A 57,783-nucleotide genomic window follows, 5' to 3' on the forward strand; every position below is an offset into this window, starting at 1 on the left:
GCTCAGAGAGGTTGGGTAACTCACCCTGGGCCACACAGCAAGGAAAAAGCCAGTCCCAGACCTGTAGTCCTGACCTCCACCTTGTCTGTTCCCCTTTCTAGGCCACGATGGCATCCTTGACTGGCCTGAATCTGGAGCACAGGTCCACAGAGCTCTTTACCCAGGTTCCACTGTAACAGTCCCCAGGCCGTATCCCCATGAGCACAGTTTGGACAGTGGAGCAGTCTCTGGCCTGACCACAGGCAGCACCCCAGGGGCTCCATGTGCCTTTGGAGTGCACTCAAGTGGGCGGGGAAGAGGGGCCTAGAGCCCCACCTCAGCCTCCTTTGTCCTGAGCGAGCAAGGCCCCACTCACCTCCCCTGAGCAGCCAGAGATGCGGACGGAGCCTCTGCTGGCGGAAAACACGTCCCAGGTGATAAGCATGGGTCTACCTGGTGAGAGTGTGAGCCCCCCACATTCAACACTACTGGAGTCCTGGAGAGGACACCACAGGCTCTGGGAAGCTCCATGCAGAAGCTGAGTGCCCCGCTGCTCTGTGGTTATTAAGCACACTCCAGGGAAACTCCATCAGAGCCTCCTGTCCTCATCTGCTAAATGGGATGACGGCTGTACTGCTCCCTGGGTCATTGTGGGGACAGAATGAGACACAGATGTGTTTTTAGCTGTCAGCACCTGGCACACAGGAGGTATTCAGAACCAGAGATAGACCAGGAGGAGGCTCAGATCCCCGGAGTTGGCAAAGGTGGAGATGGAAGGAAGTGAGGTGGGGATGGGGCCCAGCCATGCTGGAGGAACTGGGGCTGTCTTCTGGCTGAGCCTAGGCCCAGCCCCTCCCCAATCAGGGTGCACTCATGCCCTGCACAGCTTTGCCCAGGCCCAGCCCCTCCCCCATCAGGGTGCACTCATGCCCCGCACAGCTTTGCCCAGGCCTGGCCCCTCCCCCATCAGGGTGCACTCATGCCCCGCACAGCTTTGCCCAGGCCTGGCCCCTCCCCCATCAGGGTGCACTCATGCCCTGCACAGCTTTGCCCAGGCCTGGCCCCCTACCCATCAGGGTGGGCTCATGCCCCGCACAGCTTTGCCCAGGCCCAGCCCCTCCCACATCAGGGTGCACTCATGCCCCGCACAGCTTCTCCTGAAGGGAGCACTCTCTCATATGTCCCCCGGGTAGACCCTACTGATAAAAGGTTTGTCCAGGACCAAGAAATTTCCTGGGATATGGGGCATTCAGTGCTAAAACCTGGACAGTCCCAGGTCAACCCAGACTGTTGGTCACCTTTCCTGCAGAGGGGACGTAAGAGGTCACAAGGTCACCAGGCTGATGCTTCTGAGAGGGTACAGCCAAGATGGACACCGAGTCCTGTGCGCACAGTATCCTCACCAGGCTGCCATGGCTTCTGGAGAGCAAGGCCATGACTTGCCATACATGTGAGCAGTGGGGTCTGAGCCGGGGCTGCGACTCCCCTCCCCCAGTAGAGGAGGCTCCTCAGGCTTCAGGAAGAGGCCCAGGAAGGAGGAGCCCAAGGGTCTGGGGCTGGAGACGAAGCTCAAAAGACGCACAGCGCAGACACAGCGCTGCCCAGCTGGCCTGGAGTCCCAGGGGAGGCGGAGAGGGGCCATGATGAAGAGCTTGGAAAGGGCCCTGGGCACAAGAAGTGGGCCCCAACCCGGGCGGGAGACCCCCTGTGCAGTGGGCCGTGGCCGGCCTCCCACACCTCTGTCCACCTCCTCTGTCCCGTCCCTAGGCTTGTCTGGACTTTGGTCTCCTCCAAGACTGAAGCAATGAAGATCCTCATGCCACAGCCCTTGCAGACCCTCATCTGCCCTCAGGGGGCCTCCAGCCTGAGCCCTGGCTCCCCTTGATCCCCACCTGGCCTTTTAGACGGTGCCCTTGCCCAGCCCAGAGCCCTGACTGCCTAGGTCTGGCCCAGACCACGCTTTTGGCTTCTGCATCAAAAGCCATTAAGCTAAACGCCACCACCGCTCTTCCGAGATTGCCGTGTTCTCTTAAATCATCGCATAAACACAAGGTGGATGGTGACGTGGCCCATGCCATGCCCAGCTTGGGGGGGGGTCCCGACTCCCTCAGGCTCCCAGAAGGCTCGGCCAGATGAGGGGCGCCATCACCCTGGTGAGCCCAAATTGGCTCAAAATTCCAGAAGCAAAAAGATGACGGCATGGTGTTAGGCATGGTGTTAGAACTGTGAGCACCACAGCTGCAGGACCATCGAGGTGCTGGCAGCACCCATGCCCCCACCTCCATCCCCGGCTCAGGGTGGCAGCCCAAAGGCCACAGGACCCAGCAGAGGGCACAGCCCGGCTTCCCCTACTGACTTGGCCTCGTCCATTGATGACTGAGGCCACAGTTGTGGGGGTGGAAAGCGAGGGAGCTGCCCAGTCCTAGATTCAAACCTCTGTCTACCTCCTTGGGTACCAAAAACTATGGTGACCACAGAGCCTGCACAGCTAGACTCATTGCAGACACGTCTGCTGCAGAACCTGCAGGCCGGGCAGAATCTAGGTCAGCACAGGGGAGGGGCAGATCCAGCTCCTGCCCTTCCCCCCTGCAGACCACATTTTGGAGCTGCATATAGGCTGAGGTCACAGGCAAGGAAAACTGAGCCCTGCAAGGCCACACACACCGCCTCACACCTCACCTCACCTGCGTCACTGCACAGCCGTGCCACAGCCGCAGCCTGGAGCCTCCAGCGGCTTTCAAACATGCTCACTCCAGCACAGGGACGTCTGCACAGCCACCGAACCTCAGCAGGGATGCAGTTGCTATGACAACCTCAAGACTTTAAAAACCTGCTCCTGCCAGTTCTGCCTCTCCTGGTAAAAGCCTCCTCCACCTGCCATCCCTGGAACATCCCTGGGGATGGAGGAGGGAGGCCATTGAAGACCTGCTGTGATGTGCCAAGCAGTCTCCTCCCTACTGGCCTGGGCTGAGCACACTGGGATGGGGACAGGGTAGATCCAGAACCTGGCCCAGGACTCCATGGAGGACCGTGCAGGAAAGACAGATGTGTGTGTCCTGCAGGGCATGTGACAAACGGGGCCAGGACAAATGGAGAAACTGAGGCCCCTTCTGACTTATAAAGGCTTATTTGCTTCTCAGAGCTGAACCATCGTTCACATGTCTTTCTAGCTCAGTTCCTCTGACAAAAAACCCACCAGACTCTGGAAGTGCAGCCCATCCTCCTGCCCGGCCAAACGTTCTGGACTGCGTAGAGCTGCAGTCCTCGGCTGGTCCCCCCTCCTGGCTGCTGCCAGGGCAGTAAGCAAAAGGGTGCCATCCATAAGCCCTGGACAGAGGTGCTACCCCAACCCCTGCCAGGTCCCAGCCCAGTCTGGGCCCCCAGCACTGAGCCCAGGGCCTGGCATGCAAGGCACATCAGTTACATGGACCAGCAGAGGTGCTGGGAGCAAAGGGGTGGAGGTAGGAACCAGGGCAGCCCATCAGCAGGTGGTCCAGGGAGGAGTCAGCCCATAGCGGGGTCCCCAGAGCTGAGGGTACCTCCACTCCACTCCTTGCTGGTGCAGCAAAACGTCTAGCTCTCTGCAGAGAACAGGAATTCAGAGACAGGATACAACATGCACCAGCCAGATGCCACCTCCCAGCACTGCCCCAGCTGCCTCGCCTGGCAAAGCTCTTCTTCAGGGTCCTCACAGCTGCACAGATTGACCCTCGGCATCCTCCATACCACAGCCTGCCTGAGATTTCACCACAGCAGGATTCCTGCTCACTGGCCACAGAAAGGCGTGAGCAGTGGCCCTTCCAGCCCTGCAGCTGTGGGCTCCTCCTTGATGCTCACCCAGTGACCCTCCCAAGGCTCCTCAAGCAGAGAACAGGGTCAGGAACAGGCTTCCCCAAGTGAGAGGTGCCCCTCTGGGCTCTGAACCTTATGAGAGACTCAGGGCATGTCCATGGGACGTGTGAGCAGGAATGTGTGCAGCCAGCACTGAAGCCTGAAGTGGGGCCCAAAAGTGAGTTGAGTCACGCGTGCGGACGTGTGCAGGTATGATGTGAGCTTTGCACGAGCGAATGAGACAGGGCGTGTGAACATGACATGTGGGCGCTGGATGCCAGGAACACAGGGAGTGTAACGTGCGTGTGCACCACCAGCGCCACGAGGATGCAGGGCAGCAAGCATGTGGCCGTGGGGCTCTGCCCCTGCCCTGGCCACTGCCCCTAATGCTAATATTCCACCCCCTGACCCCTCTCCAGCAGGGTCTGGTCCCACACCACCACCCAGCCTTCCCCAGCCCAGTTCGTCTCACAGCAATCAGCCCAAGAGAGCCCCACCACAAGCAATGGCTCCTGGCCTGGAGATGACCTGGCAGGCAGGACATGGCAGTGCACGGTCCAGAGTTGATCTGGAGAAGTTCATGCAAAAATGGAGTGCAAGTGTGTGACCATGTGTGGGAGGGCAGGTGTGTTTGCGCTGGCATCTGTGTGCCTGTGTGTACGTGTGCACCAAGGTCTTTGTGTGCTGGAATCTTCGAGCAGGTGTGTATATGCGTGTGTGTGTGTGTGTGTGTGTGTGTGTGTACTGAGGTCACAGCACTAGCAGCAGCCAGTCCTCAGGGGGAGCTGAAGCTTCTACCACACGCTCAGGCCACTATCCATCCTTTGAGGCCAGGGTTGGTGCTAGGCAGGTTAGAAGGGGAACAGAATGGGCAAGGCCAGAAGCTCCCTCACCTCCAACGGGGCCCATCATTCCGACCCTACCAGCTGCCAGCCTGGATCTGTTCTCCCCTGTCCGGAAGTCCCCAAGGTGAAATTTTCCAGAAGGGGCTGGGGGGGCTGCCCCACCCAGCCTTTCTCCTCCAACCTTCCCACCCTCCTCATCTGCCCACAACTGACAGTCTGGTCCAAGGTCAACAAATCTAGTCCGTGGAGCATCCCAGAGCTGCAGCCCATACTCCCCAGGCCCAGAAACCAGCCGCGTGGTGTGGTCGCCCGTGGAGGGACACTGACTGCCGGCCTGCAGGGTCGTCTCCAGGCCAGGAGCCAACAGGAGAGTCAAAAGCCTCAAGATTTGGGCCTGCATCAGCCCTTCCCATCTGAGGATCCTTCAGCAAGAATTCATGGCCTGACGAGAAAGCCAGACATACGATCATTCCACGTCAGGTCTTGGACATTCCTGGACCCTCTTTGGGGGCCCAGGGTGCTCTGCCGCTGCAGGCAGCAGCGAAGGGTGTCACAGGACATACACACACTCCCGCCCACCCAGATGTGTGTCCACGTGCACCGACATGCCTGAGTAACCCCCTCCCCAGAGACTCAGAGGCGCCTGCACCTGCCTGCCCACCCTGCCCACCCTGCCCACGATCTCTGAGTGGCCACAGCTGCTCCCAGCCCTGAGGACAGGGTGAGACCCCTCCAGCTCTCTCCTACATCTCCAGCCACACTGAGATCACCCAGGGACACGCCCCTGAGGCCAGGCACAGTGACACCTCCTCAGTGAAGCCCTCTGGGATTGAGCCTCCAGAGAGCACCCGGAAGCTTCTGAGCTCAGGGCGGGCCCATTCCAGAGCCTATTCCTGGTTATTAGGGCCTGGGACTGGCCAAGGCAAGGAGAACAGGCAGCAGTCACCACTGGGGAGACTGTCCTGGGGACCCGCCCTCCTGCACTTGGACTGGGGCCTGTGTGAGTGAGCAGGAGGCTGCAGCCGCTTTGGTAATTGATTTAAGCAACCCTCCCAGCCCCAGGAGGAGACAGGCCTGGGCCCTAGGGAACAGTCGCCCTCCTTCCTGTCTGCGTGCCTCAGTCACGATGGGAGCTTTGCACCAGGCTCCCTGAGCCTGCCACCTACACACGCCTGGGGCGGTAGGAGGCACGTGGGTAGGGCAGGCACAGCTTTAGCAGATGAGGTCCAGAGATGAGAGGGAGGCCTCAGTGCCCCAGCCCCAGCAGCCCTGTAAACCCTGGCTGCCGAAGGCCTTGGTCAGGGTGGGGGCTGCCCACAGGCAGCCAGACCTACACGCCACCGTGACCTCCGGCTTCCCCACAATGGCCTCTTCCCCAACCTGCTCAGGCCTCTGCTCCCCTAACTGTCACCTCCGGAACCTCTGGCTTTAGGACCTGGCCCCAAGGGCCCTCTTTTCCCCAGGGGCCTTGCCCCCACTCACTCAACCTCCCCCACCCCCTCCGGGTTTCAGCACAGGAGGTGCCTTCTCTGAAAGGCCCCGTGGCCTCCTGCTCCCCCCAGAGCTCCCCTTCCTCCTGTTCCACAGGGCACTGCACTATTTCATCCACCATCTGCCTCCCCCACCAAAGGGCCAGCCCACGAGAGCAGGAACTGGCCCTTTGTTCACTGCAGTCCTCCCGGGCACGTATTTGTGCAGAAGACGAACGACTCCGGGCCTAAGGTTGGGTATTCGGGAGGTGGCTGAGGACCCAGTGTGGCTGCCCTGGCCCCTCTCGTCTGCCCTGAGCTAAGGTGCCCGGTGGCTATGGCCCTGCCTAACATGACCTCCCCTGGGGACAGTTCATTGCTGACTGGAAGGGGGAAGAGAGAGGCAGCGGGTACCCCGAGGCATGGTGGGGAACCCTGAATTTAAACGAGAAATGGTCCCTTCCCAGTTTTATAAATAAAGTGTGTTTTCTCCCAGCTTCCCTGGAGAACTCACCTCCCACTCAGAGAAACCGGCCCTGAATCACTTATCTCTTTTGAGAGAGCTAAGCTGCCCAGTTACCTACTTAGAGAAGGCCAGGCCTGGGCCTCTCGCTGGTCTTCTTTTTTCGTGTGACAGGGTCCCACTCCGTCACCCAGGCTGGGGTGCCGTGGCGCGATCTCGGCTCACTGCAGTCTTGACTTCCTGGGCTCAAGCGATTCTCCCACCTCAGCCTTTCGAGCAGCTGGACTATAGGCGTGCACCACCATACCCAGCTAATGTTTGTTTTTCTGGGTTTTTCTGAGACAGAGTCTCACTCTGTCCCCCAGGCTGCAGTGCCGTGGCATGATCTCGGCTCAATGCAACCTCCGCTTCCCGAGTCCAAGTGATTCTCCTGCCTCAGCCTCCGGAGTAGCTGGGATTACAGATTACAGGCACCCACCATGACGCCCGGCTAATTTTTGTATTTTTAGTAGAGACAGGGTTTCGCCATGTTGGCCAGGCTGGTCTTAAACTCCTGACCTCAGGTGATCCGTCCATCTCGGCCTCCCAAAGTGCTGGGATTACAGGTGTGAGCCACCACACCTGGCCCTCTCACTAGTCCTAATGGCCTAGGCCTCTTGGGAGCACTTACTCTGCAGGGCCACAGCCACAGCTGAGGCTCATCTTGGAGAGCTGATGGAGGAGAGAGAGCAGGGCAGACAGGCCTGGACTCTGGCCAGCAGGGCAGAATCCACCCCTCCTACCAGGGCCTGCCTGGCTAGAGAGGAGATGGTCAACATGCACACTCGAGTCCGTATGAGCCTCTGGGTCTGCATGTCTGCTACATATATGCATGCACATTGAAGATCCGAGTTGTAGCGCTCACTGAGGGACAGACGGAGGGCAGCTGCCACACCTATTTGAAGTGGCAATAAGAATAAAGCCAGCACAGCTGTGCTTATATGTTGCTTAGCTGTCTCAGGGACCTGGCGCTTCTCCCTGGCCCCTGCCTGAGGGGTACAGTGTCACTGTGCTCGGCCGCACATAAATGTAGGTCTGCTTCTCCTTTGGGTCCCTGCAAGACCCCCACACACAGCCCCACAGAATGCTCAGATGCACACTGACTGGCACCCATCACTCCATCACCCCACACCCCAGACAGACGATGTGCCCTGTCTGGCCCCCACCATCGTTCTGCCCGACAGAGCTGAGCACGGCTCCCTCCCTTCCTGGCCTCTCCTCTCTACACCCAAAGGGCCTCACAGGTTCGTTTGAAAAGGCCAATTTATTTCATTTCCACAGAACGATGCTCTCACAAGGTCACAGTTGGCTGGAACAATGCCCAGCCCACAGACAGAGCAAAGGGCCTTTCTGAGCCCTGAGGGCTGGGGGTACAGACAGGGGAGCACCCCCAGCTCAGGCCTGGTGTTGCAGTGGGCACAGGCGAGGTGCCTCTGGGAGGAAGAAAAGGTACCTGGGGTTGCTGCTTCTGTGGCCGGGAGGACCTGACACCTCCAACCGGCCTCCCCGGGGTCCTGAGCTCCGCACCCGGCAGTCTCCCCCATCCCCACTGCCCTCAGGGTCCCCATCCCTTGCATCATGCCCACCCCACCTCCAATGTGACTGGCGGGCTGTGGTGCCAGACCAGCCTTCAGGACAGGCTCAGGAGAGCAGAGGTAGAGTCTGGGAGGGGCTCAGATTCCCAGAGTCACCAGACACCGGTGGAGTGAAAAGAGGACCCAGACTCATGGTTGGCTTCAGAAGAAGCCAGACACATGGTGGGACCTTTGCATGGGAAGATTCTGTGCTCTGAGGGACGCCTCTGACACTGGCTGAGGGATGCCTCTGACACTGGGCTCCCCGCTACTGGGGCTTAAGGGAAGACCCTCCTGGAACGCCCTGCTCTGAAGAAGGTGGGGGTGGCAGTTGGTGTCCTGCAGGGCAAAGAGCAGGAGGGGTGCCCAGAGCTCAGGCCACACGGGGGCACTGGGCACGCTGCCAGCCGGCCCTGGGGGGCAGAGGAAGGTATCAGCCCTAGCCTGGGCCCCTCCCAAAATGCATGGGAAGGGAGAGGCCCCCAGCAACGCCCCCAGGGAGGCCCGGAATCAGGCCAGTGTGGCCAGCCCCACCCCAGGACAGCAGCTCGGTGCCACCAGGCCTGGGACGTTCTCCCAGTGGCCAGTGCTGAGGCCATGGTCGGTCGCTCCCCAGCCAAGACCAGTGACCGCCTGGCCCAGCCTACACCCCGGTCAATGCCTGGGCCACTAGGGCCAAGGAGGACGAGGCCACCACATGCCAGGCCTGGCCTCTCTGGGTCACGCCTCTGGTTTCCAGGAGCTGTGAACTGACCCCTCCTGACCCCACGAACACCCCGAATCACAAAATTCAGCCCCAGTGCACCTCCCTTCATGGCTGCTAATCACCACCATCCCCGACCGTGTGGGCCTCAAGCTCCACAAATGTGACGAACTGTGGCGACCACCAGCCCCAGGCTCCCTCCAGACACACCCGTAGATGCCCCGCCGCCATCCCCAAACTCTGGCTGCAGAGGAGTGTGAGATATCTCAGCAGGGCTCCCTGACCCCAGACTCAACATCCACATGGCACAGCCCATGGAAGGGCAGCTCGGGGCCCATCCACCGTGTACCCTCAGGCTGGCGACATCAGGGTACTCAGGGCGACTGCCCAGGCTCCTGTCCTAACCAACAGACTTGACAGAGCAGCTCTCATGAAAGAAGGCAGATTGTGAGTGTGGGGTGACAGCCCACAGGCAGAGGGCACGGTCTCGATGGGCAGCCACATCTCCCCAGACTGAAAACGCACAGTGACCAGGTGCGGTAGCTCATGTCTGTAACCTGAGCACTTTGGGAGGCCGAGGTAGGCTGAAGCTCAGGGGTTCGAGACCAGCCTGGGCAACATGGTGAAACCCGTCTCTACAAAAAAAATACAAAAATTAGCCAGGCATGGCGGCACATGCCTGTAGTGCCAGCTACTTGAGAGGCTGAGGTGGGAGGATCACCTGAGCCCAGGGAGGTCACGGCTGCAGTGAGCCATGATAGCACCACTGCACCCCAGCCTGGGCGACAGACAAGCCCCCGTCTCAAAAAAGAAAGAAAGGGAAGAAAACACACAGACCCTCTGGCCTGACACGTCTCCGCTGGGGAGCGGCCCTGAGATGGGCGGCTGCTCGCGTCAGCCGTGGCACTGCCTGCAAAGCACGCCCAGAAGCCGCCAAGCTGCACACACGGGGGTTGAATAAGCCAGGGTGCGTCCAGCAAGGAAGAAAAGCGGGGAGAAGGGAAGGACTCGAAGACCAACCCAGAGCAGAGCGCGACGCTCGCCACCTCTGCAGGACGGCGTGGGAGACACGTCAGGATGCAGACATTTTCCCTGCAGCCTTTCGCAGCTCGCCTAGGTTGGGTTCCTCTTTTAGCAAAAGACAAAAAAAGAAGGGGGGTTGCCTGTGGCCAACAAGTTCTGCTTCCACCTGGGAGCATACAGACCCCCAGACCCCCACACTCAGCCAAGGACATGTAGACACACTCAGACACAACGCAGAGCTCACCCAGAGAAACCCCCATGCAGGCAGATGCAGGCCCACACACGTACAAGTCCTAACTGGTGCACACACACACAGGCACACACACACAGGACACACACGTACAAGTCCTAACTGGTGCACACACACACAGGCACACACACACACACACACACAGGACACACACGTACATGTCCTAACTGGTGCACACACACACAGGCCCACACATGTACATGTCCTAACTGGCACCTACACACACACACACACACAGGCACACACACACACACACACAGGACACACATGTACATGTCCTAACTGGTACCCACACACACACACACACAGGACACACACGTACATGTCCTAACTGGTACCCACACACACACACACACACAGGCCCACACACGTACATGTCCTAACTGGTACCCACACACACACACACACAGGCACACACGCACACACACACACACACACGTACATGTCCTAACTGGTACACACACACACACACACAGGACACACAGGCACACACACTTGTACGTGTCCTAACTGGCACCACACACAGGACACACAGGACACACAGGCACACACATGTACATGTCCTAACTGGTACACACACACACACACACACACACGTACATGTCCTAACTGGTGCACACACACAGAGGACACACAGGCAAACACATGTACGTGTCCTAACTGGCACCCACACACACACACACACACAGGACACACAGGCACACACATGTACATGTCCTAACTGGCGCGCGCACACACACACACAGGCACACACACAGTGTGGGGCACAAGATCCACCAAGACACCCATGTGCGCAGATAAGGGTGCCCAAGTCCATAGTGACTCCCAGACAGAGGCACAGATGCCCTCAGTGCCCTCTGCCCGAAGACCTGGGCACACCCAGAGGCCCCTGTATGGAGTGCCTTCCTGACACACAGGCACACACGTGCCTCAGCCGCCCACTGAGGAGTCTGCCTGGGTGAGTGAGTGCTGAGGAGACCCTGGGACAGCCGACTGCAGGCGCTACTGCAGCTCAGGGGAAGGTGGGGCCTGCCTTCCAGGCTCCACGTCAGCGAGGGGGATCCGCCTCCCTCCCTCACCAGCATCAGCACAGGCACCAGGCTGGGAACCTCACCGCCGGGGCTGAGGCAGCCAGCAGGGCAGGTCCTGAAAGTGCTGAAACCTCAGCAGGAGGTCTGTGGGTGAGGACCACACCTCACCCTCCATCCCCGCGACTGCCTGTACTGGCCAAAACCAGGAACACACCATGGCTGCCAACTTCTGGACTTGAAGCACTGCACAGGTCAGTGGAGAGAAGAGTAGCTGCACCAGCAGGGTCTGCAGCATCTCTCGGGAGGGTGTGGGGAGGGTGCAGACTCCAAGACCCCTGAGGGAAGGACCTTCAGATTCAAGGGAGCCAGAGACGAGCTTGGGAGGTATGTTTTCAAAGGGACCTCTTGAGTCCACTGAGCCTGTGCATTTGTGGGTTGCTGGGGCAGGGGCAGATCCATGTCTCCTCTTCCCAGGAGGGTGGCCAGCAGCTCTCTCTGCGGGAGAAGGGAACCGATCTACTAAAGTATCACCAGGAAGAGGCAGGAGGAGGCCCCCACACACCCCACCAGGCTCCCTTTGACCCCATGTCCTTGACCTGGCAGAGTGGCCGTCGTCTCTGCCAGAGAACTTGGAGTGGCCGTGCTCTAACAGACATCAGATCTCCAAGTTTCTGGTTGTTTTTCTTTCCCAGAATCCAGCCCAAGGAGGCCCGCAACCAGATACCCAACTCCAAGGCACCTCCCACCTGCCCAGGGCACAAATTGTCCACGGTCCCAGCTACAATGCAGGCCGCTGGGCTCGCAGAGCCCCTTGACAGCAGGGGCTCCTTCTCTCTCCCCACGGTGGGTGCCAACATCTCTCAGGACAATGGCACCGGCCACGATGCCACCTTCTCTGAGCCGCTGCCGTTCCTCTATGTGCTCCTGCCCGCCGTGTACTCTGGGATTTGTGCCGTGGGACTGACTGGCAACACAGCTGTCATCCTTGTAATCCTGAGGGCGCCCAAGATGAAGACGGTGACCAACGTGTTCATCCTGAACCTGGCCATCGCTGATGGGCTCTTCACACTGGTACTGCCTGTCAACATCGCAGAGCACCTGCTGCAGCACTGGCCCTTCGGGGAGCTGCTCTGCAAGCTGGTGCTGGCCATTGACCACTACAACATCTTCTCCAGCATCTACTTCCTAGCCGTGATGAGCGTGGACCGATACCTGGTGGTGCTGGCCACTGTGCGGTCCCACCACATGCCCTGGCGCACCTACCGGGGGGCAAAGGTCGCCAGTCTGTGCGTCTGGCTGGGTGTCACGGTTCTGGTTCTGCCCTTCTTCTCTTTTGCTGGCGTCTACAGCAATGAGCTGCAGGTCCCAAGCTGTGGGCTGAGCTTCCCGCGGCCCGAGCGGGTCTGGTTCAAGGCCAGCCGTGTCTACACGTTGGTCCTGGGCTTCGTGGTACCTGTGTGCACCATCTGTGTGCTCTACACAGACCTGCTGCGCAGGCTACGGGCCGTGCGGCTCTGCTCTGGCGCCAAGGCTCTAGGCAAGGCCAGGCGGAAGGTGACCATCCTGGTCCTCGTCGTGCTGGCCGTGTGCCTCCTCTGCTGGACGCCCTTCCACCTGGCCTCTGTCGTGGCCCTGACCACTGACCTGCCCCAGACCCCACTGGTCATCAGCATGTCCTACGTCATCACCAGCCTCAGCTACGCCAACTCGTGCCTGAACCCCTTCCTCTACGCCTTTCTAGACGACAACTTCCGGAAGAATTTCCGTACCATGTTCAGGTGCTGAGGGGCCTGAGCACCCACCATCACCCAGTTCGGGTTGTCTCTTTCAGCGGGTGCCCATCCTGTTCACATCCCAGTGCTGTCTTCTCCACACAGTGAGACACAGACCCTCAAACACTGGCCACCAGACGTACAGAGACAGCTGTGGGCATATACCTTCCATGTCTCCGCATCCTGGACAGCCCCTGGGTGGACAGCAGCAGGGAGCCAGGTCCTGGCCGAAGGCCCCAACACAGCAAGCATCCTGAGTCCACTTACCCACGAGAGACAGACAGATGGACAAGCCCCTCGGAAGGCTCTGGGCCTCAGGATCCCTAATGACAGTGGTCGGGAGGGAAGGGACCTGAACTATGGTCTTGACCTGGGCCAGTGCCACGTTGCACAGTCTCTCCCCAAGACAGGGTTGGGAAGTGGCAAGTGCGGGCGCCTCAGACAGCAGCAATGCTGTGTGGCTGCAAAGGCCAAGGACACCTGCACCGAATGAGACCATGGAATCCACTCTCATGGCCTGAAACCCCAGTGACATTCCAGCAGGAGGCCCATCCCCGCTGTGCCCGCATGCCATGGCCTGTGCTCCTCTGTACCCCCCATGCTGTAGCCGATGGTCCTCTCATATTTTGCTAGAGGGTACAGGGCCCTTTTGCCAGGACCCCTGGGCCACCACAGCTTAGGGACCATCCGTCACTTGGACAGGCTGGCACCTGGAACTCTCTCCCTCAGTGTGGCCGGGGGCTTGTAATCAGCCAGCAGGAGCTGCGGAAACTCTGGTGGGGGCAGGGTGAGAGGTAATGAAGTGCAGGCAGCTCTCAAGTGGGAGGGGCCAGGGGCTGGTCCCAGGTGTGCTGTGGCCAGGCCCCGACTCTTGGCCCCATGGCTCTCAGCTGGTTCCCTGCCTGGCATTCCAGCCTGGCAGTGAGGTGTGAGTGCTCTGGGTTGGTTTCAGTCCTCATGACCCAGGGCTCTGATCAATCTGTCCAGCAGGCACACAGGACCCACCACCATTCACCAGCCCACAAGGCATCCCAGGGTGTACGCCCACCTCCACCCATCCACCAAGTACTCCAGCTCTCCAGGCCACGAGGGCCCTGCCTGTCGAGCCCCCTCGGCTCAGGCCTGCATCAGTGCCCCTCCTCTGTGCTAACCAGCCAAACACGCCAGGGCTGTCTCCATCCACTTATCCTCCCTGACAACATTGTATTAGTTATCTGTTGCTGCATAACAAATTTCTCCAAAACTCAACAGCTTAAAACAACTTCTACTATTTCACAGCTTCTGTGGTTCAAGATTTAAAGTGGCTTTTTGGGTGGTTCTGGCTCAGGGTCTCTCCTGAGGTTGCAGTCAGGACGATGGCCAAGGCCCTGGCCCTCGGAAGCCTGGGCAGGGGCTGAGGTATCTCCTTCTGAGAAGTCTCCCTCCCGTGGCTATGGGCAGGAGGCCTCTGCTCCTCACTACATGGATGCTTCAGGGGCTGAGTGTCCTCAAAACATGGCACTGGGTCCCCCCGAGCCAGCGACCCAGCGGGGAGCCAGCAACCCAGGAGGGAGCCAAGAGGACACCTCAACACATTTGAGGCCAAGTGTCCGGAGCCACTTGCCATCCCTTCTACTACATTCTGTGTATTGGAAGCAAGTCACAGGTCCAGCTCACACTCGGGGGCTGTAGACTGTTTATTTTTCTTTTGCTTCAATATTTTTTTAAAATTGAGAAGGGGTCTCACTCTGTTTACCAGGCTGGAGTGCCGTGGTGCAGTCACGGCTCACGGCAGATTCGACTTCCTGAGCTCAGGCAATCCTCCCACATCAGCCTCTGGAGTAGCTGGGACCACATGCGTGCGCCACCACGCCAGGCAATTTTTTTTTTTTTTAAGACGAGGTCTCACTATGTTGCCCAGGCTGGTGTCAAACTCCTGGGCTCAAGTGATCCTCCTGCCTCAGCCTCCCAAAGTGCTGGGATTACAGGCATGAGCCCAGCCTGTGGACAATTTTTAAGCCACTACCAATACCCACACTGCAGGAAGAAGAAGCTGTCCCTGGATTTGTTTCCTGCCTGCGCTGCAGTCACACCTTGCAAAGCAGCAGCCTGTTACTGTGCCCGCACGCTGTTACTGTGCCCACACGCTGTTACTGTGACTGCAGCCTGTTACTGTGCCCGCACGCTGTTACTGTGCCCGCACGCTGTTACTGTGACTGCAGCCTGTTACTGTGCCCGCACGCTGTTATTGTGACTATAGCCTGTTACTGTGCCCGCACGCTGTTACTGTGCCCGCACGCTGTTACTGTGCCCGCACGCTGTTACTGTGCCCGCGTGCTGTTACTGTGCCCGCACGCTGTTACTGTGCCCGCACGCTGTTACTGTGCCCGCACGCTGTTACTGTGCCCGCGTGCTGTTACTGTGCCCGCACGCTGTTACTGTGCCCGCACGCTGTTACTGTGCCCGCGTGCTGTTACTGTGCCCGCACGCTGTTACTGTGCCCGCGTGCTGTTACTGTGCCCGCACGCTGTTACTGTGCCCGCACGCTGTTACTGTGACTGCAGCCTGTTACTGTGCCCGCACGCTGTTACTGTGCCCGCACGCTGTTACTGTGCCCGCACGCTGTTACTGTGACTGCAGCCTGTTACTGTGCCCGCACGCTGTTACTGTGCCCGCACGCTGTTACTGTGCCCGCGTGCTGTTACTGTGCCCGCACGCTGTTACTGTGCCCGCGTGCTGTTACTGTGCCCGCACGCTGTTACTGTGCCCGCACGCTGTTACTGTGACTGCAGCCTGTTACTGTGCCCGCACGCTGTTACTGTGCCCGCACGCTGTTACTGTGCCCGCACGCTGTTACTGTGACTGCAGCCTGTTACTGTGCCCGCACGCTGTTACTGTGCCCGCACGCTGTTACTGTGCCCACGTGCTGTTACTGTGCCCGCACGCTGTTACTGTGACTGCAGCCTGTTACTGTGCCCGCACGCTGTTACTGTGCCCGCACGCTGTTACTGTGCCCGCACGCTGTTACCGTGACTGCAGCCTGTTACTGTGCCCCGGAGCCCCTTGAGGAGACAAGTGAGACTGTTTCCCAGACACCCGCTCCAAGCCCGCTCCAAGCCAGGTGTGAGGCCTAATGAGGAGTGAACAATGAGGGGCGGGCAGGAGAGGCGGGGGTGGGAGTGTGCGCAGGCAGGGCTGAGAGGGAGCCCCACGGGGTGGGGGCAGGGGCGGGGCGCTGACGGAGCGCCAGGACAGGGCCCCTACAGCCCTCAGGGCCGAGGTCTCCCCCAGCCCCCAGGCTGCCCTCTGGCCCCAGTGGGACATCTCTGCTGCAGAGAAGGCGCCAACCAGGATGCCTCCAAAGAACCCAGACCCCTTCTGACCTCGGGCGGCTCCTAGCCCCATCCACAGTCCAGCAATGGGATCCTCAGCTTCTGCTCGGGGACCAGGCAGATCAGGCACAGCCACAGGGTCTGCAGACCCCCGCCCAGCCAGGGCGCAGCAGAGACCCCGAGGACCGGGGAGGCCCCAGCCAGCCAGGAGGGAGGGGCGGGTGGGCGCGGTGGGCGCGGGGCAGGGGCCACACTGGGCGGCTCAGGCCGCCGCGTCTGCACGCTCTGGGCTCCCGGTCCCAGGGGCAGCCCGGCCCCGCCACCCACATCCGGACCCCGCTGGTCCCCGCGGTTCCCACCGCCGCGCCCTGGGCCCGAGGCTGGGCCCGCCCGAGCCCACAGCGCCCCCTGGCGGGAGGGTCCGACGCCGCCGCCGAACCCCGCCTCCCTGCGGGACCCTCCCGGGCGCCCCAGCCGTTCCCCACAACCCCACAAAGAGGGTTCTGCGGTCCCCTGTGCACAGGGAAGTTAACTGAGGCTCAGAAAAGCCAGGCGACTTGACCAAGCCCAACAGCAGAGGTGGGTTGGGGGAGCCGGGGGCCGGAGAGGAGACCCAGGGTGTGGTCAGAGAGGTGGGGAGAGCGAGGGAGCTGGTCAGCCTCCAACACCCCCCAGCTCCTCCTACAGCCTTGGCCCCCGTCTGGCCGGCTCCTTCTGGAAGACACTAGCTGTGGGCTTAGCCCTGGATCCACACCCACCCGAGGAAAGGACAGCACCACGTGTGAGCCTCTTCCACCAAGCCCACACCATCTCCCGGGCCCAAGGGCACGGTGACTACCCCGGTGCAGCCCGTCCCTCCCAAATTGTCCCTTGACGCTAAATTTTTGCTTTAATGGCAATGTGTTTGTTATGAACTATTTGTGTTCCTCCAAAATTCGTATTTTGAAATCCCACCCCCCAAGCTGATGGTATCAGGAGAAGGGGGCCTTTGGGAGATGACAGGTCATGATGGCAGAGTCCTCCTGAAAGGGATGAGTGTCTTTAGGAACCAGACGCTCTTGAGCTCTCAAACCCATGTCATGACATAGTGAGAAGACGGCCCTCTACGGCCTGGGGTCTTTCCCAGAACCTGACTGTGCCTGCACCTCATCTCTGATCTCCAGCCTCCAGAACCGTGAGAAATAAACGTCTGTTGTTTCTATTGCCATTGGATCTATGGTGCTTTGCTACAGCAGTCCAGGATAAGACAGTGTCTGTCATTCAAACCTATATAAAACCCTACAGAACTTGCCCATCTGCCCATGCCCTGGAGACAAGCACTTGGACTGGAGTGTGCCGGTGCCCACCCTCCAAAGCTGCTCTGTTTTGCAGGTCAGCCTGGGCTGCACTGGGCCAAACAGGAACCAGGAGGCAGATGTCCACGGCAAGAGTGTGCCCAGCCCCAGGGGAGGCTGTCCGCTCATCCTTCACCAAAACTCCCCTCAGATCTACTCTAGGAAGGGGAAATGAGCAGGAGCAGGGGTTCTTCTGAGATGAAATAGGGGGAAGAAAACCCTGCGGCCTGGGTGGGAGCAGCCTCCTCCCACTGGATCCTCCAGAAACCTCTTTCCAGGGGGCAGGGGAGAGGCACAGCCATCGGTTATTTAGGGAAAAACTGTGTGTGGTGAAGAAAAGGTAACAGCCCGGCCAACACACCATTAACTGGCTTCAACTCTCCCCAGGGTTGCAGCCTCCTGGAGGACCCTTCACTGAGGACAGAGCCCAGCCTGTTGAGCAGCACAGGACAAGTGTAAGAACTCAGCCTAAACCCCATAGCCTCCTCCCACTCACGGGCCAATCCCAGAAAAGTCACCCCAAAAGCAAATCCCCAGGTGGCAGGAGCCAGAAACACCTGTCATGAAGATACCCAGCCAGTGAGCAGGTGTTTATTAGGGTCCTTTTTCATTACCCCAGAGACAGACCCAGGGCTGGCTGCGTGCACAGGAAGTAACGATTGCCACATGCATAAATACGTGAAGATGCACATTACGTCAGCACAGAGTCACAAAACACTTAGCCTTGGCAAGAAAACACTGTAGCTAGGCAGCTCCCGTTCTCAGAGACTCCTGCCACAGATGTCACGGAGACAGCACGGGCCTCCCCAGGGACAGTCCCCACAGCCTAGACTCCCCAGAGCTGGAGGAGCAGCCCAGGCTCTGTGGTGAGACGGCCATCACTTCCTGTTCTTGGCAGGAGCCTACGGTTACCTGGCCAAGGTCTTGATGGAAAAAATGAGTTTTTACAATGTTGCAGGTCTTTTAATAGTTCGTCTGTAGGAAGTGCATCTGCAAAGTCAGCAACCTGCAGCTTCCATCTGTAGACCAGGAAGGGTGATTCTCTGGGTGACCACAGCAGGGCATCCCCTGAGGTACAGAGACCCCCTCCCACCCCCACAGTGTTCTCACAGCCACTACAGCGCTTGCAGTTTGGCTCAAGCAAGCCCTGGCAAGCCCCACCCCCATGCTGGCTCTGCTGTGAAGCCATCCTCTCGTTGGGCGGCAAGTTCAGGCCCTACGCAGAGCCATCTTGAGGCTTGTAAATGAAGCAGGCGTCACTAGAGCAGGACTCCACTGTGGCCACTGGCTTCTCCTGCTGCACGGCTTCCCCCACAACACAGCTTCCCCCGCAACACAGCTCCCCCACAACACTGCACGGCCACTGACCTCCAGCTTCAAGCAAAGGAGAGGCTGTGAGAGGAGCCCTGGGAGGATGTGGAGACCCCCAGAGAATCCTCTCCCACCCTGCTACAAACAGCAGTCAAGACCAGGAAAACGAGGCCTCTACTTTGTGAACAACAGGCTGCCCACGTGGTCACGCGGCATCTTCCTCCTGAGACACCTGCCACACACCGAGAAGCAGAGCTCGGCTGACGGTCCACAGCATGACAGTTCATTGCACTGCTGGAGGGAATGGGCCAGGGCCTCCCGTGGGTCTCCTGAAGGGAAATGGGGGTTGGACCCAGAGCCAAGCTCAGTCAGGGATGAGGCCTGCACAGTGCAGCACACAGGAAACCTTCAGAGGTGCGGCTGGCCCAGGACCAGCTCGGGGTCTGCAGCCAGGGACAGCCAGCCCACCTGGACACTCTCCTGGGGTGGCCCTGGCTGCACAGGTGGAGTCAGAACAGGCAAGTCCTCCTGGTGGCAGCTCCAAGCTCAGGGCAAGCCCCACCCCAAAGAAATGCTGCCTGTTGGGCTTCCCGGGCAGCGCCAAGCCTGTCCAGCTGCCCTGAGGAGACGTCCCAGGGCTGAAGGCAGCTGGAGCCCTGCCATGCAAACAGCACACAGCACGTAGGGTGCACAGGATGACACAGCCACTGCTCCTCCTCCGGGTGTGCGCCCACCCAGGGTTCTGCCAACACAGCAGCAGAGAGGTCAAGAGTCACGTGAAGCACAGGCAGGGAGGGGCACGGGCTCCAGTCACGGCCGCCCAGCAGCACGGCAGCTGCTTCCAGGTAGGTCTTTGTGTCACCTCAACCCTGCACCAGGCGGGCAGCTTTAGTCTGTCTGGGGCCATGGAGGTAGCCCTAATGCTCTGACCTGTCCCATGATGTCACTAGGTCCTCCTCTGGGACCAAGTGTCCCTGGCCCACAGGGAAAAGCCCATCCAAGGCTCTGGATGCTCAGGGCTCAGGGTGTGTCAGCCTAGAGAGCAGTGACCTGTGTGAGCTCCGTGTTGGGAGTAGATGGGCTCTGCGGGCTGACGGGCACCATAGGCAGGTCCACGCCTAGTCACGCGGGCCGCGGTACCGTCTCAGAGGTCTTGCAGGCCAGGGCCACGTCTTTGGCAATGCTGCGCACACGGTCAGACACCTGCATCTCCCGGCGCAGGGCAGAGGCACAGCAGAACTTGCGGAAGCAGGCCTTGAAGTTCTCATCCAGGAAGGCATAGAGGATGGGGTTGAGGCAGCTGTTGACGTAGCCCAGGGCTGTGCAGAAGCGCAGAATGGCCACGGCAGTCTCGCTGCCTGGCTGCACTCCCAGCCCTTGGACCAGCACAAAGACCTGGACAGGCGTCCAGCAGCCCACGAACACAGCCACCACCACCAGCACCAGCCGAGTGATGCGTCGCAAGTTCCGGTCCTTCTCCCGGGAGCCTGAGAGCAGGCGGACTCCGCGGAGCCTAAGGATCATGAGGCTGTAGCAGACGGAGATGATGAGCACGGGGATGATGAAGGAGAAGAGGAAGATGCAGACGGCAAACACAGGGCCCCAGTAGTCCTGTGGGGTAGGGATCTCCACCAGGCACTCAATCTCTGCAGGGAGAGAAGTGGGGTCAGAGTGGGCCCAGGAGACGTGGAGGGCAAGTGGGCCCAGAGGAGCCACCCAGGAGCCGTGGAGAGCCTGGTGAGGGGAGGAGGGGACACCCCACTAACCTTCATCCTCGACCTGTGCCGAGCCCATGATGGCAACAGGAACACCAACAACAGAGGCCAGGGCCCAGATGGCCACATTGACAGCCTGGGCTTTGCTGGATGTGCGGACGTCGAGGGCGCGGATGGGGTGGCAGATGGCTACGTAGCGATCCACACTCATGGCAGTGAGGGTGAAGGTGCTGGTGAACATGTTGTAGTAGTCAATGGCAATGACTGTCTTGCACAGGGCATTCCCAAACGGCCAGAAGCCCAGGAGGATGTCTGTGCCCTGGAAGGGCAGTGTCAGCAGGACCAGAGTGTCTGCCAGGGCCAGGTTAAAGATGTAAATATTGGTGGCTGTCTTCATTTTGGTATGCCTGCAGAGTAGAGGGAGAAGAAAGGCTTCACTTGGCTATGCCGGCTGGACCGGGCAGCAAAGGGCAAGGGGCTCGTCTTGGCCACCACAAGCTACACTGGCCCTGAGTCCCTTAACATCAGAGTTCCCATGGGGGCTTGGTAAGTGACAGCTCCTGGACCCAACCTGAGATTCACTGAGTCAGTCTCAGGGGATGGAACCTGGCATCAGACATCTTCACCAGCTCTTCAAGTGGCTCTGACACACACAAAAGGTCTACTTTACAGGGGTCAGGGCACGTAGGGTACCAGAACACACCCCAGACTCTGCACGGGAGCGAAGGGTTAGAGCCCTAAGGGAAAAAGCCTGCTCTCCTTGCTTTTGAGTCCCCTCAGAGACCCTTCACAGACTTAAATGCTGACCCTACAGTTGCCAGAGGTTTCTGAGAGCTCCGGAATCTATAAGAACATACCAAAAGGCTTCCAAGTCCACACTGCTATCTAGCAACAGAGACAGAAAATGGTGACACGGACAGGAGGGATGCTAATAAGGTATGATTGTATCCAAGCACCTGAAAAGGTGCTGGAAAGGGCTGGGAAAGTTGTTGGTGGTTAATAAATTTTTGTTAACTCAGTTAATGGTTGTAATATTTGGGGGGGGATCATGGTGGTGATGGTGATGATGATGGTGATGGTGATGATGGTGGTGTTGATAGAGAGGATGGTGATGATGATGAACGTGATGGTGGTGGTGGTGGTGGTGGTGGTGGTGATGGTGGTGATGGTGATGATGAATGTGATGGTGGTGGTGGTGGTGGTGGTGGTGGTGATGGTGATGGTGGTGATGGTGGTGGTGGTGGTGGTGATGGTGGTGGTGGTGGTGGTGATGGTGGTGGTGGTGATGGTGGTGGTGGTGGTGATGGTGATGGTGGTGATGGTGATGATGAACGTGATGGTGCTGATGGTGGTGGTGGTGGTGGTGATGGTGGTGATGGTGATGGTGGTGGTGGTGGTGATGATGAACGCGATGGTGGTGGTGGTGGTGATGGTGGTGGTGATGATGATGAACGTGATGGTGATGATGGTGATGGTGATAGAGAGGATGGTGATGATGAACGTGACGGTGGTGGTGGTGATGGTGATGATGGTGATGGTGATGATGAACGTGATGGTGATGGTGGTGGTGATGATGGTGATGGTGATGATGAACGTGATGGTGATGGTGGTGGTGATGATGGTGATGGTGGTGATGATGGTGATGGTGGTGATGATGGTGATGGTGATGATGAACGTGATGGTGGTGGTGGTGATGGTGATGATGGTGATGGTGGTGATGATGGTGATGGTGATGATGAACGTGATGGTGGTGGTGGTGATGGTGATGATGGTGATGATGGTGATGATGATGAATGTGATGGTGGTGGTGGTGATGGTGATGGTGATGATGGTGTCACGTGATGGTGATGACTGTGATGATGGTGGTGGCGGCGGTATTGGCAGTGGCAGCAGCACCCGAGATGACACTATTCTGTGTCAGTTTAGCTGCCTCGAGGAAATATGGGGCTCAGTTCTGCCTCTTAGAGAGGGATTATGAATAAGCACAAAGAGGCCGCAATTACGAAGAGAAAACAACAATGACAATGATTATGGCAAATACCTGTGCCAAGCTCTTCAGGCGGAATTTATGTCATTGAAGATTTACAAAAATGCTACTTTGATCCCCACTCTATAGAGGAAGAAACTGAGGCCTAGAGGATCTATGTTGTTTTTTTAAGGCCTTAGAGCTGGTAAAAAGCAGGGCAGAGCTCAGAACGGAGTGTTTCTGACTCCTGGGATGGTCACCCCAGCCCACTGGCTCACAACATGCTGGCTCTTGGGCCAGTGTGGCCACAGCAGCCCCTGAGTACCGCTCTCTCTGGGGACTCTGCCGAGCAACATGACCTTCCCTGCCTGCTCTAATCCAAGAAGTGCCGCTGAGAGGTTGAACGCCTCAGTGTAGAGGAGAAAGACAGTAGAGAAGCGGTAACAGCCAGAAAGGTGCTCAAGCACAGGGACTGCCCCAGGCCGCCGCACTCCTCAGCCGTGACGCGCCAGCCAGCCACGAAGGGACATGCACATCACGGAGCAACCTCCGTGGAGCCTCCCTTAGGAGTCAGCTCTGGGGAGGGGCAGCTGTTCTTCCCACTCTCTCATCTGACCACGCATCACCTGCACACATGTGCACACACACACATGCACACATGCACACACACACACACGCACACACACGTGCACACACACGCACACACATGCACACACACATGCACACACATGCACACGCACACACGCACACACGCACGCACACACACACACATGCACACACACGCACACACATACACGTGGCTACATGGTCCACCTTGCTCACTTTCCAGATGGGAAAAACAAGGCCCAGAGGGGAACAGCTTTTCTCAGGGACACTAAGAGGACAGGGCTGGGATGGTGGCAGCGTGAACACCCCCACTACCCCGTCCTGCCTCTACCTACATAACACCTCTGGTTGGGACCCTTTGAGGTTATAAGGAGGGAACACTTGCTTCAGAGCCCTGGACACTGTCTTCAGAACTGCCTTTTTCTGGGTCCAGGCAAATATCCTGGACCAATAAGAAACCTCATTCCAGCTGTCAGTCATCTTCCTGCTAAAGCACCACCCATAACCCCCACTGCCTGAAGAACAGAGTCCCCCACCCCGGCCTTCAGGATCCACCTTCTGTCCCCAGGCCCTCAGTTCTCTCTCCTCTGCCTGAAGAACAGAGTCCCCCACCCGGCCTTCAGGATCCACCTGCTGTCCCCAGGCCCTCAGTTCTCTCTCCTCTGCCTGAAGAACAGAGTCCCCCACCCGGCCTTCAGGATCCACCTGCTGTCCCCAGGCCCTCAGTTCTCTCTCCTCTGCCTGAAGAACAGAGTCCCCCACCTGGCCTTCAGGATCCACCTGCTGTCCCCAGGCCCTCAGTTCTCTCTCCTCTGCCTGAAGAACAGAGTCCCCCACCCGGGCCTTCAGGATCCACCTGCTGTCCCCAGGCCCTTCAGTTCTCTCTCCTCTGGATGGATTTGGGGTCCGTCATTCCTCTGCCCAGAAAACCCTCCCTTTCTGCTTAAGTCACCTCCATCTTCTACCTGCCCAATCCACAATCCATGTGAAGGTTTCCTTGTTCACCCCACACTGATCCCATGCTGTTCCCATGCTGTCCCCAATGCTATCCCCCCACTATCCCCCTCACTACCCCCCAACACTATCCGCCTCATGCTATCCCCCCACTATCTCCCTCACTACCCCCTCACACTATCTGCCTCATGCTATCCCCCCACTATCCCCCTCACTACCCCTCACACTATCTGCCTCATGCTATCCCCCCACTATCCCCCAGCTCCCCCCCACTGTCCCCCACACTATCCCACCATGCCATCCCCCTGTTATCTCCCTGGCTGCTCCCTGCTGTCCCCCACAGTATCCCCCACACTATACCCCTGGCTGCCCTCCACTATCCCCCTGCACTGCCCCCCACACTGCCCCCCCACTGCCCCCCGCACTGCCCCCACACTGCCCCCCCACTGCCCCCCGCACTGCCCCCACACTGCCCCCCACTGCCCCCACACTGCCCCCCCACTGCCCCCCGCACTGCCCCCACACTGCCCCCCCACTGCCCCCACACTATCCCCCTGGCTGCCCTCCACTATCCCCCTGCACTGCTCCCCACACTGCCCCCTGCACTGCTTCCCACACTGCCCCCACACTGCCCCCCCACTGCCCCCCGCACTGCTCCCCACACTGCCCCCACACTGCCCCCACACTGCCCTCACACTGCCTGCCCACTGCCCCCTGCACTGCCCCCCCACTGCCCCCACACTGCCCCCCCACTGCCCCCCGCACTGCTCCACACACTGCCCCCCCACTGCCCCCACACTGCCCCCCCACTGCCCCCCGCACTGCTCCCCACACTATCCCCCTGGCTGCCCTCCACTATCCCCCCACACTGCCCCCGCACTGCTCCCTCAACCTCGACTATCAGCTGCCCTCTCTTTGGCCCCCATAAGTTTTCCCATCTCTGGGCACCAACAGATCATGGGCTCAGCCACACACACCTGCCATAAGTAGGAGCCTGAGAAGGGGTTTCAGGACTGTCCCAGCACCAGCCCCTGTGCCTCCCTTCACCCACCTGGGGAATGGGCTGAAAAGAGCCTCTCACAGGGCCGCTGTGGGGTCTCATTGAAGCAGACAGCTTGATACAGAGCCTGGTCCACAGCTCAAACCAGGGGTCAGGGTGGTGACGCCTCTACCTGGGACAGAGTGGGGTGGGCCAGGGCCAGCCCCTCCCCTCCCCTCCCTGGGGCCTCAGGATTGACCCTGCCTCCTGGACAGGGTCCAACAAATTGAATGGGGGAAGCAGGAAATCAACACCTGCTCAGGCCCGTCCAGAACAGCCTCCGCCTCAGCTTCCCCCTCTGCAGCTGTGTGGGACTCAGCAGACAGGCACCTCGTGGCCCAGCCTACCTGAGGATGACGTACATGACGAGGCAGTTCCCCAGGAGCCCCCCGACACACACGGCCAGGTAGAGCCCCACGATGGTGACCTTGAGCCCGAGGGGCAGGAAGGCGCTGTGACTGGCATTGAGCAGCAGATGCGGAGGCAGCAGACTGTGGTTGGGACTGAGGAGGGACAGGTTGCCCTGAAGGTGGCTGCCGTAGATAACCTCCCAGAATGGGGCGGGGAAGAGAGGCTCCATGCCACTGCCCTGCAAATCCACTCAGTGCAGCACCTGGGACAGAGCACAGACAAGTGGCTGCAGTGCCAGACACACATCCAGCCCAGGCCTCACAACCCAGCACGTGCAGCCCAGCAGGCACGTGGACCCCCACACTGGGCAGGCACAGGCACGGAGGTACACGGGCACACACAGAACACACAGGCACACATGCACAGGCAGGGGCACATGGAGACACGAGGACACAAAGACACACATGCACCCGCAAGGACAGTCTCATTCGGTTTAGAGACTCACATACAGGCTGCCTGGAGGCAGTTACACCCCAGGACACTGTCCACCCGCAGGGACTCATGAACACACAGCCACTCGTGTGTTCGCAGGCACAGGGATGCAGGGACACATGTCACACACACAGACACACAGAAATGTCCAAACCTGCCCTCATGCGCACGCAGGCACAAAAGAGACAGACACACCCAGAAACGCCTGGGACCCAGCCTTCCTCCCGGGAGCACAGCTTCCTCCTGCTCCCCCGCCCTGCTTTGCTGCAGTCTGTCAGCAGGACCCCCACCGGACCTCCAGCTCCCACCCGACCTCCAGCGGCTCAGGTCCTTACCTCTGCAACCTCCTTGGGAGCTGGGACCACCGTGGAGACCCCCACCCTCAGCCAGCCGGCAGTCTGGCACAGGTGCAGAGCAGGGTAGAAGAGGCCCAGCCGCCACTCGCCTCAGTACGGGATCTTCTCAGCAGACACCAGACCAGACGCAGCAGCAGAGTGAGCCCGGCAGCCTGAAGCAGAGGGGAGGGGGAGGAGGAGGAGGAGGAGGAGGCTGCAGCTCCAGAGGGGGAGGGGCTACGCAGGCTGGAGGAGTGGGGGGGCTGCGGAAAGGTGGGTCACCGTGCCCAGGGCTGCGCCGACCCCACACTGATAGGGGACAGACACACAGACAGAGATGAACAAGGAGGCTCGGACCCACAGACCCCAGATGCACACACAGCGCAGGATACATGGACAGAGATGCCCACGGGTTCACAGACACAGGAGTAGAGACACAGGACAGAGAGACACACACAAGGACACACAGACTCACACCCAGGGATGGAGTCTCAGGGAGACACACACGGAGACATGTTCACAGACTTGGACACACAGACACGGGGCCACGACTCACACAGAGACACAGCCTTGGACAGACTGGCCCGGACCCTGCAGTTGGGCTCCCAGCACCCCAAAATGCCCCCACCTGGCCAGCTCTTGGCAGATCAAAGCTTCATTGTAAACACGCAGGCAAGATGCTTGGGTCCAGGACACGGCACTGGCCCAGCACCTACTGTGTGCTCCTGGAGCTCAGTCACCTCACTGTACCCGGCCACTGCTAGAGCATGAAGCCTCAGAGGTGTGAGGCCGCCTGTCAGAGTGTCAGAGACAGGGTTGAAACGCCAAGGGCACCTCTGCCACAGCTGGGTCCCAGATCAATGCCTAAGCATCACTCCCTCAGACAGGCCCCTGGCACCCACACAGCTGAACGGTTCCTTTAGAGGTGCCTCCTTCTCAGCTCAGGGTCCCATGCCTGATCCACTGAGATGAAAGGTCACAGGTCAAGGCTGTCTGGGTGACCCCTGAGCTGAATCACCAGCTCCCACCCGGTCACAGGGTCGTACTTCCTGCACGAGCTTTGAAGGAGAACCAGACCTGTCCCCACACAGCTCAGACCCTCCTCAGAGCACCTTCTCCAAGAGTGGGGACCTGGTTGCTAGGCAACTGGCAGCAGGGTTGCTAGGATACCTGGCAAATCAGGAGAGGATGGAACAGGCAGATGCCCCAGGACCCAGCCTCCCTCGCTGTCCCCCAGGACTTATCCCTGCATCTTCATGGCAACCAAGACTCAGGGACACGTGTGAAGGCACGGGGCACGTCAACAGAGACACTCAAGGGACACATGGGGACACACATTCCTGCAAACACACAAACAGATGCCCAGACAGGCATACGGGTGAACACACAGAGACACGGTTACACACTCAGAAATGCAGACACTCACAGGGATGCACAAACACATCAAACACACGGGCCACACACGTGCAAGATGACGCCAAGGTGCACACAGGCACATGGGTAGACCTAGAGTGTGCATAGACACCTTCGGGAACAGGCAGACACAGGCCAAGGCCCTCCAACACCCAGAGGACCCACACATGCACAAACACGCTTTCCAGGCAAAGCTCAAGGATGAGCCCCCTGACCTCAGGAGCCGAGAGGGGGCAGGAATCCAGGCAGGCTTGGACTCCTGCAGTCCCCAACCCCAGCTGGGCTCACCAAGGTCTGAGCGGGAGACCCTAGACCCTCCTACCCCAGCTTCCTGAGCCTGCCTCCCAGCCTGGGACCCAGCCTGGGCATTGCAGGCACTGAGGGTGGGCAGAGCTGAGGCCTTGTAAGGGAAGGACAAAGGAGCCCCACCTCATGTCCCCGGCCCAGGAACCAGCGTCAGAGGCCAGGGCAGAGTGCGGGACACAGGCACCTCATCCCTGCTACTGCAGACACCTCTCCCTCAGCATGTCTGCCTGCCACCTGGGTCACCCCCAAAACTTCCTCCCTACAGCCAGAGAGGGGGAGGATGAGGGGTTGAGATGGGGAGGAGGAGGAAAGGGAAAGGAGCGGGGAGGAAGTATGGAGAGATCAAGAGGGAGGATGGATAAGGAAGGAGGGGAGAAGGGGGAGGAAAACACATTGGGGATAGAAGGAGGACAGGAAGAAAGGAGGGGGGATGAGGTCTGACCTAGCTCCCTGACTCCCACCTCTTTTGACCCCAAGCCTTCTCACCCAGCAATAGCAACCAGCCACCTGCACCCCCACCAAGGCAGTTCCCAGCTCTGCCTTGCCTGGCCTTTCAGGAGTCAATAGAGACCTCAACTCCCTTTGTGGGAGCCGTTCAGTGTCCAGCAGAAGGCCGTGGCCTCCCCAGTCCAGGTGTTCACAGTCTTATAATGTGTTCCCTTGAACTACCTGTGTGTTCTGTGTCATCCTGCCCTGACATGCTCATAACCATAGAACCCGGGACAGCTCCTCCCTCCCTTGTGCCTGCTGCAAACCACCTGCACAGACCCTGGCACCCTGAACAGCCTAGGCCCCCTGCACAAAACCTGCCCCCCACCCACATAGACCCTGGCCCCTGGTACAGACCCTGCCCCCGGCATTGACCCTGTGCACCTGCCTGCACACAACCTGTTCCCCCTGCAAAGATCCTGCCCCCTTGCAAAGACCCTGGCCACTCTGCACAGACCCTGGCCGCTCTGCACAGACCCTGGCCACTCTGCAAAGATGCTGGCCACTCTGCACAGATCTTGGCCACTCTGCGCAGACCCTGGCCTCCCTGCACACATCCTACCCCTTGAGCAGATCCTGACCACACCTGCAAAGATCTAGTCCCCCCGAACTCCGGCACAGACTGTGCCCCCACCCCACACAGATGCTATCCCCCTGCATAGATCTTGGTCCCTCTGTACAGATCCTGCTCTCCCTGGACAGGTCCTGTCCCCCCACTCCCTTGAACAGACACTGACTCCCAATGTAGATCCCACCCACTGCACAGATCCTGGCCCCGCTGCAAAGACTCCGCACCCCGCACAGATTCTGTCACCTCCTAAAAGTCCTCACTGCAGAGACTCTTGCCCCCATGCAGAGATCCTGGCCTCGATGCACGATCCTGGCCCCTTGCATGGATCCTGCCCCACCCCAGCCAGCTCCAGTCCTACCTCCTCCAAGAAGCCCCAGGACCCCCAGCCCTCGGAACTTTCCTAACTTGGCCATGATTCAGTAATACGGCTGCCAGGCTAGGCCTGTGAGCTCTGGTCTCAGCAGGCATCCTCTGAGAGCATGGTCAATGCACCCCGCAGAGACCCGCAGGAGACAGGCGCCTGGCCCCTCACAGGCACAGTCTTAGAGGAAAGGACAGGCCTGGTCACCTGGCCAGGGGAGTGGCCAGGTGTGACACTGACTATGCTCCCTGGGGTTGGCAGGGGTCCAGCCCCAGACCCAGAAAGGCTCCCACAGAGGAGAGCTGGTGGTGCAGATGAAACGGTCCAGGTTTCTCTAGACCCCGAACAGAGTCCTGCCCTCCCCCAACCTGCCAAGGATGGGGTGGTCTCTCCAGAAGGGGAAAGGTAGAATCAGGGTCCTATATGGAACATATATGTCATGCAAGAGATAGCAAGAGACACATGTTATATGAGAGGGCAAGACAACCTCAAACACACATGTCCTAAGCAGGCAAAACAACAGGCGAGGATACTAGGGATAGCCCAAGACATGACACGGTGACACATGAATGACAGCGCAGAACTTGCGTCCACGAATCACGGTCAAAGCCTGGCACAGGCCGCTCTTGGAGCTCCTGGGTATTTGGGCAGGTCTAGGTTCCGGGCTGAGATTCACACCCACTCACCAGGCAGATACACACACCTCACCTTCATCCAGTGACTCAGAATCAGACGGCAGCTGGAGCACTGTCCTTTGTCCTCACCACTCCCGTCCCCAGGGCAGGCACAGTCTACCCCCTCCTTCCACAGGTTCACCACCCTGGGCTGGCCAAGTACAAGAATCAAAGCAGAGGGTCTGGCAGCCCCACACAGAGCAGCCATCCGTGGGGAAGCCAGTCACCAGGCCATACATATGTACTATTTAAAAAGTGAAAGGATTTTAACAATTCTGAGTTTCATCAGAATAAATTACTTTGTCTTTGTGATCTTAACTTTACAAAATTTATATACAATGACAAAAACATTGAGTTGTAGCTTCTCAATATAATGTTAAACTTTGTAGTCATTAATAAAGCTTACTAATTTGACTTGAAGGTTCATTGTCAGGCCTTGGCAGGAATAAACATGCCTTTAGATCTCAGCATTTCCGTTAGCCCTTGAAAAACACGTGAATCCTGGGGACACAAACAGATGGGAGGTGTCGGCCTGCTGGGTCCCTCACAGTTCCTGGACCCCAAACACACAGAGAATGCCTCCCTCCCTGAAGAACTGCAAATGTGTGGAGAAACGGCAGGGGTGAGGAATGTGAGCCAGGTAGGTCCTGGGAGAACCTGCTGGGAATTATGGACTAGGGGGTGTCAAGGTTTTCCAGTCCTATTAAAACAGAAGAAGGTTACAAGCCCCTTTGTGCAGAACAGAACATTCCCTTACTCCCTGCATTAACTCCCCCACAAACACCAAGAGCCAGAAAGTGTCCCACCCCTGTGTCCCCCTGGCCCGGACCCAGGGAAGCTGAGAGGATGGCCCAGGTCCCTGTCTCAAAGGACTCACCCCTATGGGAGGACAAAGGCTGCCCGGAGGAAACAGCTGCTGGGTGAGCATCTGTATGCAGTCACTGCTGCTTCCAGAAACCAAGGACCTTCCTCAAGCCAGGCTGGTGCTGCAGCCCAGGCAGGACCCCAAAGGCACCTGCAGGAGGGGAGGGAACAGCACCAGGAAGGGCCTTCTGGGGAGCAGTAAAAGCTTGAGGGCTGGAAGGATGGGCCTAGCCATAGGATGGGGTGCCGGCTCTGGGACAAAGGGCTGAATGTCAAAGTTTCCCCTCTTACTGAGAGGTCAGGGCAGTCTCCCAGAAACAATGGGAACACCCAACAGCCTCCTGCCAAAAGGCCAGAACCTCAGCTAAGACAGGCCGACTCCCAGACTCCCAGGTTCCCAACTCCCAGCGAGGTGCCCCAGCGGCAGGTCTGCGAATGTCGAGAGAGTACAGACGTCTCATGGAAGTAACAGACACGTAGCAGACTGGGCTTTATGCACTAATCTTTGCCTAATTTAAACTGTGGAATAAGCACGTGAAATTAGTAAATTCTAGAACACACTTATGAAGAAATTATAAAATGATTAGTTAATTGAGAATTAGTTACAAAATAAAGGAAGGCACAAATAGATTTCTAAAATCTAGTACCTAGGACCCAAGATCCCAAGACACAGGGTTCAGCAAAACCCAGCTCTGGTCCTGGGGGACACCTGGACCCCTGAGACCCCAAACTTGCCCTAGAAGAGGTGAGGGGTCCTGAGCTCTGCCCCATTATCCCTTTCTGTGAACACCAGTGGCTGGGGCCAGGGCCCCCTGGCCATCAGAAAGGAATGGGCCTGAACCACAAAGGTCTCCTCATAGCCGAGGGTCCCACCCACAAAACTAACCCCAAAGACCCCTCAAGCCAGGAACCTGGGCCCACAACCCCTAGGATGGCGCGTCTGCCGCCGCCTGGAAAGGACGCTCACCCAAGCTGGAGAAGCTGGCTCTATGCCTTGATGGCCCCTGTGAGGGGCGCGTCCACGCCCAGGCTCTAACTCAGGGCCCTCCGGAGGGGACCCCGCCCCCCGCCACGACCCGACCTGTCCCGTCCCACCTGGTCGAGGGAGGGGCAGGACTCCAGTTGCTGGGCAACCGCGTCAACAAGCCCCAGAGAGTCTGGGCTACGCGGAGGTTCCACCGACCGGAGAAGGCAGCAAGTAGGAGGTGCGGGGACCAAGAGGTGGGGACTAGGCCTCGGCTGCTGGAGCTAAGGAGGGGCGGGGGCTTAGCAGCCGCTGGGGCTGGCAGTGGCTCTACTTCTGGCACAGCGAGCCCGGCCCTGGCTGGACAAGGTGGCAGATGTAGGCTGGGGCCAGGAAGCAAGGAGCCACCTGGACTTTCGGACCCTCCCTCCTCTGTCACCTGCCCCCTAGGCTCTGCTCCCCACAACCATCTAGGCCCCGAAGGGGAAGAGCCAACTGTCTGGTGGGAGACCCTGACGGTCGGGACCGCAGACATAGGGGCACAAAGAAGGTCCCCCAGGCGTCACCCAGAGGTCTCCATGTGGCGTCCACCCTGGCAGGGCCTGAGATCAACTCGGGGGGGTCTCGGCAGTTTCTCAATTCAAACAGCACAGTCTGTAGGGTAGGAAAGATACTTCCTACAACTGAGTTGATCAGAAAGTTCTAGTTGACTGCAGGACTGAGCAGGATCAGCTGATGGCAGAGCTGCTGGGGACGTGCGCTCGGGAGAGGGAGAGCGCCTGGGCAAAGCTCAGAGGCTGGGGGTGCGGGACTCAAAACCCACTGTGGAGAGCCCAGCGGGCGGGAGCTGGGGCGCACGGTGGGGCCCTGCCGAGGGCCGGAAGGGCCCGGTGCCAGCCCCGGCTCCGACGGGACGCCCTCTTCCCTCCGCAGCGCGGGAGAATGCCGCCGCCAGCGAAGGAGGGTGGGCGCAAGGAACCGCGGGAGCGAAGCGGCAAGAGCGCGCCAGGCGCGGCGCGGGGTGAGGGGCGCGCCAAGTGGGCGCCCGCGACAGAGCCCCCCAAGCCGGGCTGGGCCCTGACGCCGCAGGGACTAGCGGCCATGCCCCCTGCGCAGCGTCACCGCCATCTGCTCTTCGGCGACCTGCTGGACGACGTGGGCGCGGCGGCCTCCACCTTCCCGTGCGGGTCGGTGGAGCCAGGGTACCGCATGCCCGACCCGCGCACCTGGACGCAGTCGCTCGAGCTGCCCGCCGAGCGCCAGAACCGGCTCCTCGGCGTACTCAAGGCAGCGGAGGCCGGCGGGCGAGTCCGCGCCCTGCGGCTGCGCTACACCCGCATGCGGGTGAGGCGAGGCGGGGGGCAGCAGTGAGGAGGGGGCGCCCCCGGAGCGTGGAGCCGGGCGGGGCGGGGCGCGGCGCGCGCTCAGCCACCCCGGGCCCGGCAGGCCGAGGAGATCGCGCTGCTCATCCAGCGGCAGAAGTCCGCGCGCGCCGCCATCCGGCTGGAGCTGTTCCTGCCGCCGCAGCTGAAGCCCACGCGGATCCCGGACCCCCTGGACCGCCAAGAGGTGCCGACAAGCCCCGGTAGGGACGGGAAGGGGGGAGGGGGCCCCGCCCGCCTCCGCACTCGCCTGGCCCCAGCCTCTCTCCCCGGCAGCGGAGGCGCGTGGAGACCATCCTGGAGGAGAACGTGGATGGCAGCATCTTCCCTCGGTGACGGCGACCCAGAGTGTGCGACGCGCCCCAGCCTCCCACATAAAGTTATAATTCTCCGAAGGCGCTCTGGTCTTTCTGCTGCCGCTCCCCAGGACCCCCGAGGGAAGCGGGGAGTATGGACGCTGCCTCTCCCATGCACCTCACAGACATCAGGGTACAGAGAGTGGGGCCTCTCCCAAAAAAGTGGGGAGACGCAAGTGGGTGAGTGTGAAAGTAACAGGTCAGGGACACGCCTACCCCAATCCCGACCTGCCCCCATTGGCAACCAGGCGTTCTGTGGGTTAATGGGAGGACCCCAGTCTTGGGGAGGACGGAGAAAGAGCCTGTTTCAGCAAGTCACACCCCCAGAAGCAAAGGTAGCCTCAGGCTGCAGTGGTCCCGAGTGCAGGTCATCCCGCCAGGGGGCTGGGGAGGGCTGTGCTGTGGGCAGCGGAAGTGACCTAAGCTGGCCTTTGAAGAGGCACCAGCTGTGCCCAGAGGACCAAGAGACTGGGAAAGGGGAACCCCTGCTGCCCCCAGACAAAAAACCCACCCCGTGGCCTTCCTTTCCATCCTGAATAGCCTCCTGTGACCCCCTTAATGCCCCGCCAGACACCCACCCCCCCACACACACCCACATCCCCCCCCACACACACACACCCCCACACACACACCCCACACACCCCCACATCCCCCCCCACACCCACCCACCCCCCCACACACCCACACCCACATCCCCCCCCACACACACACACACACACACACACGGAGTAGGAAAGGAAACCACCCCTGTCCCATTCTGACAAACAGGCCCACGACCTACAAAATCCCTGAACTCTGAAAGCCCCAAGGTTTCTGGGCAGACCTTACTTTTCTCCCCGACATGAGCTCTTTGCAGAACCTGGGGCTTCCCTAGGCCCTGCTTCCTTTTCCTCCCTCCCAGACCCCTGCCCAGCAGGCTGCACAGAAGCGAGAACTACAGGAACTCAGACAAACCCCTCCTCCTGGCAGGGGGCTCCAGCTGACTGCCTGAAGCCCAGAGCAGATCTGGAAGGAGGGGCAGAGGTCAGAACTGAGGTCCAGAAGGGTTCCAGCTCAATGGCAGCCAGTGTCTCTCCCCAACCGCGGCCGGGGGTGGAGTCCTGCGCACTTGCCCCTCAGCCAGGCCTTCTCCCCAGGCACCGGGCACTTTACTCTTTCTGGGCTGTTGCTGCCCTTGGCCTTGACCCAAGCCCAGACTGTATACACAGCTCAGAAGTCAGCTGACAAGCGGGGGACAGAGAGATGGCAGGAGGGGTTTCAGGAAGGGAAGGATAGAGAGGAAGGAGGCCAGGGAGAAGGGGCTTGAGCAGGGCAGACAGACAAGGAAGGGAGGCAGTCTCTGTCCAGGAGAGGCAGTCACTCACACCTGATGTACTTGTGACATGTGATGACAGCCAGCCCTGGTGTCCTCTGGCCAAACTCCCTGCAGCCTGGACCTCAGGATTCTGTGTCTTGGGGATTGACTGAGTACCTAGAATGAGTTCATCTACTGGGAGAATCACATATTATTTCATCATTTCTCTGAGACTCCATTTCATCTTGAAGAAGGGTCTTGGTGCACCACTGCAGCAAGTGCTCTGAAGGGGATGGGTCACTCTGCATCAGACAGGCAAGAGGGAAGAAGGGCAGAGACAGGCCCAGCAGGCCCAGCACCCAGAGAAGGCCAGCAAGACAGTGACCTCAGTGACTGCACCAGGGTCAGGCCAGCACTCAAGCCCTTTGATCCGCATGGAAAGCGGGGGCTCGATGTGCAAAGGAGGCTGGAGAATGGGGCCCAGGGCGTTTCTGCATGGCCTGGAGGGATGCCTGCCTGTAGAAAGCTCTATGGGAAGGAAGGCATGTGGTCCAAAGCCCAATATATTGAGGGCTGTGAGGGGGCAGAGGGTTCTGGGTTCAAATCCCACCTCCACCATCAACTGCCCAGCTCACCTGGCTCCATCCATGGACTTCAGGGATGCTCTGTGCCGAGGGGCAGAAGCCAGGGGAGTGGAGAGCAGGTGCAAGGGGCCAGAGGAGATGGGGGAATGATTGGGGGGTTATAGAGTGACCTGAGGCGGCAGGGAGGGCACTGACCTTCACCCACTGCCAGCTGCCCACACCTGCATTTTCCCACAGTGGAGACAACAGGCCGGCTCAGCGGGGTCAGCTGGTTGTGTGTGGCCCGGACCAGGTGCTGGCCCATCTTCACTGAGCTTCCCTGACCTCACCTGTGCCCACCTCTCAGAAGTGTTATTTGGGCTGAATAAGCAGCAGCCTGCCTCTTGTCCCTATGGACTTCCTGGCCCCTGCCTTTCCTTGCCTGGCCTGATAACATGGCAGTCACAGGGTTCTGCAGTCAAGTTGGCCAGGCCTCTGGGTACAGCTTCGAGAGGCAGTCTGTCCTCCAGGGCCCTCTGACCTCTGACCTCCCCCTTCAGGCCCTCACCCCCCTCAGCAGCGCAACACCCCCCGCTCTCAGCCCTCCCGCCTCTCACTCAGGCCTTCCCTGCTTGCTCCCAACTCACTCTACGCCCCTAGCATCAGATCCAGGCCCATCTATGTTGCTGGCTTCTGGTCCCACTGCCTGGCCCACAGGGGCACCCAGATGCTGATACTTGTCCATTGAATGAGGAACACAAGTAAAATCTCCCTTTCCACCCCTCAGAGTTCTGTGAAGGTGTAAGGTGTGCACCTGACCTGTGCAATTGGAAGGCATTTGATGAGCAGGACCCCGACACTGGGAGCTATCCGGGTCGAGTGCTTGTGCTGGGTAGGACAGGAGCTGCACACAGCTGGGCCCGGGGAGGGGCGGGGGGCACAGATGCGCTGCAGACACTTCCGGAGCAGGGTCAGGGCCACCGACACTAGGCCAAAGCACGCTGCGATGAGAAGCCTGACCCACATCTGTACCGAGTCATAAAGGATGAGAAGAGTCAGCCAAAGGGACAGGACGTTCGTGGCAAAGGGGACCGTGTGGCTTTAAGCTGTAGGACATCTTGGGACACACGGGTCAGCAGGGACTCTGCCAGGCCCCGCAGGAGACATTCGGCATGACTCCGGATGCACGAACCCGCACCCCCAGTTCTCCCCAGCCCCGCAGCACAGGAATCTCCCCCTTCCTTGGGAACCCCCCACAGCACGACAGGCTCTTAACCCAGTTTTACAGACGAAGCTCACGGAGGCGAGGGGTGGGCCGGGTTGGCGTGCCCGCCGATCGGTCCTTTCCAGCAGCCGCCTCTTTCCCAAGCAGGGCAAGCAGCATACGGGGCCCCGCTCTCCTGCCTCCACACTGGAGTCCCACACGCATGGCAAGGCAGGAACGGCCCCGCCGAGCAGAGTCGGGGGCCACGGCCACACCCCCATCTACCACCGTGCAGCTCCGTCGGCCCGGGGGCCAGGGCTCCACTACGAGCACCTCAACCCTCCGGGCCACCCCCCAGCGACTGTGGGGGCCGAGCGCGGGCGGGGCGGGTGGGGTGTGGAGCCGGCCGAGCGCGGGGCGGGGCGGGGCGCGGCGGGCGGGGCGGGCCCGGCGCCTCCCGGCGCGAGGAAGTCCCGGCCCCTGGCTTTGGGGAAGTGCTGCCGAGGCGCCTGCGCACTGCGCCCCCGCGCCCCCTCCCCGACTGTCGGGCCGGACCTTGGAGCGCGCGGGCCGGCGGCGGCGCGAGTGGCTCGGGAGCGCGGCTGGTGAGTGCGCGCGCGCCGCGCCGGGGACAGCGGCCCTGCCCCTCCCGGCCCGGGCCCGGGGACCGTGCGGGGCGGGAGCTTCGGGAGCCGGCGCACGGGACTCGAACCCCAAGGACTCCCGCCGCCAGGTCCACGTGGACCCTGGGCCGCAGTGGAACTGGAGCCCGCCCCCCGCGCTTGGGGGAGGGGGCGCTGCAGCCGGGTTCCCCTTTTTGTGGAGCTCAAAGCCTGGGGAAGTGATTGCTTAAAGGTGGGGGCCGGAAGAACCCAGGTTTCCGCGTCTCCCTCCCCCCCGCCAGCCCGGTGAGGAGAGGCCGGGGCGGGACACCCTGTCCGCCCCCGCCCCCACCCCGCTGGATCTGGCAGCCACTCAGCCCTTCGAGCTGTAGGGGAGGCGCTGCGCCCCCGGCCCCAGCCGATCGGGGGCTCCTGGCGCTACCCTCCCTCCAGAGCGCCGCAGGAGTCCCTCCTGCCGTCTGACTTGAGTCCCTGCTGCTGCAGTGCACGCCCCTTCGGCAGCCAGGGTGGGGCCCAGACCCAACCTGGCCCCTCCTGCCCCCACCCCGCCTTTGGGTCGCTGGTGAGTAGGGAGCATTGAGGTAGGGGTGGGGGCGTCAGAGGCTGGAGAAAGAGGCACCTGGAGGAGGACACAGGCTCCTCCAGGCGGGACCCTGACAGCAGCGAGAGGAGCGTGGTGGGTGGGTCACCACCACCATTTCAGAGGTGGGGAGAGCTGGCCTTCCTTGGAGGGGCCAGGCCAGGGCTCGTCCACCAGCCAGATGTGGAGGGTGGCAGATGGGAAAGGCCCTGGGTGGGCGCTAAGAACTGAGAATGGAGCCCCTCTTCAACCCCTCCCAAAGGTTATGACATTTTTTTCTGGGATTGTCACATTTTCTTATTCTTTTTTTGGACTGGGCAGGCTCTGGGACGTTCTTTTTCCTTCTGTGGAGCAAAGCAGCAGCCACTCCCAAGGGAGCCTCTATCCCCAGAGACCAGACGTGCCGCCTGTCCAGCCTCTCCCATCCCAGACTTGGGGGCCAAAGCCTGGGAGGCTGGGGAAGGGGGGTCCCCAATCCCAGGATGACAAGCAGGAGAACCCTAGTTGAGACTCTGTATCCTCCAGGAGAGAAGGGGGGGTAGCCTGGGGACATGGGTTGCCCCAGCTGACCTGAGAAGGGTACAGGAAGCCCAGTCCAGGGACAGGTGACCCAGTCCAGGGCCTGAAGCTGGGAAAGAAGGGGCTGGCTCCCTCCTCTGCGGCAAATGCAGCCCCTAGCACCCCGACCCGGCACCCCTAAACACGTCCCCTCCTCCAGTTCAGAGCTGGGGTGGACATGGTAGCCCAGGAGGGACAGTCTCCGGGGTGCTCGAGTGTGGGGGAGGACCCTGGGTGGGGACAGAGAGGAGGAAGAACTGCTGCCTGGGGAAGTCACAGACATCCCCGTCTGGGTACAGCTACCAAACCTCAGGTTGCCACGCCCCTTCCTTTCCCTAGAAACTTGACCCCTGAAAGCAAGCCCAGCTGTGGGGCCACCTTCTGTCTCCTCATCTACTTGCTGGGAACCTGTGGGACCCACAGTCTCAGAGGAAGCTGGGCAGGCGGTGAGGGGCCGAGGTCCCGGGGGATGCTGCACCTGCCCCACACTTGGGCCAGGGCAGTGGCCTCTGCATGCCCAGGCCTCAGGGGTATTGGGGGCCCTGAGAGTGCAGAACTCCAGCACTGTCTTCTCTGAGCGCCATTCACACACCATCCCAGGAGGCCAAGAGAGGCCAATCAGACAGAAACAAGCATTCAAAGGCCACAAGCTAAGGGAGGCGTGGCGGGGGGGGGATGAAGATTGAGAAAATAAAGTAGAACCAAGTTGTGAGCTTCCTGGCCAGGGAGGAGGGTGGCAGATGAGGAGGGTGGTGGACATGCACAGAGGCCCAGAGGGCAGAGGTGGGCGCAGGTGTTCACAACTGCCTCCGGGGCACTGATTGGCCCCCCTGTGCCATTGCCCAAGGAGACTTGGGATTCAAAGTGGTATCTTAGGTGGCATGAGGGCCACTCAGCTTTGGCGCTCCTGGTGCACCTCCCCTGCAGATGGTGCAACCAAACGCTGGGAGGTACACGCACCACACCACACCCCTCAGGGACTCTGAGGCTTTGACTGGGGAGCAGGGTGCCTCCACCCACTGCCACCCCCACTTCCCTGGCTGGCGCGCCCTGTGGTACGGCCTTGGTTCCACAGCGGTTTCATAGCCTAGAGGCAGTGGGCAAGGAGGGAGGAAAGTCTTGGGTGGGAGGTAGCAGGACTAAAGAACCATGTTTGGGGGGCACGTCCCTCCTCACCAGGGCCCTGCCCCCCTCCCCACACCCTCAGAAAGTCCAGCCCTGAGTCCCACTTAAAACCTCACTGTGGCAGGTCTAACCTGCTGCCCCTGGCTGAGACCTCTGGGACCCGCAGACAGACCTGGACTCTTGGTGGGAGCCGCTCTGCCCACTCCCCACCCCAGACGCCCTAGAAGCAAGTCTGGCCACCACCCGCACGCACAGTTGGTGGCCCCAGACTCTCGGGGCCCCTTTGGGAGGGGCTGGGAGCCGGAAACCGAGAAAGAGGAACCCAGGCTTCCGGCTTCCCAGGGAGTGAGCGGATGGGGGTGTCTCGGAACCTCCTGTGGGGGCCTCATCTGGGGCCCAGCCTGGGAGGAGGGGCCAGAAGCTGCTGCAGCCCCCTCCTCAATGACCCTAGACCCCCTCCCAGCCCTGCTGTAAGCTTGGGGTTGGGGTAGAAGCCCTGGGCAGAGCCGGGTCCAGAGGCAGGAGCAGGCCCTGCTAGGGAGACACCCTCTCAGGACCCCTCCTAAGGGACAGGCAGGGGCTGGGGTTTCAGGTTCTTAGTCAGAACCTTGGCCCCTCTCCCCAGACCCCCAGGCTGTGGTGAGGGTCTGAGAGCTGGCACCACGGAGCCTGGGCAACCTCCTCCGCCCACCCATGCCCACCCCGCATGAGGCTGAGAAGCAGGTATGCCACCTCCCCTTCTGCCTCTGCTCCCCTGGGGGAGATGGGGTGGGGCAAGCTGAGGGGCCACAAGATGTTGGGAGATCCCTGAACACCCGGGAGGCCAGAAGGGTCATGTGCCTGGGAACAGGGCCACCCATAGGAGGGTGGGGGAGAGGTGGAGGGTCTGGTGGGTTCTGACCTGAAAGCTGAGGTAGCCCCATTTTTCCCCAGAACACAGGGCCAGAGGAGGCGGACCGGCCCCCTTCAATGTCCAGTCATGATGCAGTTCCTCCTGCGGCCGCCAGCCGTAACCCCTGCTGCCTATGCTGGTGCTGCTGCTGTAGCTGCTCCTGGTGAGTAGGGCCTGGGGTGCCCAGCTGGAGAGGGGCTGGAGGGCCTGGGGCCAAGCAGACCCAGGAGGGGACCCAGTGGTGGCTTCTGAGGAATCCCCGCAGGTAGGGTGCCCCTGCCACCTCGCGGCATGTCCTGTCTGGGGTCTGTTGGGCCCTGGTGATGAGTGGCCGGTGCCTTGGGCCCAGGGGGCTTATGTATGGTTCTTGTACCTGTCTTGCCAAGGGTGTGTTGGTGTGCTGTGTACACGCATGTGCCCGTTCACACGGCATGTGCTTATCCATGCTGCTGTGAGCCAGCCCAGGCTGGGCCCTGGGGACCTGCGATGGAGTAAGACAGGCACAGGCCGGGTGCAGTGGCTCACGCCTGTAATCCCAGCACTTTGGGAGGCCGAGGCGGGCGGATCATCTGAGGTCAGGAGTTCGAAACCAGCCTGACCAACATGGAGAAACCCCGTCTCTACTAAAAATACAAAATTAGCCGGGCGTGGTGATGCACGCCTGTAGTCCCAGCTACTCGGGAGGCTGAGGCAGGAGAATGGCTTGAACCTGGGAGGTGGAGGTTGCAGTGAGCCGAGATCACGCCATTGCATTCCAGCCTGGGCAACAAGAGCAAAACTCTCTCTCAAAAAAAAAGAAAGAAAGAGAGAGACAGAGAAAGAGAGGCACAGACGCCACAGGCTGTGTGGGGTGGAGGGACGTTTGAGCAGAGACCTGAATAAGGCAACTGCTGGCCCTGGGGTGACAGCCAAGAGCTTCCCGGACAGCATGTGCCAGGGGAGAAGAGCACAGGGTGGTGGGGGGGTCTTTGGGCATCCCTGTGAGGGTGGGAGTGGGGCTCCCAGATGGTAACAGATTTCCTAGGAGTGTAGGGGAGCTGGTGCATGTTTTCATGCCTTCAGGCCCTGGCCGATGAGAGGACAGTGCTTCTGGACCCAACATGGGGTCAGCTGACCCATGGGCAAGCTGGGGGTGGCCAGGGGGCAGTCGGGAAAGGGGCTGGGAGGAGCCCAGGGGCCTAGTTCCATCAGGACGTCTGGGTGCATGATGTCTGCCAGCCGTGCCCTGGAGAAAGATCAGCCGCCTATGGATTTGGGTCCAGCATTGACAGGGTGCTAGGAGCCAAGGCAAAGAAGCAGTTTCCCTTGAGAGAACCAGGGATCAGGCTCCAGGACCTAACCAGTGTGGACACATGGGTTTGGGACTTTCAGTGGTGTCAGCTGACGAGACACTGCTGACATGCCAGACCTGCAGCGTGTGGCCCCATCAGTGGGACAGGGACAGGCCAAGAACAGGCCGAGGAGCAGGGTGGCCATGTTCCCAGGCACACTCTCATGGGTGTCCCTGTTCCCAGGCACATGACCCTTCTGGCAGCCCAGGTGTTCAGGGACCTCCCAGCTCCTTGTGGCCCCTCAGCTTGCCCCAACCCATCTCCCCCAGGGGAGCAGAGGCAGAAGGGGAGGTGGCATACCTGCTTCTCAGCCTCATGTGGGGTGGGCATGGGTGGGTGGAGGAGGTTGCCCAGTGGGCCAGGGATGGGGAGGAGCACCAGGAGCCGAAGGGTCCCCCCGGAAGGCCAGAGACTCACGGGCACTGGGTCAAGGTGCTGGGATGGAAGAGGGCTGAGTCCGCGGGCACTGTGGCAGGGACAGTAACCTGGACTGCAGATTCCGTGGAGAATTCGGGAACGACTGACAGGGAGCATAGACACCCTTTCCCAGGAGACTGTGGGAGGAGCCAGCTGCAGGGGCTGCCCTCCTGCAGTGGGTACACATGTGTGTCAGATGCCTGCCCATGTGCTGAGGGCCTGTGTGGCCATGGAGGCGTGTGTGCCCACAGCAGTGCCGCTTCTTCTCTGCCACTAGGAACCAAGAGCGGCGGCGCGCATGGCAGGCCTCCCGGGAGAGCAAGCTGCAGCCCCTCCCCAGCTGTGAAGTATGGTGAGTCCAGCCGGCTGGTGTGTGCATGTTGGGGGGCCCCAGGCCGGGAGACTTGAGCCTGACGTAGCCTGGCCCCAATGCCCGCAGTGCCACGCCAAGTCCTGAGGAGGTGCAGAGCTGGGCCCAGTCTTTTGACAAGCTGATGCACAGCCCAGCGGGACGCAGCGTGTTCCGGGCGTTCCTGCGGACAGAGTACAGCGAGGAGAACATGCTCTTCTGGCTGGCCTGTGAGGAGCTGAAGGCCGAGGCCAACCAGCACGTGGTGGACGAGAAGGCGAGGCTCATCTACGAGGACTACGTGTCCATCCTGTCCCCCAAGGAGGTGCGCCGGACACCACAAGGGGCAGCGGGCCGCCTGCTCCGGGCACGAGGTGGGGAAGGCACCTCCCTAGCCCCCTGACCTCAGTGCCTTGTCCTACAGGTGAGCCTGGACTCCCGTGTGCGGGAGGGCATCAACAAGAAGATGCAGGAGCCATCCGCACACACGTTTGACGACGCACAGCTGCAGATCTACACACTCATGCACCGGGACTCCTACCCACGCTTTCTCAGCTCTCCCACCTACCGTGCCCTGCTGCTGCAGGGGCCGTCACAGTCCTCCTCCGAGGCCTAGGCCGCCCCCAGCAGCGCAGACCCCACCGCCTCCTATGGCCGACTCTGGGTTGCCTTCAGGTGTTGGCTGTCGGGGCACACGCCTGCAGGCCCAGCCTGGCCGGCTGGGGTCCCCACCCATGGAGACGGTCCTAGACCCAGTGGGGAGTGCTGTGCCTCCTGGCCCTGCCCACCCGTGGCCAAGCAGGAGCTCCAGGTGCAGGGTGGGCCAGAAGCCTTCTCATCGGCCCGCAGCTGGCTGGCCCAGTGCTCCTGGTGGGGGCTCTTGCATGGTGAGAGTAGGGGCCCCCCCAGGAGCCATGCTGGACCCAGGAGCCTCGTTGGGGCCTCTTCCCCAGGCAGCTGACGGGCCCCGGACAAGCCTTGGTGGGGAGCGGAACCTCTGCATCATGTAGTTGTGTGACATAAGGAGACCTCTTACTTGAGCTGTCTGTACCCAGAATCAAACCCAGAGCCTCAGAACCAGATGTAGGACCTCAGAATCCTGCACTCAAGGTGGCAGGACCCAATTTCTGTTTTATATGTTCATGAACTTTAAACCTGGAAACATATCCTTACTAGGTGTTTTATCAAAAAAAAAAGTTTTCATATTTATCTCTAACCCTAACCCCCCAAAAATAAGATGTCTTATTATTGAAGATATTTTTAAAGCACAAGTCTCTACTCATTTTTGTCCAAGTGTGGGGAGAGACTGGAGAATGAGGAGTGGCTCCAGACTCAGGGCTGGGGAGCAGTGCCCTTGTCCCAGGGCAGGGGCTCCAGTGCCCCTTGGGAGGGGAGACACAGCCTGTGTGCTCACCTTCTTCCCACGCCCTGGGCTCCACCAGAGCCCGCCTCAGAACAGTGGCCCCAGCGGGTGGCTGTGCTGAACCCCGCCCGGGGCATGAGCTCCTTTGCTGAAAGTGGACCAGAACAGTGCAACCCACAGCACCTCAGAAGTCAGGAGGCAACAGGAAGTGCCGCTCGGGCCCAGCTGGATGGGGTCCCCAGAGGCAGGCTGGCTGGGGCAGGAGGGGCTGCTTGGTGCCAGGCACAGTGCCATCTTTGCCATCTCACAGGCCCTATGAGTTGAGTGCTCACCACCCCATCCCCTACGTTTCTGGGAAGTTAAGTGAGTTGAAGCTGAAATTGGCTCAGGGCCCTGAGACCACAACTCCCACAAGAACAGAGACGGCAGCGTGGGGACAAGCTGTCCTGAAGTGCCAGGACCTGGGTCCCAAGCTGCCCATGCCCGAGGCAGTGGGGAGGACAGTGCCCTGCACAGGACAACAGGCTGTCAGCACGCACGCAAGACCCTCTCCCCACCTGCCCTCACAGGCAGAGCCACCCCAGGTGATCTCTGAAGGTCAGCCAAGCTCCTCTCCTGGGGCTGACCCACCAGGGCCAAGCCCAAGCACTGCCTGACCTCAGGGAGGGGCCTTGTCCACAGCAGCACGAACAGGTCAAACATGGGGACAGGGCCCACCAGGAGTAACAGCTGAGAACAAGATGGCAAAAAGAAACATTTAATAACGAGGGGGAAAGGGCAGAAAGGTGCAATCCAGGCAGGCAGGTTGACGGCAGGACATGCCGCCTTCTAGGGTCTCCAGAGAAGCTGTATCAACGGAGGACGTGGGCGGGGGAGACCAGCACTGGCCACGGCCCAAGGCTGCAGCACATCTGCACAAGGGCTCAGCAGAACTGCGGAAAAGGGGGTGAGGCCTCCAGCCTTGTGGCCACGAGACTCCCCAGAGAGAAGGCCACACAGGCTCACCCAAGGCTGAAGTCTCCCCCCACCATGCCCACGACTCCCAGGAGGCTGGCTGGGCAGGGCCATCCCCAGTTCACACCACAGACCCCACAGAGGCTGAGACACCCCACCTCCAGAGAATGGAGCTGGAAGGGGCAGCCTGAACCCGCTCACCCACCTTCCAGCGGTTTCCACACTCGTTGCAGACAACAAAGGTGGTCATGGGTTCATCAGAGCTGCGGGTCTGCACCTGTAAGGAGGGCTGGGTGAGCCCAGGGTCACCTCCATGCTCTGCTGCAGGGAGTGTCCCCTCAACATGGGCAGAGCTGGCCTTGCAGCCGCTGAGCTCCCATAGGTGACCTGATCTGAGGCCGCCTTGTGACTCCAGCCTTCCAGAGCTGAGCCTCCGGGGGAGGGAGACAGTGTCTATTGGGGCAGAGGCCCTTGCGTGGCCTTGAAGCAGCTCACATTGGCTGGGGACCAGCAGGGCCCAGACTTGGCTAGGCAGGAGGGTCCCAATGGTGGGGGGAACTAGCGGGGGTCCCCAGTGCCCGTGGCTGCCTTCCGGAAGGCCCAAGGGTGAGCCCCAGGCCACAGGCAGAGCCTGTTCCGACCAGAGGCTGGGAGCAGGAGAGAGGCAGGCTCTGCACAGACTCAGGCCCCATGCAGCCTTTGAGGGGAAGGAATGGCTGTCCTTGCAGCCCCTCACAAGTCCCATCTGCCAGGCGCAGCAGCCGCCTCAACACACTCCCCCCCTTTTTTTTTTGAGACAGAGTCTTGCTCTGTCACCCAGGCTGGAGTGCAGTGGCGCGATCTCGGCTCACTGTGCAACCTCCACCTACCGGGTTCAAATGACTCTCCTGCCTCAGCCTCCTGAGTAGCTGGGATTACAGGCGTGTGCCATCACCCCCGGCTAATTTTTGTATTTTTAGTAGAGACAGGGTTTCACCATGTTGGTCAGGCTGGTTTCGAACTCCTGACCTCATGATCCACCTGCCTCGGCCTCTGAAAGTGCTGGGATTACAGACATGAGCCACCGTGCCCGGCCGCACTCCCCTCTTAACAGGGTCCCTGCCATCTCATGGGATCCACAGTCTCGTCGGCACACTCAGTGTCCACCTCCATGGCAGGGATGGAGAGTCCTGCGGTCACTGCCAGGCAGCAGGCGGCACGGCCCTCCCACCAGCATCAACACCTCGAGGGCCCTCCGTGCAGCTGGGCCGGGCAGGCCGGGCCCTCCGACTTGAGCACCTGGAACAAGTGGACCCCACCACCCAAGACGCTGCCTCCTGGGGCCCAGGGTCCTGGGTAGAGGGGAGTGGTCCCTGAAGGTGGCCATCATGCCTTAGCCTAGTCAGGGACAGAGAGGCTGGGAAAACTCACAGCAGAGGCGGGAACAGGTATGGGCTCCTAGGAGGGGCACGGGATGCCCTGAGGACACTGGGCCCGGGGGAGGTGCCCAGTGGCCGCTCACCTGCGTGTAGGTGCAGTTCTTCTTTCTGCACTTGCCGCAGGTGAACAGGTCTGTCTGCGTGCCACCAGTACGGGCCATCTGGTGCTCTCGGATGGCCTCCTTGGTCATGGCCTTACGGATCTCCTTCAGCTCATCACTGGCCATCTCCTGGAGCACGGGGCCAGTGGCTTAGCCCACCACTCCAAGGGAGCAGCCCTCCAGCCCCTCCAACAGGGGCTCACCTCTGAGGTCATCACGGCAATCTGCTGGGGTGTTATGGCCCCACACAGCACATTCCGCCGCAGGTCAGGGTTCTTGGCATCTTTCAGGTTGGAGATACGACTCCTTACACGGTTCTTGTACTTCATGTCTGTGTTTCCAACGTCCCGGAAGATGCGTGCAAGTGTTTAAGGACCCACCCGAGGACAACGTCGCTGCCCTCCACCTACCACTGCCCCGCTGGGGGTCATACTGGGGCGCTGGCTGGAAAGGTTCTGCCCAGCCACACGGGGGTCGGTCTGCCCACCCACACCTGGTGGACAGGTGAGGGCTGCAGGGCCGAGCCTCCACAGGTCCATTCCTGACTGAGACCCAGCTTCAGGCTACAGCCCCAGGGAACCTAGGCCCCACCAGCAGGCAGAATCAGCCTCTCAGCTGGTCTGGGGGCCTCCTGGAGCGAAACAACCTGACTACCCAGGCAGGTGACCCCACCCAGGCAGCTGACCCCCCAGGCAGGTGACCCCCCCAGGCAGGTGACCCCCCAGGCAGGTGACGCCCCCCAGGCAGGTGACCCCCCAGGCAGGTGACCCCCCCAGGCAGGTGACCCCCCAGGCAGGTGACCCCCCAGGCAGGTGAGCCCCCCAGGCAGGTGACCCCCCCAGGCAGCTGACCCCCCAGGCAGGTGAGCCCCCCAGGCAGCTGACCCCCCAGGCAGGTGAGCCCCCCCAGGCAGGTGACCCCCCCCAGGCAGGTGACCCCCCAGGCAGGTGAGCCCCCCCAGGCAGGTGACCCCCCAGGCAGGTGACCCCCCAGGCAGGTGACCCCCCCCCAGGCAGGTGACTCCCCCCAGGCAGCTGACCCCCCAGGCAGGTGAGCCCCCCAGGCAGGTGACCCCCCCCAGGCAGGTGACCCCCCAGGCAGGTGAGCCCCCCAGGCAGGTGACCCCCCCCAGGCATGTGACCCCCCAGGCAGGTGAGCCCCCCCAGGCAGGTGACCCTCCAGGCAGGTGAGCCCCCCCAGGCAGGTGACCCCCCAGGCAGGTGACCCCCCCCCAGGCAGGTGACTCCCCCCAGGCAGCTGACCCCCCAGGCAGGTGAGCCCCCCAGGCAGGTGACCCCCCCCAGGCAGGTGACCCCCCAGGCAGGTGAGCCCCCCAGGCAGGTGACCCCCCCCAGGCAGGTGACCCCCCAGGCAGGTGAGCCCCCCCAGGCAGCTGACCCTCCAGGCAGGTGAGCCCCCCCAGGCAGGTGACCCCCCAGGCAGGTGACCCCCCCAGACAGGTGACCCCCCAGGCAGGTGACCCCCCAGGCAGGTGACCCCTGGACAGCTGGGCAGCGGCATCCAGCAGCCACCAGAGGCCACCAGGCCAGGCAGCCTCCTGACTCCACCATAGCCCCTGCCCAAAGGATATATTCCTCGATCTGAGCCGACAGGCGCTGGCAGTCCGCACCGATGGCCACGTGGTCGTCTGCAAGAGGGAGCCCTGACTAGCTGCCCCCACTGGTTTCTCCACCTGCCACCCCTTCTGCCTGCAAATCACCCTGGCAGCTTAGCAGGGACATCCATGTCCCTGGAAGAGGCCACGATCCAGGCACAGGCCCCACGCCGCTGCCAGGGCCGCAGCAATGGGCTGGGGGAGGAGAGTCGCCCCTCTAGAAGCAGGCCTCCTCGGGCAGGCAGGGGCCTGGGCCGCCCTGAGAATCCCAGCGGGTGTCAGGAGCCAGGGCCGGCCGCACTCACGGGCCGTCTGCAGGGCAGCAGTCAGCATCTCACGGCACTTGTTGCGAACAGCATCACAGGTGACAGGCACCGGAGGAAATGTGGTGATCCTTGGAGTCGACGGTGCCCTGGGCAGCTCCGGCCTCTTGCGGCTGCAGAGAGCCAGGGCCAGCTAGACTGAGACTCAAGGCTGCACCCCAGCAAGACACTGACCCCAGAAGCAGCAGGTGCCACAGCATAATCCCCCTCCAAATCCTGCTTGCTCCACTCTGCCAGAGTCCAACAATGGCCTGTGGCCCTGCCTATCTTGAGCCCAGATGTCCATGGGGTGTGCCCAGCAGCCAGGAGGGAATGGGCCGTGAGGTCCCCAGTGGGTCAGGATGTTCCCAGGTGGGAACAGGATCCTAGACCCAGCAGTCAGCATCTGGGCAGCATCTCCAGTGGATGAGAATGAACCTGGCAGTTCCTGCCACCTCTGGGGTGCCCACCTGCGGGGCCGCAACACAAATACTCTGGTGAGGGCAGCTGCAGCTGCTGCCTGGTCAGGGAGAAGGAGAGACCCACAGCTGTCTGGTGGAGAGAGGGAGAGACCCACAGCTGTCTGGTGGGGAGACAAGGCAGGGCCACCCAAGGCCAGGTTCTACTGTCACAGATGACCCTGCTAGGCACGTACAGAATGGGACAAGGATGCCCCTCAGGGCTGGACCCCAACGTGAGGCTGCCCAACGGCCAGGCTGCAGCCACCTAGCCCTCCCCACATCCCCTCTGTGGAAGTTGGCAGAAGCAGGCAGCTTCCTGGAGGAAAAGCAACTTGCAAAGGTGTCCATGAGTTCCTGGTGGCCCAGTCACCACAACCCAGTATGGTCAAGGGCAAAGCCATCTCTCGGCCATAGCCTGCCACCACAAGCACCCCCAGCTCCCAGCTGCAGGCCACAGAGCCCTCATCGCCCCCGGCAGCAGTGACCACACATGCACATGCAGGGCAGGACAGGGGAGCTGGGCACCCGCCTTTGGTTCTGGGCAGAATTTTGCAGGAAGGAGGGGCCCTCGCTGAGTGAGGCTGAGGTTTGGGAAGCCAGAGTGGGCCAGCAAGAACCAGACCCAGCAGGGGGTCTTGGGGGAAGCGGCCAGGGGGCTCCCACAGGCCCACTCAGGGTATACGGCAGCTCTTGGCAGAGGAAGAAGCCCGGGTGGTGGCTGACAGCCAGGTGGACACAGACCCGCGTCTCAAGTGGTCAGTGCAGGCAGGACACACCACAAGGCCAGTGTCCAACATGAGGTTGACCGACTCTGTGTGCGGCCTCAAAGCAGTGCCTAGGCACACGGAGATTAGCACCCTTTCCCTGGCAAGGAAACAGGCTGGGAAGCAGGAGTGTGTGCACCTGCCTTCCAGGTGTACTACCTGGGATCCGGGGCCTCTGAGGCATCCCTCGAGGACGTGGGCAGAGGCGTGCCCCTCCCCCGCTCCCTGGCTTTGGCATCTGAAGCATCTGCAGTTGAGGAAAGATCAGGGATGGGCTGATCAGGAGAAGGCAGAGGAGGGACGAGCACAGACCACCACCAAGGTGCAGCCTCAGCCCAACCACCAACCCTCCCAGCCCCAGCCCCCAGCTCCCCACCCAGCCAGAGGAGCCAGGGGCCAGGAAGGCACCCAACCTCAGTGAACAGGCCCTCACCCTCCCCAGCAACCTGTCCGTCTCTGCAGTCCCAAGGCTACCTCCCCAGAACACTTTCCTATACAAGCACCCACTCACAAAGGCCACCTCTGGGGCCTACCCTCTTGCCTGTACTGGCCGGAGAGACCAAGTATGTCCCCAACAAAGCTCTTCCTGAAAGCCCAGAGCCAGGCCCAAGGGCTGGGGATGAGGACATGCTCGTGCTGTGTACGGCCTGAGGGTCACACAGGGCTAGAGAGACTGTTTCACAAGGGTGTGGACAGAGCTAGGAGGGCTGCCTCCATCCCAGATAGCAGCAGTCACCGCATTGTCTCCAGGAAGAGGCAGCCTTCAGTCCAGCCCAGCCCTGCCCTTCCCTCCCCTGGCAGGGGGCTGCCCCTCCGTTCCCTCTGAGTAGCTGAGGCGGCCCCAACTTCTCCCTTTCCCTTCCCCTCTCCTGACACTTCCCAGCCTCCTGGCCGTGACCTTCCCCTGTGTGTGACCTCCCAGCTCACCCCAGACTCTCAGTGCTGTCAACTCAAGTCCTGGCCTCAACGCTCCTCTCTCCTTGTTCTACCTGGAACCCTGCCCCCAGCACACACCCTTGCCTCCTAGGCCACCCCTCCCAGCCAATGCTGACAGGCACCCACTGATCCACTGCCAGCCCCAAACTGGGTGCTTCATGGTCTGGGGTTGCCACTGCCTCACTCCCAGGTGACCTGGCTCAGGGTGGGCACTGCCAAGACCCTACACTGTGCTGACCAGCCAGAGGCAGCACTTCTTGGGGCCCTGGTCCCAGCACTCGGTGGGCACTGCCCAAGCCGCACCCAGGAGCTTCTTCCAGGACTTGATGAGGGACTTGGCCAGTGCAATGACCTCCTCGTCGGAGCTCTGCTTCCGAAGGGCGTTGACAGACATCCCGACTCGGGTGGACTACAAGGCAAGTGGTCTGAGTCGGGTGGAGGCAGGGGCCCACCCTAGGGGTCAGATCCTCCTGGCAGACCCTTGGTGGCTCCCACAGGACAGGAGCCCAGGACCTGCCAGGGAGGTAGATGCCTCTCCCAATATCCTCAGACTCCCTTCCCTGTCCCACTGAGCCCAGAGAAAGGCAGAGACCCTCTCCTCAGGAACAGGCATTTGTGCCAACTAAGGCCCGATGGGGAGGGTGGGGAAGCCCTGCCAGGTGCCCTGAGAACTGCCATCTCCTGGGCTGTCCCCAGGAGCTGTCCCGGACCTGGGGCAGGCAGGGACCTACCTGGAGCAGGTGCAGCGTGATAGGCATGGCCTTCAGCTCCCGCAGCAGATCCATGGCTCCCTCCTGGAAGGAGAAGGAGGACCTTCATAAAGGACTTTAGATCTCAATGGACAATATCACCTCCTTCTGCCTACTGGAGGGGAACACAAGGCAGTGACAATTTGGAGATTCAACCTGGGGTCAAAAAGAAACCAAAATTCCTCTACCTGGAGACACCCAGGGCTGTTCCTGCACCACAGCAGGGAGCCCTTACTGCTCAATCAAGAACGGGAGGGGATCTGCAGCCTCAAGCATTCCAGGTTGTAACCCACATCCGTGACAATGACCTCACTGACTTCACTGTAACCACCTCAGGTCACTGACCCAAACCAGAACAGAAATGCCAGCTCCCCGGGCAAATCAGGAGGCTTCAGAGCCATGGCCCCTCCCCAGCAGCCAGGGCCACACCCAGGTGAAGGTGCAGCGCCAGGTTCATTCATTCCCCCGTGCGTTCATGCCCTGATGTGCAGGTCAGCCTCTCCCCAAAGCACACATCCCCCACCGGCTGTGAAGGAGGCCAAACTTTCAGGCACAGCCACAGCCAACACCTACAAGACCCACAGCCCCCTCATCTATCCTCCAGGCCTCTGAGTTGCCCCCAAGCAGTCGAGCACCCCTCGCCCGGACAGTTGCAACGCACCCGTTCTCTCTACCTTGTCTCCCCACCCAAGATCTGCGTTTCCTCCAGGTCCTCACACGCTGAGGCCAGGCACAAACCGGCCACTTTTCCACACCAGGTAAAGCTCCTCAGTGCTCCCCAAGGGCCCTGAGCCACCACTGAGGCCCTCTGCACCTGCAGCTCCACTGCCTGGGGCAGCCTCCCAGGACATCTTCCTCCCTCCCTACCGGGCTTTATTTAAACAACACCTTCTCAGCAAGGCCTCTCCTATCTAAACCTGCAACTGCGCCCTGCAACGCCCCCACCTCCTCTGTAACACGTGCATGTGTTTCCACGTGTGTATCATTCCCTCTGCCCTAAGGTGACCTGATCAGATGTCCCACGACCCAGACCCCACACAACCCCAGCACTCTGGGTGGCATGTCTGCTCACGCCGCAGCCCCTCCGAAACCCTCCCAGGCCGGCCCTGCCCCTTGGGCTGTACAGAGTCCAGCCTTGAGGCGACAGCCAGAGCCAAGGGCACTGGTTCCCTGAAAGCCCTGCACCAGCTTACGTGGCTCTCAGTGGGCTCAGGACCAGAGGTATAAAATCCCCCAAACCTGGCCCCCAAGTCCCCAAGGGGACCTCAGGCACTGGGACCCCCAGGAGCCCCACTGCACAGTGCCCTCCTCCCCTCTTCATTCTCCCCTGGGGCTTCTACTCAAGCTGTTCTTCCACCAGAAACCCCCCATCAGTTCTGCCTAGCCCCACCCAACCCTCCCCTGGCTCCATGACCCACCTTTGCTTTTCCCACCTACAGCTTTTATCGTTTGTGTTTTGTCTCCTTTAAGAAGGGATACAACTCCATTCTCGGGTCATCTCTGGAAACAGCTATGGATGGTTCACAGACCCCTACTTTGTGCTGACCAGTTTTCCAGGGGTGTGTGTGAACGCAATGATGAGGTGCTGCACCCAGCAGGAATGAGTGGGAGCCCACCCCTTCCCAGTGCAGACCCCAGTCCAGAACCCTGGTCACAGGAACCCAGACTCAACCCTGCTCAGCCCAAAAAGCATCCCCCAAACCCCTACTGCAGTCACACAGCCCTGGGGTGGCTGCACAAATCACCCAAAGCCTATGACTCAGCCACCTTCGCCGCCCTGGGCTGGCCTGGCAGACCCACAGCTGGCCCTGCCTCAGGAGTTCACAGTCTGGATGGGAAAGCGCAGGTCACATTTATGGAGCCTGCCAGGAGTTCCACATGACCTGCGGCCAGACCCCTCCCCGTCCCCCAGGAGGCAGGCAGCATCATCTAAAGATGCTTCTGTGGCAGGGTGCAGAGGTTGCCAAGGTCATGACTCCGGAACTGGACCCCCACTGGCCTGGCCCCTTCAAAGGCCTTACACACAGCCTCCTCGCAAGACGATAGAGGCCCAGGCCGCAGTGAACAGAGCTGGCCAGAGGCTCCAGCGCCCAGATGCTCCCAGAGGAGGCTTGCCCCATCTCCTGGGTCTTATATAAGCACACCGGCTCTTTTCGGAGGGTGTCCACATAACTACCCACAACCCAAGTTACTGCGGGCTAAGTCCTGGCTAAAGAAGGGAGAGAATTTATTAGAGAAACCTGGTTCTTGTGGGGTGGGGACAGACAGGGAAGAAAATGGGCCCCACAGGCAAGACAGGTATCTGGCTGGCCGTGAAGGAGGATGACAAGGGCCAGGAAGAGGCAGGGGAGGCACGGCAGCTCCAGAAGAAAAAGGGATCCAACCTCAGACTCCAAACTGTTGCTGGCGACAAATGCTATGGGAGACGGAGCGTGGGAGAGGGCTGAGTTGGGGGCGGGGCTCAGCCCGTGAGGATGCCCAGGCCAGGAAGGAGGAAGGCAAGGGGCTGGGGCGGCCGCAAAGGAGGCCCGAACACCCCGGGGGCTCCCGGAGGCGGGACGGGGCCAAGGAAGGAGTCGACGGGCCAGGCTGGGGATCTGGAGTTAAGGGACAGGGAACGGCGCGGAGCCTGTGACTGCGGGCGAGGGGGCTTCTGAGTCCAGAGCGGGTGGCTCTCCCGGGACAAGGTCCAGGCCCGAATGCGGCCTCTGCCGGGGTTGCGGGGGTGAACGGCAGGGCTGGCTCGGGGCAGGGGTCTCGGCCACGGGTGGGGGTCTCCCCTGCGTCCCGGAAGTCTCTGCCGGGGAGGGGTCTCGTCCTGCCCCTCAGGTCGTCTTCCGGCCCTAACGGGGTCGGCGGGCTCGACGGGGTCTCGGCGGGGCGGGGTTCCCGGGGTCCTGGCGGCCCGCGCCCCTCACCGCGCTCTTCTTGGTCACCATCTTGTCCAGCCTCCGGGCGATCCGCGTAATCTCCTCTTCCTTGCCCATCATCGCCTCAGGAGCAGCGACCCCCGCACCCGTCGCGCCCGCCTCCGCAGCCGGGCTGGGACCCCGGCCCCGCTCGTCGCCACCTCCCGCACCCGCCGCAGCCGACGCAGCCCCGCCGCGGACGGCGGACCCTCGGTTCAAACCCTCGGCCCCGCGGCCGCGCGCGGCATCCTAGGACGCGTAGTCCACGCGCCCGCCTGCCCCGCCCGTCGCGCCCGCGCCCGCCGCGCTCTGGACTACAACTCCCAGGCGCCACGCGGCGCGCACAGCCTCCTGGGAAGTGTAGTCCTGACCCGCCGCCGCCAGAGACTCGTGGTCCCACTATAACCCGCTCGGGAGGCGCCCCGGGCACGCCCCTCCCGGAGCCCAGACAGCCTGGAGCGACCCGGGCCCAGGAAGCCCGGGAATCCGCTCCTTTCTCTCCTCCTGCTTCGGGCCTTGCTGTCCCCCAGCGTCCTTCAGTGGGTGGCTCAGGACCCAGCGCCCTCAGCCCTGCTCTTGGGCCCCGCTGGGCCCTGCGCGCTCCCCCCTTGGCTTGGAGGGCCGTCCCCAGCCTCCCAGAGCCGAGTTTGGGTCATTCGGACCTCTGAGTGGAGGTTATCTCTTCAAGAGGCCCGCGCACACTGGGAGGCCTCTTGTGGGGCCCTGCAGGTGTAAGCGCGCAGTAGCTGGACGTGGCGTCTGGAAGGGGCCACTGCTGGGGTTCGCGAGGTGCGGGGGGCCTCTGCCTCCCAAGTCAGCTACCAGGGAGCAGATTCTGGGCTCTGCACGTTGACCGCTCTGTATCTCAGTCTCCCCACTTGTGAAGCTGGATTGACGACAGTGGCCTCCTCACAGGGCTCCTGTCAAGATGATGTAAGCTGATTGACATCACATGCCTGAGAACAGAGCAGCGGATGGAGCATGACCATTAGTATTCATGGCCCTTGTTGTTGGAGGTCCCTAGGTAGGGCCAGACTGCAGGCAGCCAGAGAGATGGCCCAGGCCTAGGAAGGGTTGAGGACGAGGACAGGTGCGGGGCCAGCATTCCCACCAATGCCTGCCAACTCCTCAGTATGCAGACGCTGGGTGGTTTGCTGGAGAGGGCGCAATCCTGGGGCAGGGTGTGGACCAAGGAGCCGCTGTCTTTAGTGTTGTGGATCCTATATTCATTCAAGTTCAGGCCAAGGAACTCTGAGGCCAGGTGGCAGGTGGAATGGGCTGAGCGTTCCTTGGGCTGTCTGTGGCACTAATCAGATATAACTGAGCTTCCCAGCAGCCAAAATGAAAAAGAAAATGTGGTCAGTTAAGAGACTCATCTCGGCCGGGCACAGTGGCTCATGCCTGTAATCCCAGCACTTTGGGAGGCCGAGGCAGGTGGATCACCTGAGGTCAGGAGTTCAAGACCAGCCTGGCCTACATGGTGAAACCCCTTCTCTACCAAGATTACAAAAATTAGCCAGGTGTGGTGCCAGGTGCCTATAATCTCAGCTACTTAGGAGGCTGAGGCAGGAGAATTGCTGGAACCCGGAAGGTGGAGGTTGCAGTGAGCCACGATAGCACCATTGTACTCCAGCCCTGGCCGACTTCTGTCTCAAAAGAAAGAGAGAGAGAGACTCATCTTGGCCAGGTACAGTGGCTCACCCCTGTAATCCCAGCACTTTGGGAGGCTGAAGTGGGTGGATTATCTGAGGTCAGGAGTTCCAGAAGAGCCTGGCCAACATGGCGAAACCCTGTCTCTGCTAAAAATACAAAAATTAGCCGGGTGTGGTAGCACATGCCTGTAATCCCAGCTACTTGTGAGGCTGAGGCAGGAGAATCGCTTTAACCCAGGAGGTGGAGGTTGCAGTGAGCCCAGATTGTGCCACTGCACTCCAGCCTGGGTGACAGAGTGAGACTCTGTCTCAAAAAAAAAGACTCAGGCCGGGCACGGTGGCTCATGCCTGTAATCCTAGCACTTTGGGAGGTGGACTGCCTGAGCTCAGGAGTTTGAGACCAGCCTGGGCAACATGATGAAACCCCGTCTCTACTAAAATACAAAAAACAAAAAAAAAAATTAGCCAGGCATGGCGGGATGTGCCTGTAGTCCCAACTACTTAGGAGGCTGAGGCAGGAGAATTGCTTGAATCCGGGAAGCAAAGGTTGCAGTGAGCCGAGATCACGCCACTGCACTCCAGCCTGGCAACAGAGTCAGACTCCATCGAAAAAAAAAAAAAACCTCAATCGTAAGGAAAAAGCATAGAATTCCTTGTGAGGAGCAAAGCCTTTCTAGGATAGAGGCCCTGTGATATTATATGATTATATTATTATTAATAGATGAACACAGTTTCCATACTGACTGATTCTGCCCGCACTGAGCTGGGGCCATAGCTTCCAGCCTAGACCATCCAAGCAAGTCCTCGTGGCAAGAATTCCATGGTGTGGGCATATAGGAAGACTTGAAGGGTCCAGCCTCATCAGAGGCACACGAGACGAGGCTGGAGCCACCCACCCTTCAGCCACCCTCTCAATGGCTGGCAACCAGACGAAGGAGCTGGCCAGGGTCCTGTAGAAGCCGCACTGGAACTGCCCTTGTGCAGGAACCAGCAGGAACCCCAGAAATCGTGGCTTCGGAGGTCCGGGTGGCCAGGGTTTCAAAGCTGTTCCCGCCACCCATGAAGACACTGGACACATCCATGGAGCCTGCCTGGCCAGACACACAGGCTTCTCCAACAGCCGAGGGTGAGCTGATGTGAAGACCAACGGAAGGGAGCCAGCCCTCAAGCTGGGGGTGTCCAAGTATCAGGACTGCAGATCCTGAGATGCTGGCAAGGGCTGGAGCACAGAGAGGCCCCTCCTGGGCAGGAGGAGCAGCCCAGACAGCACGGAGGAGAACTGACCCCAGATAGCTGCAAGTTCCTAAGAGTGGAGGCAGAAAGGAGAGAGGGGCAAGCCCAGTCCTGGTTGAAGTGTTGGTGGGGTGCAAGGTGTCTCAACAATCCAGGGAGTCAGAGACCAAACCCCTGATAGAAAATAAACTGGTGGGAAGAAACCATCATCTCCTTTTTTTTTTTTTTTGAGACAGAGTTTCGCTCTTGTTGCCCAGGCTGGAGTGCAGTGGCACAATCTCAGCTCACTGCAACCTCCGCATCCCAAGTTCAAGCAATTCTCTTGTCTCAACCTCCCGAGTAGCTGGGATTACATGCATGCGCCACCACACCCAGCTAATATGGTTGTACTTTTAGTAGAGATGAGGTTACATAATATTGGTGAGGCTAGTCTCAAACTCCTGACCTCAGGTGATCCGCCCACCTCGGCCTCCTAAAGTGCTGGGATTATAGGCGTGAGCCACCGCGTCTGGCCCATCATCTCCTTTATACTGACCTGTAGCAGAAAGGTGTCGTTCGTTCAGTTATGAACAAGGCCATGAACCAAATCTGGTCATCTGGGCCCATGCTGAGCTGGC

General features: G+C 60.5%; 5 protein-coding genes across 15 annotated transcripts; 3 read left to right on the forward strand and 2 right to left on the reverse strand.

The window, feature by feature from the left end:
• The first annotated feature begins 11,240 nt into the window (after nt 1-11,240).
• On the forward strand, nt 11,241-14,595 carry NPBWR2 (neuropeptides B and W receptor 2). The gene is made up of 2 exons (XM_008010179.3): nt 11,241-11,458; nt 11,900-14,595. Exon 2 carries the CDS (start codon nt 11,991-11,993, stop codon nt 12,990-12,992), a length of 1,002 nt encoding a protein of 333 aa, XP_008008370.1. The 5' UTR covers nt 11,241-11,458; nt 11,900-11,990; the 3' UTR covers nt 12,993-14,595.
• Nucleotides 14,596-18,193: 3,598 nt separating this feature from the next.
• OPRL1 (opioid related nociceptin receptor 1) lies at nt 18,194-37,219 on the reverse strand. 8 transcript variants are annotated; one of them, XM_073005003.1, is made up of 8 exons: nt 36,930-37,219; nt 35,703-36,656; nt 35,140-35,259; nt 31,085-31,222; nt 26,394-30,708; nt 25,563-25,828; nt 20,702-21,057; nt 18,194-20,581 (listed from the first exon to the last, which is right to left on the reverse strand). In XM_073005003.1, the coding sequence occupies exons 6-8, from the start codon at nt 25,793-25,795 to the stop codon at nt 20,058-20,060; spliced, it is 1,113 nt and encodes a 370-aa protein (XP_072861104.1). In that variant the 5' UTR covers nt 25,796-25,828; nt 26,394-30,708; nt 31,085-31,222; nt 35,140-35,259; nt 35,703-36,656; nt 36,930-37,219; the 3' UTR covers nt 18,194-20,057. The 8 variants fall into 8 exon arrangements, with proteins under 8 accessions (XP_072861104.1, XP_072861108.1, XP_072861097.1 ...); XM_073005007.1 differs by having other exon boundaries at nt 26,394-26,566; nt 30,614-30,708; nt 35,140-36,656; XM_073004996.1 differs by having other exon boundaries at nt 26,394-30,358; nt 30,614-30,708; nt 35,140-36,656.
• Nucleotides 32,229-33,812, forward strand: LKAAEAR1 (LKAAEAR motif containing 1). The gene is made up of 4 exons (XM_037982564.2): nt 32,229-32,292; nt 32,969-33,379; nt 33,482-33,604; nt 33,694-33,812. The coding sequence occupies exons 2-4, from the start codon at nt 32,978-32,980 to the stop codon at nt 33,751-33,753; spliced, it is 585 nt and encodes a 194-aa protein (XP_037838492.1). The 5' UTR covers nt 32,229-32,292; nt 32,969-32,977; the 3' UTR covers nt 33,754-33,812.
• Nucleotides 37,220-37,327: 108 nt separating the features above from the next.
• On the forward strand, nt 37,328-43,980 carry RGS19 (regulator of G protein signaling 19). Of its 4 annotated transcripts, none has more exons than XM_008010203.3 (6): nt 37,328-37,439; nt 40,346-40,443; nt 40,654-40,775; nt 42,638-42,712; nt 42,800-43,034; nt 43,134-43,980. In XM_008010203.3, the coding sequence occupies exons 2-6, from the start codon at nt 40,414-40,416 to the stop codon at nt 43,323-43,325; spliced, it is 654 nt and encodes a 217-aa protein (XP_008008394.1). In that variant the 5' UTR covers nt 37,328-37,439; nt 40,346-40,413; the 3' UTR covers nt 43,326-43,980. The 4 variants fall into 4 exon arrangements, with proteins under 4 accessions (XP_008008394.1, XP_008008413.1, XP_008008384.1 ...); XM_008010193.3 differs by lacking the exon at nt 37,328-37,439 and adding an exon at nt 37,447-38,019; XM_008010222.3 differs by lacking the exon at nt 40,346-40,443 and having other exon boundaries at nt 37,332-37,439.
• Nucleotides 43,981-44,813: 833 nt separating this feature from the next.
• Nucleotides 44,814-56,537, reverse strand: TCEA2 (transcription elongation factor A2). Its single transcript, XM_073005025.1, has 10 exons — nt 54,291-56,537; nt 51,355-51,417; nt 50,927-51,032; nt 49,847-49,934; nt 48,466-48,596; nt 48,137-48,193; nt 46,749-46,903; nt 46,528-46,674; nt 45,232-45,303; nt 44,814-45,004 (listed from the first exon to the last, which is right to left on the reverse strand). Exons 1-10 carry the CDS (start codon nt 54,360-54,362, stop codon nt 44,996-44,998), a joined length of 900 nt encoding a protein of 299 aa, XP_072861126.1. The 5' UTR covers nt 54,363-56,537; the 3' UTR covers nt 44,814-44,995.
• Between the last annotated feature and the right edge of the window lie 1,246 nt (nt 56,538-57,783).

This window comes from Chlorocebus sabaeus, chromosome 2 (genome assembly GCF_047675955.1).
Source record: "Chlorocebus sabaeus isolate Y175 chromosome 2, mChlSab1.0.hap1, whole genome shotgun sequence".
In the NCBI taxonomy this organism is placed as follows: domain Eukaryota; kingdom Metazoa; phylum Chordata; class Mammalia; order Primates; family Cercopithecidae; genus Chlorocebus; species Chlorocebus sabaeus.

Excerpts from the sequence above, each read along its gene's own strand:
- NPBWR2 (XM_008010179.3), top strand. The coding sequence starts at position 11,991 with ATGCAGGCCGCTGGGCTCGCAGAGCCCCTTGACAGCAGGGGCTCCTTC.
- OPRL1 (XM_037982555.2), bottom strand. The coding sequence starts at position 25,795 with ATGGAGCCTCTCTTCCCCGCCCCATTCTGGGAGGTTATCTACGGCAGC. Across the intron at positions 21,058-25,562 it reads GTCATGTACGTCATCCTCAG|GCATACCAAAATGAAGACAG; the intron begins GTAGGCTGGGCC and ends TCTACTCTGCAG. Across the intron at positions 20,582-20,701 it reads GGCACAGGTCGAGGATGAAG|AGATTGAGTGCCTGGTGGAG; the intron begins GTTAGTGGGGTG and ends CTCTCCCTGCAG.
- LKAAEAR1 (XM_037982564.2), top strand. The coding sequence starts at position 32,978 with ATGCCGCCGCCAGCGAAGGAGGGTGGGCGCAAGGAACCGCGGGAGCGA. Across the intron at positions 33,380-33,481 it reads TGCGCTACACCCGCATGCGG|GCCGAGGAGATCGCGCTGCT; the intron begins GTGAGGCGAGGC and ends CGGGCCCGGCAG. Across the intron at positions 33,605-33,693 it reads ACCCCCTGGACCGCCAAGAG|CGGAGGCGCGTGGAGACCAT; the intron begins GTGCCGACAAGC and ends TCTCCCCGGCAG.
- RGS19 (XM_008010203.3), top strand. The coding sequence starts at position 40,414 with ATGCCCACCCCGCATGAGGCTGAGAAGCAG. Across the intron at positions 40,776-42,637 it reads TGCTGCTGTAGCTGCTCCTG|GAACCAAGAGCGGCGGCGCG; the intron begins GTGAGTAGGGCC and ends CTCTGCCACTAG. Across the intron at positions 43,035-43,133 it reads CCATCCTGTCCCCCAAGGAG|GTGAGCCTGGACTCCCGTGT; the intron begins GTGCGCCGGACA and ends CTTGTCCTACAG.
- TCEA2 (XM_073005025.1), bottom strand. The coding sequence starts at position 54,362 with ATGATGGGCAAGGAAGAGGAGATTACGCGGATCGCCCGGAGGCTGGAC. Across the intron at positions 48,194-48,465 it reads TGCTGCCCTGCAGACGGCCC|ACGACCACGTGGCCATCGGT; the intron begins GTGAGTGCGGCC and ends TCCCTCTTGCAG. Across the intron at positions 45,304-46,527 it reads AGAACTGCACCTACACGCAG|GTGCAGACCCGCAGCTCTGA; the intron begins GTGAGCGGCCAC and ends CCCTCCTTACAG.